Source organism: Mus caroli, unplaced genomic scaffold (genome assembly GCF_978045245.1).
Source record: "Mus caroli unplaced genomic scaffold, Mus_caroli_1 scaffold_13, whole genome shotgun sequence".
NCBI classification, from domain to species: Eukaryota; Metazoa; Chordata; class Mammalia; order Rodentia; family Muridae; genus Mus; species Mus caroli.
In genome coordinates, this window is record NW_028227268.1 from 64,544,064 (window position 1) to 64,598,798 (window position 54,735).

A 54,735-nucleotide genomic window follows, 5' to 3' on the forward strand; every position below is an offset into this window, starting at 1 on the left:
AGAATTCTATCAGACCTTCAAGGAAGACTTACTGACAAAAAATCGTCAAACTCTTTCACAAAAGAGAAACAGAAGGAATACTACCCAATTTGTCCTATGAAGCTACAGTTATGGTTGTACCTAAACGACACAAAGGGTGTGACTTTTGTTCAGCTGATAGTAATATCAAACTTTACATTTTCATTTAAGCCATTTGCATTTATAGATTGTTCTGTAACTTACAGGTCTCTGATTAAAATGAAACAAACATTTACACTGATAGCAGCTCTAAAGAATATGGTTTGTGACTGACAGCAGGACCCAGGAATGATGGGGTGGGGAGAGGACAAGATGGCACAGCAGGGATGAGTGCTCCTGGTTAGCCTGTGTTTATAATATAGTAACTGAAACCCAAGCTTCCAAGTGCATGCCTATGAAGGCAGCTGGAAGTTTAGATGAACACAGAGAGAAGAGGGTAGAGAGAGGGAGAGAGAGACACAGAGAGAGACAGAGACAGAGAGAGAGTTGTGTAGTGAACAAAGTCATGGACATACAATAACTGACTCATGTTGGGGCTAATTATTATTTATGATGCTGATATTCATGGATATTTTTAATGTTGGTTATGATTTTTCCATTATAACAACACTGAAAGGTAAATAAATCTATGGCAGAGGATCCCTAACTCTCTTAGGATCCTCTTAAGATCCCTAACTCTCCTGGTTACATTATTATTTAAAATCCCAGAAGGGAGTTATCAACAAAAATCTTAACCTGATAATGAGCAGAGTTCAGCCAGGTATGATGTAACGTGCCTCCTGTTCCTTGTGCACTTAAGCAGCTTCTGCCTCTTGCCCAGTGTGTCCCAGACTGCAGCTGCATCTGAAGGTGAGTCGACTTTACAGGAGAGTCTGCACAGCACAGGGTGGTCACTAGACAGTCTGTTCCTTCCTTACACAATCTCTTTTATCCTTTATTCTTTGCTGCCTTATTTATTATTGAGAGAAAAGAAATTTGGCCTCCTCCTCTTCATTTTTGGGTTTTTGACACAAGGTTTCTCTTTCTCTGTGTATCCCTAGCTATCTTGGAACTCAGTCTGCAGACCAGGCTGGCTTCAAACACAGAGATCTCCATGCCTTTGCCTCCCAGTGTTGGGGATAAAGCTGTGCGCTAGCACACCCAGGATCTTCGTAAAGTTTCCCCTTAGTGCTTCCTTACTGAGAATCTTTTCCATGTTATGAATAAAGTAATATGTATTCCATACACACACACACACACACACACACAGTCTTGCCTAGATTATATTGGTAATCCTCCTGCCTCACTCTCACAAGTACTAGGATTGTTTTAGTCCATTGCACCACACCCAAACTTCCATCTGCATTTTTAAGTATTCATAGGATAATGTATTTGTTTCAAAATTGTCTTTTGGGTGGTTTATTTAATTTCAAGTGTGGGTAATTTTGAGGGTTACAATAATGCAAAAACAATGGACTTAATTTTATTCATGTTTCGTCATATGAAGCACACAATGAGTGATCAAAAATAAAACTATACCTTTCTGCAGAAGTAATGTTTCTCAAAGAACCCAGGCAGGTGCCCACTCTGTGCTTATTCACAGGGCAAGCACTCATTCTGTCAATGGTTCTGTGAAGTGAGGCAGACGCCTGAGACCCCAAGCTTCTCTTCTCTAAAAGAAGAAAAGATGCTGAGTCCTATGGAAGCACCAGGGTGGCTCAGGGATGCTTCTGGCTTGGGATGCTGCTCTGTCATTTCTCTGCCTTCACTGTTAGTAATACAAAAGGTTAACGATGCACCAAGCTGTCCACAGGACATCAGATGGCACAGCATGGGTAAGGACAACACAGCTCCCAATCCCTTGCCTTCTGCAGACACCACATTCCTGATCTCAGTGCTGCCTGGGGACAGTGATGCCAGTGGTCCCCACTTAACAGAGGCTCTGACCTTCCCAGCACACCTCCTGCCCCTCACCTGCCTCCTGACCTCCACTCAGACAGCAGAAGGTGTTCATGACTGTGGCTTCCTTTGTTCACTGTGTCTAAACTAAATACTAGGTCAGCAGGAAAATAGTAAGTGAACTTTAAAAGATTTAAATTTTTAATAAAACTAAGTTTCTTTCATACTCCTTTGCAAAATAGAAATTTACATTGTTTCTTCCTATCTTCCTGTCTATTTTCAGTCTCTGTCTCTCCCATCTCCTGCCATAGGTCTCAGATCCGTCTGGCATTTATGTGAAGGCAACAAGAACCTTACTGTGTTCTCTGCTCCATCAGCAACTTTGGTAGTATATGACATTTTAAGGACCTCAGTCTCAGGTTTTCTTTCATTTTTTTAATTTTTAGAGTCCTGGTGTTGATGTAAAATCTTCCTAAGAGTTGTGATTTCTGTCCCAACAATCCCTAGTTAAAAATATTGCTAACAACTCAGAAAGCAGAAATTTCTTTTCCTTCCTACTGCTTATACTTACCAAAATGTACTATCTGCTAGTTCAGAAATGATAAGTAAATAAATAAACAAACACATAAATAAATAGAGATCCCTTTAAAAATCTCTCTTCTAAGAGATTTGGGGGCTAAAACTCAAAATGTTTACAGTGCTGCAAATCACACCAATGGGAGCTTTGGAAGTAATTTTGTAACTGCTCACATACAGACCAGTTTTAGAACTGGTAATCCAACTGGGATTTACCAGAACGATTATGATAGCACTCAGCAACATGGAAGTAATATTACAAATATGCACAATGGTATGCACTGACAGGCATCTGCATATCCTGCTACTGCGGCTGCTACACCTATGACTGCTATCCCATGCCAACAGGGTATTCTCGATAAGAGTTTAGAGGTATATGTACATGTCTGTTTTTCACATTTGCTCTTTATATTGTGTGTAATCAGACAGGATAGTTATTGAAGAAACATGGGAAATGCAGAAATGGCTGCAGGCTGCAGTAACTATGGTGCATTCGTTACACTATTTAAGTTGGATATTTCTCCACATTCCTAAAGCAATTTTTAGGGGGTTTTTTGTAGTATAAAATGCAGACAGTGTTTCCACAAAAGTAACTGCACAGTGATTGCAAATACAATAAATGATGCAATGCATGACCTTCCAATAAAGATATTGGAAGACTTAATTAAGGGAAAATTTTACTTAATTTTACATATATAATGTCATGTAAAACTCTGCTGAGATAGTACGTTTCAGTGTTTATCTTTACACAAGGAAAGTTGACTCCTTCCCATTCCTGGATTTAGGAGAGGAACTCAGAAGGCCTTAGGATGATCTGTTTGTATGGGAAGACGTTAGAGACAGTGAGTTTTATAATTCCAGATTCATTGTATAAAAGCTTTGCCAGTAGTTTTCAGCATCAGGGAAGTAGAGGTCATTTAATAGCCATTTTCCTTAAGAGTGAACTACAGGACAGGGACTCTATAAATAACATGGTGACTTCTTTTGCAAAACAGTTTTAAGTGATGACATATTTTGCTTTATCAAAATTTTATTCCATCTTTTGGCTGTATTGTCAACTGCCCAAATGCACAAAGCCAAAAGACTGTTAACCCAAGAGCTGTGCACTGTGTCCTTGGTGCAAGTTGCCTCGTAGGTTCCTAGTTCTCACAGACTTGCTGGGTGCTTATAGCCACACCTGGTTATACGTCAGGAATGTCTCCTCATCATTTCAGGGGTGTTAGGGGTCTTGAAACTGTAGGCTAGTCACAAGGAATAAAACCTCAAAATAAACCGTTGGTCAGGCAACCTAACCAAAGGCACAGTTAAAGGTTTTTCGGGTTAGGTTCAGCATCACTTACAGCTAGAAAGATGGGGAAAGCTTTAGATTTAAGTGGGATTACCAGCAAACAGCTTTATTTCAGAATGGCTAAAAGTAGGTCTAAATATCTTGCCAGAAAATTGTGTGGCTTTGCCCTGGACAAAAGTCTTAAAGGAAGTCATTTAAGTTTTAGTTTTTAAAATGGGTTTTATTGTTACAAATTGGAAAGTGCTGGGGGTGGGAGCTGGGTGTGTTTTCCAGGGCTGATAACATTTTAAACTGGTTCATCCTCTGGTACTCTGAGTGGTTTTCAGTGCCATAGCTAGTCAGATTCATGATTTTTAACTATACATGTAGGTTGGAGCATTTATTACATATTTTACTGTTCAATGTCTTTTTGTTTTTTGTTTTTGAAACAGGGTTTCTCAGTGTAGCCCTGGCTGTCCTGGAACTCACTCTGTAGACCAGGCTGGCCTCGAACTCAGAAATCTGCCTGCCTCTGCCTCCCAAGTGTTGGGATTAAAGGAGTGTGCCACCACCGCCCGGCTCTGTTCAATGTCTTAATATGGACCTTTTATTTTGTAAATAATTATGGAAATGAGTGTAGGACTTGAAAAAAATCACCGTTGAAGTTTTAAGAGACAGTCCACTTTTTTGGCATGTGTGTTATGTCGACCCTGTGGTGGTTGTCTTAACTAGAAATGTGATTTTTCTCCCCACCTGGGAGCCTGGTCATAAAGGATGGAAACATTTTGTGGGACGCTGTTTCTTACTGTGTGGTACCTACTGAAACCATCCAACTTAATTTGCATTCACTTATTTTCCCAGCATAGCTGGACACTCACCTAGTTTAGTGCACACAAGGTTGTTCATATGTCCCTAGATTTGTCTCAGCATCTAACACAGAGGCTGCCTATGAGTGTGGGGTAGAGGGAACAATGCAGTAATATTAGCCATCTCTGAAATGGCTATCCAGGATAGTGAGTCTTTAACTCTCTAACAGTGTGTGTGCCTGTGTAGGCACAGTCTCCTCCATTTTTATCTTGGGATACTGAAAAAAAGTATATTGTTTTGCTTTATTTAACGTTGGAAAAATCAGAAGGCAAAGTTATCACCGTCACCATCGCCGTCATCATCACTACCACCATCAACTTCAGTAGCATTATTTTAGGTAGAGCAGATGGAGGACTGCTAGGTTGAATGACAGTGGCTTGACTGGTAGCAGTATTTGGCTGTTTATTGGGTTCTTTCCCCAAGCCTCTTAGGGTTCTGAGCATCGGTCCTTCTTGTGTAAAGGTGAGGCTTCCTCCAGGCAGCACAGAAACTCTCAGAGTCTCCAGATCCTGGGGACTGAGGAGGATCACCTGGTTGAAATTTCTCCTTTAAATTATTATTTTAAAATGTTTTTATATGAACTATACCTCAGTCTTGAAGATACTGATTGCATCCTCAAACCATAAAGGCCAAGGCTTATTTCATATGTTAAAACCAAATTTTCAAAATAATTTTGATTTTGAATTTTTTTGCCACTGAATCCAGATTTGGATTAGTATGGGACAGCATTTCTCAGGAGGACATTATCTGTCATAAGGAAAGTTCATGACTTTGGACTATGGAAAATTTACCCTGAATCACCAATGCATCTGAAAATGATGTAAATTCTAAGCTTAAAAAAAATCGGTTGAATTATGTGTAATTTGTAGTCCTTAGATTTTCAGGCCAAGAGAACTTAGCACAGACAGGCTGAGGCATAAATCACTGATCACTTATTTCTATGACACTAAAACCAAAACATTCTTGGTTGCATAGGAGACACCCATGGACCTCACCACCTGGATGAACAACTACACTGGACAGTCAGATTTCACCCTGGTGGGACTCTTCAGTCAATCTGAACACCCTGCCCTGCTTGCTGTGGTCATATTTGTGGTTCTCCTGATGGCCTTGACTGGGAACGCCCTCCTGATCCTGCTGATACTCTCTGACACCCACCTCCACACACCCATGTACTTTTTTATCAGTCAGCTGTCCCTCATGGACATGATGTACATTTCTGTCACTGTGCCCAAGATGCTCATGGACCAGGCTCTGGGGAGCCACAAGATCTCAGCTGCTGCCTGTGGGATGCAGATGTTTCTCTATGTGACACTAGCAGGGTCAGAATATTTCCTTCTGGCTGCCATGTCCTATGACCGCTATGTGGCCATCTGCCATCCACTTCGGTATCCTGTCCTCATGAACTACAGGGTTTGTCTCCTGATGATATCTGTCTGTTGGGTCCTGGGATCCTTGGATGGCTTCATGTTCACCCCTGTCACCATGACCTTCCCATTCTGTGGATCTCGGGAGATCCATCACTTCTTCTGTGAGGTCCCTGCTGTGACAAAGCTCTCCTGCTCAGACACCTGGCTCTATGAGACCCTCATGTATGTGTGCTGTGTGCTTATGCTTCTCATTCCTGTGACAGTCATTTCAGGCTCCTATTCATCCATCCTCCTCACTGTTCTCAGGATGAACTCAGCAGAGGGCAGGAAGAAGGCCCTTGCCACCTGCTCCTCCCACATGACTGTGGTCACCCTCTTCTATGGCGCTGCTGTCTATACCTACATGCTCCCTGCCTCCCTCCATACCCCTGAGAAGGACATGGTGGCATCTGTTTTTTACACCATAGTCACCCCTCTGTTGAACCCACTAATCTACAGTTTTAGGAATAAGAATGTCACAGAGGCTATGAAGAAACTGTTAGGTGTAAGCACCGTCTTCCAAGAAACAGTAAAGTAAGCTGTAATGCATATTTCTCTTCCTTGACTCTACACATCTGTTGATCCAAGTCTCAGGCTGATGTTATTGCTGATCCATCATGCCTCATTTCATATTCATTCCTTTTTGCAGAACTATTTCTCTAATCTGAAAATTTCTTCATTGATATACTTCTTGTCCATTCATAAATCTTATTTGCATTCTGCCACTGTTACATTTTATGAAGTTGATAATGACTGTTTAATTTCATGGTACAAAGGTCTTATCATTTGAAATTACATCATATGGAGCAATAAATGGTCATGATCTGTTCAACTGATAAAGCATAGAGAGAGATGTAAGAAAAGTAGTTGACAACATTAACCAGAGGTGACTAGAGATCAAGATGCAGTTTTCTCCCTTCAGCTCCCATCTTATGATATAGTAAAAATAAGGGTTAAAAGATATTTGGATCTGAATAGTACAATTAACCCCAAGGTTTCCAAATTGTCAGTGTAGCTGTATTTGCATATAAATATATCCCTCAAAACCTAACACAGCTTCTATTTAAGGACATGAGGAATCACTTATTCTTGAGCCAAATATGAATGACCATGGCTCAGGAACATGGGTTCAGGTTTCTCCCAATGACATCTTCCAAAGTCTCATGGGTTGTTACAAAGCACAAACAAGTCATAAATCATTGGGGCATTGTTCTCTTAAAATTGCTTCCTGAGGGTGATGTTCTTTTGGGGGGCCCTACGAAAACTAGGATATTGGCCAAGTCCTAGAACTAACTGCATCATTTGCTGTTCAGTCTCTCTGTGCTGGTAAAGTGTAGTGTTGAAGTCCTGAGTGGAACAGTTTCTGATGCTGGAATAGCTAGCTAGCTCTATTAACTAACGTTGATGCAGATTCTGGAGGAAACAGCATTTGAGGCCATTTGTAAGGTCGGATCACCTGAGCTACTTGTCTTGTTTTCTTTGGTGCCTGATCCTTTCACTCTGCAAACATATAAACTTTCAAATATAACATATATCTCTGCATTATGTATGGGACACGTGGTGTGCACAAATCATCTACAGGTGACTCTTTGCTCTGTGTTCAAGCAGGAAAAATAAATCAAACTTTATAAGTCTATTTGGACAATATGTTCAATATGTAATAAAAGTTTCCATCCATGCCATAGGAAAGGCTGGCATGCTAAGTCTTGAGGGTTCTATACTATATTTATTGGCTATACAGAGACACTTTCATGTCTCAGCAATCTCAGAGCTGTTCCCACGTAGATGGATCAGCATATACTTTACCTATTTTGTTGTTCTTGATTTCTTCCCTCATGTCTGCTGCCAAGATTTTCAGAAGGTCTCCCCACTCAAATCTAATCTTTATTAATTTTGATGCAATACATAGTTTCTTTCTCTTGTGGAAACAAGGGCAACCTCTTCCACAACACATTTCCCTCCTTCCATTCTGAAGTTAAGGCAAGCTGATCTAATCATCAGTCCTTTCAAAAATCCAGTGTATTTCAACAACTGTCTCATTGACATTTAAAATTGTTAAAGTCAATAATCTATCTAATCTATCTATTTAATCTATCTCTGGGAGATCACTTTTGTTCTATGAGCATTTCCTGTAAAGTGTAGTTGATCTTTTTACATTTATTGACCTGAAGGATTGTAAAATACATCTGTAAGATGTTCTATGACATAATGTCTAAAAAGTTGTCGAATTCTAATGGATACATATTTTGAAGCATTATCAGCTTCAGTCTTTAAAGGCATCTCCAAGATAGCCATCACCTCCAGAAAAATGTGCAATATCAGAATCATACTTTTCAGAGTTCAAGGCAGAAGCCCCTTGGAACTCTGAACGTGCATCAACTGTATGACATTTTAAAATTTCAAACTCTACAAAATGAAACACATAAGCTATTGTATGGCATTGCACTAAGGTGACTTCATTAAATATAATGTATGTTCTTAATTCAGCATACAGACCCTCATTTAGTAACTGGTCCTTGACAATATCCATATGTCTAGTCTGATTATGTTGGTTTATAGCTGGAGCCTCTTCATTTAGTATTTCTATGGACTGCCATTTTGTAATTTCAGCACAAGGTGGTGCCATAGACTCCGGATTGGATTCCTCTGAAGATCCTTCGTTCTGAGTCACGATTTTCCAATCCCTTTTCTATTGCCTCCATTTCAGTATTTAATTTTTCAGTCTTTTCCTTGTCTAAGTTTGCTTTATTCTGATCTCTCCTAAAAAAAAGGATATATAAAATTGCAATCATTATTTTACATATAATTTTTTATGCTGATAATTGTAGCAAACTTATATGGGACCCATTTGCATGGGGTAATCGAGTTTTCCATTTTTTTAAATACAGAAAGTATTTTTCTTTTTCATTTCTGACTTTGTCCTTACGGAGTCCCCAAGTGTCATATCAAATCTTCTGATTTCTCAGCTTTTCCCACCATTTCTACATTTCTGTAGCAGGCTTCTGCCAAGTCTCTCCATTACTCAAGCAGGCTGCCGAGCCAGAATCCGTCCCTCTCTGGTCAGAACCCCTCTCTCCCTAACTCCAGAGGGCTGCAGGTTTTCACCAGCCAGTAGTTCCGGGCCCACATACCCTGCCACATTGGGCTGGGCCTATCTCCAACCTCTGCCCATTCTGGGAAGGTTGTTTCAGGCCACACTATGCCACTGCCTGTTGTGGCTCCCGGTCATTGCAGGCTTTTTCCTCAGTCTCAATGCCCTGCCTGGGAAACGTGCTAAAACTCCTTGCCAGAGAAACTGAGGCATGGCTCCAACACCATGCCAGCTGAGTTAACTAATGGTCCTCCTCTTAAAAGACTCTTGCCTCTGACATGCACTGTGGCTTTTGGTTTGCTCTCTCTTGAAGGGATTTAGCCTTCCCACTCCAACGCCCCATGCCCACAACCACCCCACTCCACCCCACCTTAGAAAACTACTTTTGGCTCTGGGAAATGCCTGTTCCCTGCCTTTCCACCCAGGGCTTTTTCTCAGGTTCTAAGTTTGGATTTTAAAAAAACGCTTACATTTTTATACCATTTGTAGCTGAGGGCTTTTCCATCCATGCCCCAATTCCCGAATAAATCAGAGGCTCATATTTTATCAATAAATGCCTAGACTTTAAGCTAGGCTTGTTCTCCATATCACTCCTAACTTAATTAACCTGTTTAAACTACTCTGTCTGCCACATGGCTGGTTATCTCTCCTTAGTTTCATCTGTCAGACTTGCTCAGCATTTGGGTACCGGAGCGGGAGTAGGGTGGGGTGGGTTCGGGGAGTCCCCGGCATTTCTCTCTTGGTTCTCTCTTGAAAGTAAGCATATGTGGGAGAGCATCGACAGGAGTAAGACTTGGTCTTAAGGGATATTTAGAGCTGCTGTATAATAAAACATTCACCTCTCTTGAGGCTAAAGCGCTTTGCTTCTGTAGCTGACATGCCTGTCTGAGTTGCTCCTGAGGCCAGAAGCTGCAGTCTCCGGCTTAACACCTCATAGTAAAACAGAGGGGGGTTAAGAAATGAGCCTCCACTACAGCACCGGGGTGCCTTGCCAGCGGAGTCTCCGGACACCCACAAGGACCAACACAGGAATCCCCACGGGATCCTAAGACTTCTGGTGAGTGGAACACAACTTCTGCCAGGAGGCAGGTTTGAACACCAGATATCTGGGCACCTTCCCTGCAAGAAGAGAGCTTGCCTGCAGAGAATACTCTGACCACTAAAACTAAGGAGAGAACTAGCCTCCCAGGTCTGCTGATAGAGGCTAACAGAGTCACCTGAGGAACAAGCTCAAACTACAGACAACTATAACAGCTAGCTTCAGAGATTACCAGATGGCAAAAGGCAAACGTAAGAATCCTACTAACAGAAATCAAGACCACTCACCATCATCAGAACGCAGCACTCCCACCCCACCTAGTCCTGGGCACCACAACACAACGGAAAATCTAGACCCGGATTTAAAAGCATATCTCATGATGATGGTAGAGGACATCAAGAAGGACTTTAATAACTCACTTAAAGAAATACAGGAGAACACTGCTAAAGAGTTACAAGTCCTTAAAGAAAAACAGGAAAACACAACCAAACGGGTAGAAGTCCTTAAAGAAAAATAGGAAAACACATCCAAACAGGTGATGGAAATGAACAAAACCATACTAGACCTAAAAAGGGAAGTAGACACAATAAAGAAAACCCAAAGTGAGGCAACGCTGGAGATAGAAACCTTAGGAAAGAAATCTGGAACCATAGATGCGAGCATCAGCAACAGAATACAAGAGATGGAAGAGAGAATCTCAGGTGAAGAAGATTCCAGAGAGAACATCGCCACAACAATCAAAGAAAATACAAAATGCAAAAGGATCCTAACTCAAAACATCCAGGAAATACAGGACACAATGAGAAGACCAAACCTACGGATAATAGGAGTTGATGAGAATGAAGATTTTCAACTTAAAGGGGCAGAAAATATCTTCAACAAATTAATAGAAGAAAATGTCCCAAACCTAAAGAAAGACATGCCCATGATCATACAAGAAGCCTACAGAACTGCAAATAGACTGGACCAGAAAAGAAATTCCTCATGACACATAATAATCAGAACAACAAATGCACTAAATAAAGAGAGAATATTAAAAGCAGTAAGGGAGAAAGGTCAAGTAACATATAAAGGCAGGCCTATCAGAATTACACCAGACTTTTCACCAGAGACTATGAAAGCAAGAAGAGACTGGACAGATGTTATAAAGACACTAAGAGAAGACAAATGCCAGCCCAGGCTACTATACCCGGCCAAACTCTCAATTACCATAGATGGAGAAACCAAAGTATTCCACGACAAAACCAAATTCACACATTATCTTTCCACGAATCCAGCCCTTCAAAGGATCATAACAGAAAAAAAACAATACAATGACGGAAATCATGCCCTAGAAAAAGCAAGAAAGTAATCCCTCAACAAACCAAAAAGAAGACTGCCACAAGAACAGAATGACAACTCTAACAACAAAAATAAAAGGAAGCAACAATTACTTTTCCTTAATATCTCTTAATATCAATGGACTCAATTCCCCAATAAAAAGACATAGACTAACAGACTGGCTACACAAACAGGACCCAACATTCTGCTGCTTACAGGAAACCCATCTCAGGGAAAAAGACAGACACTACCTCAGAGTGAATGGCTGGAAAAAATTTTCCAAGCAAATGGTCTGAAGAAACAAGCTGGAGTAGCCATTCTAATATCGAATAAAATCGACTTCCAACCCAAAGTTATCGAAAAAGACAAGGAGGGACACTTCATATTCATCAAAGGTAAAATCCTCCAAGAGGAACTCTCAATTCTGAATATCTATGCTCCAAATGCAAGGGCAGCCACATTCACTAAAGACACTTTAGTAAAGCTCAAAGCACACATTGCACCTCACACAATAATACTGGCAGACTTCAACACACCACTTTCTTCAATGGACAGATCGTGGAAACAGAAACTAAACAGGGACACAGTGAAACTAACAGAAGTTATGAAATAAATGGACTTAACAGATATCTACAGAACATTTTATCCTAAAACAAAAGGATATACCTTCTTCTCAGCACCTCATGGGACCTTCTCCAAAATTGACCATATAATTGGTCACAAAAAGGGCCTCAACAGATACAAAAATATGGAAATTGTCCCATGCATCCTATCAGACCACCATGGACTAAGGTTGATCTTCAATAACGACATAAATAATGAAAAGCCAACGTTCACGTGGAAACTGAATAACACACTTCTCAATGATACCTTGGTCAAGGAAGGAATAAAGAAAGAAATTAAAGACTTTTTAGAGTTTAATGAAAATGAAGCCACAACATACCCAAACCTATGGGACACAATGAAAGCATTTCTAAGAGGGAAACTCATAGCTCTGAATGCCTCCAAAAAGAAACTGGAGAGAGCACACACTAGCAGCTTGTCAAAACATCTAAAAGCTCTAGAAAAAAACGAAGAAAATTCACCCAAGAGGAGTAGATGGCAGGAAATAATCAAACTCAGGGGTGAAATCAACCAAGTGGAAACAAGAAGAACTATTCAAAGAATTAACAAACGAGGAGTTGGTTCTTTGAGAAAATCAACAAGATGGATAAACCCTTAGCTAGACTCACTATAGGGCACAGGGACAACATCCTAATTAACAAAATCAGAAATGAAAAGGGAGACAAAACAACAGATCCTGAAGAAATCCAAAATGCCATCAGATCCTTCTACCAAAGGCTATACTCAACAAAACTGGAGAACCTGGATGAAATGGAGAAGTTCCTAGACAGATACCAGGTACCAAAGTTGAATCAAGATCAGGTTAATGATCTAAACAGCCCTATATCCCCCAAAGAAATAGAAGCAGTCATTAATAGTCTCCCAACTAAAAAAAGCCCAGGACCAGATGGGTTTAGTGCAGAGTTCTATCAGACCTTCAAAGAAGATCTAATCCCAGTTCTTCACAAACTATTCCACAAAATAGAAACAGAAGGTACTCTACCCAACTCATTCTATGAAGCCACAATTACTCTGATACCTAAACCACAAAAAGACCCAACAAAGATAGAAAACTTCAGACCAATATCCCTTATGAATATTGATGCAAAAATCCTCAATAAAGTTCTTGCTAACCGAATCCAAGAACACATCAAAACAATCATCCATCCTGACCAAGTAGGTTTCATCCCAGGGATGCAGGGATGGTTCAATATACAGAAATCCATCAACGTAATCCAGTATATAAACAAACTCAAAGACAAAAACCACATGGTCATCTCGTTAGATGCAGAAAAAGCATTTGACAAGATCCAACACCCATTCATGATAAAAGTCTTGGAAAGATCAGGAATTCAAGGCCCATACCTAAACATGATAAAAGCAATCTACAGCAAACCAGTAGCCAACATCAAAGTAAATGGTGAGAAGCTTGAAGCAATCCCTCTAAAATCAGGGACTAGACAAGGCTGTCCACTTTCTCCATACCTATTCAACATTGTACTTGAAGTCCTAGCCAGAGCAATTCGACAACAAAAGGAGATCAAAGGGATACAAATTGGAAAAGATGAAGTCAAAATATCACTTTTTGCAGATGATATGATAGTATATATAAGTGACCCTAAAAATTCCACCAGAGAACTCCTAAGCCTGATAAACAGCTTCGGTGAAGTAGCTGGATATAAAATTAACTCAAACAAATCAATGGCCTTTCTCTACACAAAGAATAAACAGGCTGAGAAAGAAATTAGGGAAACAACACCCTTCTCAATAGTCACAAATAATATAAAATATCTTGGCGTGACTCTAACTAAGGAAGTGAAATATCTGTATAATAAAAACTTCAAGTCTCTGAAGAAAGATTATAGAAGATCTCAGAAGATGGAAAGATCTCCCATGCTCATGGATTGGCAGGATCAACATTGTAAAAATGGCTATCTTGCCAAAAGCAATCTACAGATTCAATGCAATCCCCATCAAAATTCCAAATCAATTCTTCAACGAATTAGAAAGTGCAATCTGCAAATTCATCTGGAATAACAAAAAACCTAGGATAGCAAAAACTCTTCTCAAGGATAAAAGAACCTCTGGTGGAATCACCATGCCGGACCTAAAGCTCTACTACAGAGCAATTGTGATAAAAACTGCATGGTACTGGTATAGTGACAGACAAATAGACCAATGGAATAGAATTGAAGACCCAGAAATGAACCCACACACCTATGGTCACTTGATCTTCGACAAGGGAGCTAAAAACATCCAGTGGAAGAAAGACAGCATTTTCAACAAATGGTGCTGGCACAACTGGTTGTTAACATGTAGAAGAATGCGAATCGATCCATTCCTATCTCCTTGTACTAAGGTCAAGTCTAAGTGGATCAAGGAACTTCACATAAAACCAGAGACACTGAAACTTATAGAGGAGAAAGTGGGGAAAAGCCTTGAAGACATGGGCACAGGGGAAAAATTCCTGAATAGAACAGTAATGGCTTGTGCTGTAAGATCGAGAATTGACAAGTGGGACCTCATGAAACTACAAAGCTTCTGCAAGGCTAAAGACACCATCAATAAGACAAAAAAACCACCAACAGATTGGGAAAGGATCTTCACCTATCCTAAATCAGATAAGGGACTAATATCCAATATATATAAAGAACTCAAGAAGGTGGACTCCAGAAAGTCAAATAACCCCATTAAAAAATGGGGCTCAGAACTGAACAAAGAATTCTCACCTGAGGAATACCGAATGGCAGAGAAGCACCTGAAAAAATGTTCAACATCCTTAATCATCAGGGAAATGCAAATCAAAACAACCCTGAGATTCCACCTCACACCAGTCAGAATGGCTAAGATCAAAAATTCAGGTGACAGCAGATGCTGGCGAGGATGTGGACAAAGAGGAATACTCCTCCATTGTTGGTGGGATTGCAAGCTTGTACAACCACTCTGGAAATCAGTCTGGCGGTTCCTCAGAAAATTGGACATAGTACTACCGGAGGATCCAGCAATACCTCTCCTGGGCATATATCCAGAAGATGTCCCAACCGGTAAAAAGGACACATGCTCCACTATGTTCATAGCAGCCCTATTTATAATAGCCAGAAGCTGGAAAGAACCCAGATGTCCCTCAACAGAGGAATGGATACAGAAAATGTGGTACATTTACACAATGGAGTACTACTCAGCTATTAAAAAGAATGAATTTATAAAATTCCTAGCCAAATGGATGGACCTGGAGGGCATCATCTTGAGTGAAGTAACACAATCACAAAAGAACTCACACAATATGTATTCATTGATAAGTGGATATTAGCCCAAAACTTAGGATACCCAAGATATAAGATACAATTTGCTAAACGCATGAAACTCAAGAAGAATGAAGACCAAAGTGTGGACACTGTGCCCCTTCTTAGAATTGGGAACAAAACACCCAGGGAAGGAGTTACAGAGACAAAGTTCGTAGCTGTGATGAAAGGATGGACCATTTAGAGACTGCTGTATCCGGGGATCCATCCCATAATCAGCTTCTAAACGCTGACACCATTGCATACACTAGCAAGATTTTGCTGAAAGGACCCAAATATAGCTGTCTCTTGTGAGACGATGCCGGGGCCTAGCAAACACAGGAGTGGATGTTCACAGTCAGCTATTGGATGTATCACAGGGCTCCCAATGGAGAAGCTAGAGAAAGTACCCAAGGAGCTAAAGGGATCTGCAACCCTATTGTTGGAACAACATGATGTACTAACCAGAACCCTGGAGCTCTTGTCTCTAGCTGCATATGTATCGAAAGATGGCCTAGTCGGCCATCAATGGAAAGAGAGGCCCATTGGACTTGCAAACTTTATATGCCCCAATATAGGGGAATGCCAGGGCCAAAAGAATGGGAATGGGTGGGTAGGGAAGTGGGGGGCGCTATGGGGGACTTTTGGGATAGTATTGGAAATGTAATTGAGGAAAATATGTAATAAAAATATTAAAAAAAAAAACATGTAGAAGAATGCGAATCGATCCATTCCTATCTCCTTGTACTAAGATCAAGTCTAAGTGGATCAAGGAACTTCACATAAAACCAGAGACACTGAAACTTATAGAGGAGAAAGTGGGGAAAAGCCTTGAAGATATGGGCACAGGGGAAAAATTCCTGAATAGAACAGTAATGGCTTGTGCTGTAAGATCGAGAATTGACAAGTGGGACCTCATGAAACTACAAAGCTTCTGCAAGGCTAAAGACACCATCAATAAGACAAAAAAACCACCAACAGATTGGGAAAGGATCTTCACCTATCCTAAATCAGATAAGGGACTAATATCCAATATATATAAAGAACTCAAGAAGGTGGACTCCAGAAAGTCAAATAACCCCATTAAAAAATGGGGCTCAGAACTGAACAAAGAATTCTCACCTGAGGAATACCGAATGGCAGAGAAACACCTGAAAAAATGTTCAACATCCTTAATCATCAGGGAAATGCAAATCAAAACAACCCTGAGATTCCACCTCACACCAGTCAGAATGGCTAAGATCAAAAATTCAGGTGACAGCAGATGCTGGCGAGGATGTGGACAAAGAGGAACACTCCTCCATTGTTGGTGGGATTGCAACCTTGTACAACCACTCTGGAAATCAGTCTGGTGGTTCCTCAGAAAATTGGACATAGTACTACTGGAGGATCCAGCAATACCTCTCCTGGGCATATATCCAGAAGATGTCCCAACCAGTAAAAAGGACACATGCTCCACTATGTTCATAGCAGCCCTATTTATAATAGCCAGAAGCTGGAAAGAACCCAGATGTCCCTCAACAGAGGAATGGATACAGAAATTATGGTACATTTACACAATGGAGTACTACTCAGCTATTAAAAAGAATGAATTTATAAAATTCCTAGCCAAATGGATGGACCTGGAGGGCATCATCTTGAGTGAAGTAACACAATCACAAAAGAACTCACACAATATGTATTCATTGATAAGTGGATATTAGCCCAAAACTTAGGATACCCAAGATATAAGATACAATTTGCTAAACGCATGAAACTCAAGAAGAATGAAGACCAAAGTGTGGACACTGTGCCCCTTCTTAGAATTGGGAACAAAACACCCAGGGAAGGAGTTACAGAGACAAAGTTCGTAGCTGTGATGAAAGGATGGACCATTTAGAGACTGCTGTATCCGGGGATCCGTCCCATAATCAGCTTCTAAACGCTGACACCATTGCATACACTAGCAAGATTTTGCTGAAAGGACCCAAATATAGCTGTCTCTTGTGAGACGATGCCGGGGCCTAGCAAACACAGGAGTGGATGTTCACAGTCAGCTATTGGATGTATCACAGGGCTCCCAATGGAGAAGCTAGAGAAAGTACCCAAGGAGCTAAAGGGATCTGCAACCCTATTGTTGGAACAACATGATGTACTAACCAGAACCCTGGAGCTCTTGTCTCTAGCTGCATATGTATCGAAAGATGGCCTAGTCGGCCATCAATGGAAAGAGAGGCCCATTGGACTTGCAAACTTTATATGCCCCAATATAGGGGAATGCCAGGGCCAAAAGAATGGGAATGGGTGGGTAGGGAAGTGGGGGGCGCTATGGGGGACTTTTGGGATAGTATTGGAAATGTAATTGAGGAAAATATGTAATAAAAATATTAAAAAAAAACATGTAGAAGAATGCGAATCGATCCATTCCTATCTCCTTGTACTAAGATCAAGTCTAAGTGGATCAAGGAACTTCACATAAAACCAGAGACACTGAAACTTATAGAGGAGAAAGTGGGGAAAAGCCTTGAAGATATGGGCACAGGGGAAAAATTCCTGAATAGAACAGTAATGGCTTGTGCTGTAAGATCGAGAATTGACAAGTGGGACCTCATGAAACTACAAAGCTTCTGCAAGGCTAAAGACACCATCAATAAGACAAAAAAACCACCAACAGATTGGGAAAGGATCTTCACCTATCCTAAATCAGATAAGGGACTAATATCCAATATATATAAAGAACTCAAGAAGGTGGACTCCAGAAAGTCAAATAACCCCATTAAAAAATGGGGCTCAGAACTGAACAAAGAATTCTCACCTGAGGAATACCGAATGGCAGAGAAACACCTGAAAAAATGTTCAACATCCTTAATCATCAGGGAAATGCAAATCAAAACAACCCTGAGATTCCACCTCACACCAGTCAATGGCTAAGATCAAAAATTCAGGTGACAGCAGATGCTGGCGAGGATGTGGACAAAGAGGAACACTCCTCCATTGTTGGTGGGATTGCAACCTTGTACAACCACTCTGGAAATCAGTCTGGTGGTTCCTCAGAAAATTGGACATAGTACTACCGGAGGATCCAGCAATACCTCTCCTGGGCATATATCCAGAAGATGTCCCAACCAGTAAAAAGGACACATGCTCCACTATGTTCATAGCAGCCCTATTTATAATAGCCAGAAGCTGGAAAGAACCCAGATGTCCCTCAACAGAGGAATGGATACAGAAATTATGGTACATTTACACAATGGAGTACTACTCAGCTATTAAAAAGAATGAATTTATAAAATTCCTAGCCAAATGGATGGACCTGGAGGGCATCATCTTGAGTGAAGTAACACAATCACAAAAGAACTCACACAATATGTATTCATTGATAAGTGGATATTAGCCCAAAACTTAGGATACCCAAGATATAAGATACAATTTGCTAAACGCATGAAACTCAAGAAGAATGAAGACCAAAGTGTGGACACTGTGCCCCTTCTTAGAATTGGGAACAAAACACCCAGGGAAGGAGTTACAGAGACAAAGTTCGTAGCTGTGATGAAAGGATGGACCATTTAGAGACTGCCGTATCCAGGGATCCATCCCATAATCAGCCTCTAAACGCTGACACCATTGCATACACTAGCAAGATTTTGCTGAAAGGACCCAAATATAGCTGTCTCTTGTGAGACGATGCCGGGGCCTAGCAAACACAGGAGTGGATGTTCACAGTCAGCTATTGGATGTATCACAGGGCTCCCAATGGAGAAGCTAGAGAAAGTACCCAAGGAGCTAAAGGGATCTGCAACCCTATTGTTGGAACAACATGATGTACTAACCAGAACCCCGGAGCTCTTGTCTCTAGCGGCATATGTATGGAAAGATGGCCTAGTCGGCCATCAATGGAAAGAGAGGCCCATTGGACTTGCAAACTTTATATGCCCCAATATAGGGGAATGCCAGGGCCAAAAGAATGGGAATGGGTGGGTAGGGAAGTGGGGGGCGCTATGGGGGACTTTTGGGATAGTATTGGAAATGTAATTGAGGAAAATATGTAATAAAAATATTAAAAATAAAAAAAAAAGAAAAATTTCTAGATAGATACCAGGTACCAAAGTTAAATCAGGATCAAGTTAAGGATCTAAACAGTCCCATATCCCATAAAGATATAGAAGCAGTCATTAATAGTCTCCCAACCAAAAAAAGCGCAGGACCAGATAGGTTTAGTGTAGAGTTCTACCAGACCTTCAAAGAAGATCTAATTCCAGTTCTGCACAAACTATTCCACAAAATAGAAGTAGAAGGAACTCTACCCAACTCATTCTATGAAGCCACAATTACTCTGATACCTAAAGCACAGAAAGATCCAACAAAGATAGAGAACTTCAGAACAATTTCCCTTATGAATATCGATGCAAAAATACTCAATAAAATTCTCACTAACCGAATCCAAGAACACATTAAAGCAATCATCCATCCTGACCAAGTAGGTTTTATTCCAGGGATGCAGGGATGGTTTAATATACAGAAATCCATCAACGTAATCCAGTATATAAACAAACTCAAAGACAAAAACCACATGGTCATCTCGTTAGATGCAGAAAAAGCATTTGACAAGATCCAACACCCATTCATGATAAAAGTCTTGGAAAGATCAGGAATTCAAGGCCCATACCTAAACATGATAAAAGCAATCTACAGCAAACCAGTAGCCAACATCAAAGTAAATGGAGAGAAGCTTGAAGCAATCCCACTAAAATCAGGGACTAGACAAGGCTGCCCACTTTCTCCCTACCTATTCAACATAGTACTTGAAGTCCTCGCCAGAGCAATTCGACAACAAAAGGAGATCAAGGGGATACAAATTGGAAAAGATGAAGTCAAAATTTCACTTTTTGCAGATGATATGATAGTATATATAAGTGACCCTAAAAATTCCACCAGAGAACACCTAAACCTGATAAACAGCTTCGGTGAAGTAGCTGGATATAAAATTAATTCAAACAAGTCAATGGTCTTTCTCTACCCAAAAATAAACCTGCTGAGAATGAAATTAGGGAAACAACACCCTTCTCAATAGTCACAAATAATACAAAATATCTTTGGCATGACTCTAAGGAAGTGAAAGATCTGTATGATAAAAAACTTCAAATCTCTGAAGAAAGAAATTATAGAAGATCTCAGAAGATGGAAAGATCTCCCATGCTCATGGATTGGCAGGATCAACATTGTAAAAATGGCTATCTTGCCAAAAGCAATCTACAGATTCAATGCAATCCCCATCAAAATTCCAAATCAATTCTTCAACGAATTAGAAAGAGCAATCTGCAAATTCATCTGGAATAACAAAAAACCTAGGATAGCAAAAACTCTTCTCAAGGATAAAAGAACCTCTGGTGGAATCACCATGCCGGACCTAAAGCTCTACTACAGAGCAATTGTGATAAAAACTGCATGGTACTGGTATAGTGACAGACAAATAGACCAATGGAATAGAATTGAAGACCCAGAAATGAACCCACACACCTATGGTCACTTGATCTTCGACAAGGGAGCTAAAACCATCCAGTGGAAGAAAGACAGCATTGTCAACAAATGGTGCTGGCACAACTGGTGGTTATCATGTAGAAGAATGCGAATTGATCCATTCCTATCTCCTTGTACTAAGGTCAAATCTAAGTGGATCAGGAACTTCACATAAAACCAGAGACACTGAAACTCATAGAGGAGAAAGTGGGGAAAAGCCTCAAAGATATGGGCACAGAGGAAAAATTCCTGAATAGAACAGCAATGGCTTGTGCTGTAAGATCGAGAATCAACAAATGGGACCTCATGAAACTGCAAAGCTTCTGCAAGGCAAAGGACACCGTCAATAAGACAAAAAGGCCACCAACAGATTGGGAAAGGATCTTTACCTATCCTAAATCAGATAGGGGACTAATATCCAATATATATAAAGAACTCAAGAAGGTGGACTCCAGAAAATCAAATAACCCCATTAAAAATGGGGCTCAGAGCTAAACAAAGAATTCTCACCTGAGGAATACCAAATGGCTGAGAAGCACCTGAAAAAATGCTCAGCATCCTTAATCATCAGAGAAATGCAAATCAAAACAACCCTGAGATTCCATCTCACATCAGTCAGAATGGCTAAGATCAAAAATTCAGGTGACAGCAGATGCTGGTGAGGATGTGGAGAAAGAGGAACACTCCTCCATTGTTGGTGGGATTGCAAGCTTGTACAAGCACTCTGGAAATCAGTCTGGCGGTTCCTTAGTAAATTGGACATAGTACTACTGGAAGATCCAGCAATACCTCTCCTGGGCATATATCCAGAAGATGTCCCAACCGGTAATAAGGACACATGCTCCTTTTAATCCATGGCAGAACCATCTCAGGAAGATCACCTTCTAGTTTTTTAGCTTCTCCTTGGCGGCTCCTGGCACTCAGTGGTCATTTCTTCATGCCTGACTCTTTTCCAGAATTCCTCCCACCCCCCTCTTTCATGTCTATTATTGGCCATTAGCTGTTATTGATAGGTGATGCTTCCACACAGTATACATGAAGAAATTATTCTTATATCATATGGAGTTTAGTATTATCCTTTCAAGGTCTGAAAAAAATGTGTTAGAATTTTCATGGGTATTGCTTTGGATCTGCAGATTGCTTTTAGTAGAATGGCCATTTTCACTATGTTGATCCTACTCATCCATGAGCATGTGAGCATGTGAGATCTTTCCAACTCCTGGTACCATCTTCAATTTCTTTCTTCCCACAGCTTGAAGATTTTATCATACAAGTCTTTCACTTGCTTGGTTAGAGTTACCACAAGATGTTTTGTATTATTTGTGCCTATTGTGAAGGATGTTGTTTCCCTGATTTTTTTTCCTGAGCCTGTTTGTTGTTTATATAGAAGAGCTACTGATTTTTGTTGTTGTTGTTGTTGTTGTTGTTAATCTTGTATCCAGCCACTTTACGTGAGATGTTTATCAGCTGTAGGAGTACCTTGGTAGAATTTTTAGGATCACTTATGTATACTATCATATCAACTGCAAATAGTGATATTTTGACTTTTTGCTTTCCAATTTATATCCCCTTGATCTCCTTTAGCAGTCTTATTTATTTATTTGTTTATTTGTTTGTTTGTTTTTACACTCCATATTTTATCCCTGTTCACCCTACATCCCATACCTCCTCCTCACCTCCCTGTCTTCATGTGGATGCCCCCACCCTCCCACCCCACCTGAACTCTAAAGTCTCTGAGGCTTCCAGTCTCTTGAGGGTTAGGCGCATCATCTCTGAATGAACACAGTCCCAGTAGTCCTCTCCTGTATGTGTGTTGGGGGCCTCAAAACAGCTGGTGTATGCTATCTGTTTGGTGATCCTGTGTTTGAGAGATCTCGGGGGTCCAGATTAATTGAGACTGCTGGTCCTCCTACAGGGTCACCCTTCTCCTTAACTTCTTTCAGTCTTTCCTTAATTTCAACAACAGGGGTCAGGTGCTTCTGTCCATTGGTTGGGTGCAAATATCTGTATCTGACTCTTTCAGCTGCTTGTTGGGTCTTCTGGAGTGTGGTCATGATAGGTCCTTTTTGTGAGTGCTCCATAGCCTCAGCAATAGTGTCAGGCTCTGGGACCTACCTCCTCCTTTAGCTGTCTTACTGCTCTAACTAGACCATCAATTAATATATTGAATATATATGGAGAAAAGGGACAGCCTTGTTTTGTTCCAGATTTTAGTGGAGTTGGTATGAATCTCCATTTAATATGTTAGCTATAGGCTTGCTGCAAATTGCCTTTATTTTGTTGAGGTATGTCTCCTTTTATCCCTAGTTTCTCCAATATTATTACCATAAAAGGGGTGTTAGATTTTGTCAAAAACTTTTCTGGGATCTAATGAGATGCTCATGGGGGGTTATTTTTCTTTATTTGATGGATTACATTGACTGATTTTTCTAATATTGAACCAACCTAGTGTCTCTGGGATGAAGCCTACTTGATCATGATGGATGATCTTTGTGATATATTCTAGGATTCAGTTTGTGAGAATTTTATTGAGTATTTTTGCATATATGTTCATAAGGGATATGAACAGTAATTCTCTTTCTTTGTTGAGTCTTTGTGTGGTTTGGGAAATGGGGTAATTGAGGTCTCATAAATTTGTTCCTCTTATTTCTGTCTGGTGGAATAAATTGAAGAGGAGTATTGGTGTTAGCTCATCTTTAAAAGTCTTATAGAATTCAGTGCTAAAATCATCTGCCCATGCATGGACTTTGTTGTTGTTTTTGTTTTTGTTGTTGTTGTTGTTGTTGTTAAAATTCCAATGACTGCTTCTATTTCCTTAGGGGTTATAGATCTATTTATATTGATGATCTAACTTTGGTCAGTGGCATCTATCCACTATTATTCATTTCTTTTAGATTTTCAATATTTTGGACTATAGATTTTAAACTATGACCTACTGATTTTTAGAGTTTTCTGGTGTCTGTTGTTATACCCCAATTTTTATTTCTGATTTTGTTAATTTAGATATTCTCTCTGTATCTTTTAGTTAAGTTGAATAAGGGTTTGACTTTCTTGTGAGATATTTTGTCTTCTCCATCTATAGTGATTAAAAGTTTTGCTGAGCATAGTAGTCTGGGCTGGCAACTGTGGTCTTTTGGAATCTTCAGAACATCTGTCCAGGCCCTTCTTGTTTTCAGAATCTCCATTGAAAACTTGGATGTAATTCTACTAGGTCTCCATATGTCACTTGTTCTTTTTTCCCTTGAAGATTGTAACATTCTTTCTTTCTTTGTTCTGTGTGTTTAGTGTTTTGATTACTATGTGACAGGGGGACTTTCTTTTCTGCTCCAATCTATTTGGTATTCTGTAAGCTTCTTGTATCCTTATAGGTGTCTCTTTGTTTGTTTGGTTGGTTGTTTGGTTGGTTGGTTGTTTGGTTGGTTGGTTGGTTAGTTTTTTGAGGCAGGGTTTCTCTGTATAGCCCTGGCTGTCCTGGAACTCACTCTGTATACCAAGCTGGCCTTGAACTCAGAAATTCACCTGCCTCTGCCTCCCAAGTGCTGGGATTAAAGGCGTGCACCACCACTGCCCGGCTTATATGTGTCTCTTTCTTTAGGTTTCCATGATTTTGTTGGAAATCTTTTCTGGGTCTTTGAGGTAGAATTCTTCTCCTTCTTCTATTCCTATTATTCTTAGGTTTAGTCTTTCCTGAATTTTTTGTGTCAGGAATTTTTAGTTAACATTTTTTGTCACCAATATATCAATTTCTTCTATCATATCTTCAATACCTGGGATTCTCCCTTCTCTTGTATTCTGTTGGTGACGATTGCATCTGTAGTTCCTGTTCACTTACCTAGATTTTTCATTTCTACAAATCCCTGTTTGTATTTTCCTTTTTAAAAAAAAAGATTCATTTATTTATTGTGTATGCAACATTCTGACTACATGTATGTGTGCAGACCTGAAGAGGGCACCCGATCACATTATAGATGGTTATGAGCCACCACATGGTGACTGGGAATTGAACTCAAGACCTCTGGAAGAGCATGCAGTGCTCTTAACCTCTGAGCCATCTCTCCAGCATTGTTTGTGTTTTCTTTATTGCTTCTATTTCTATTTTTAGGTCTTGAACAGTTTTATTCATATCCTTTGGTTGTTGGACTTCTCTCCTTGGCTTTCTTGGCTTTCTTTAGGGGATTTATTCATTCCCTTTCTAAGGACCTGTACAGTCTTCATAAAGTTGGTTTTGAGGTCTTTTTCTTGAGTTTAAGCTATGTAGAATATTCAAGGCTTGTCTACAGTAGTAGAATATCTGTCCTCTACTGGTGATAACATACTGCTTTGGCTGTTGGTTGTATTCTTAAGCTAGCATCTAGGCATCTGGGTTTGAAGTGATTCTAGGTTTAGGTTCAGATTTCTGAGTTTGTCTTGGTTGGATGGGTGTTTTGTTCCTTGGTTTCTGGTTCCTTTCTGGTTTTCTGGCCAATGTGGCCTGTGGTTGAACAGGGTGTCTCCACCCAAATGAGAGCTGGAACCTCTGGGTTAGAATCTGATACAGCAGGGTCAAAATGTGTGTGGATGCTTTGATCTCTAGAGTGCAGACTATCCTGTGGACACCCACATTATCAGAACTGTGTTTTAGGTTCTTTTCCATTATCATAGTTTGGTTATTTCTTCTCCGTTCTTCCTGGATCCCAGCCCATCCTCGGTCAGACAGGATCACTGCCACATGAGACCCTGAAGGATCTTTGATTGCTCAGAGTCTGTTTCCTTCTGCCCCCGCCAAACTGCTTCCCTCCCATCTCCATGGAGACAGTAAAAACCCAACTGCTGTCTTACCAAACAAACAGCACAGAATACTGGACAGCAAGGCTTGCATCAGAGGTTTCTAGGTGTGTGGTTAATTGAAGTCTGGGGACAGACTCCCATGAGAGTCCCTGATGGTTCCCCAGTTCCACAGCACACAGAAGAATTGGCAGCTCTTGATCTGGCCAGAATCACAGCAGTGAGCTAACACACTGCTCTCAGACCTGAGCCAGGGGTGGATCAAAATGTAGTGAAGAATCTGTTTCCATGGGCTATGAGGTCAAAGGCCAGGGTTCTCAAGGCAAGAACTGATTGAGTTAATGAAAGCATTATGGAACACATCGAGAAGGGTGATATGGGCTACCCAAGACTCACACTGCAGCACAGAACAGGAAAGTAAAGTGGGGAGGAAGATCGCTGCTGAGAAAGCTTTTGCTCTCCCTAAAAGAAGTTAACTCTGGTTGGTGACTTGTGCTTGAGCCATAGTGCTAGGGTAGAAACTCTGCAAAACCAAGAAGAGGTCAGTCTGGACCTGAGAAAAGACTGGATGTTCTTCACGTTGAAGTCATGATCATGTGAACTGCATTTCCTCTACAAGTTAAAAAAGGTATGAAGTTTAAGGGGGAGGGCAATGCTGTAATCAGTGAGTGATTGACTAGAGGTCAAACAAAGCCTGTCCTGACCCAGGGGTGAGCCTGGGTCCTCCTGTCACATCAGCCAATAGCTAAAGAATGGCGGGGCTTTCAGAGAAGCTGGAGAGACTCTCTGGAGTGAAGATTGATAGAAAAAAAAAGCACTCAAGAAAGCAATAGGGGGGCTGGGAGAGGTGGCTCCGCAGTTTAGAACACTAACTGCTCTTGCAGAGGACTGGGTTCAATTCTCAGAACTCACATGGCCGTTAACATCTTTAGCTCTGGTTCCAGGGGCTCTAACACCCTTTTCTGGCCTCCATGGACACTGCACACAAATGGGATACAGACCTGCCTGCAGGCAAAACTCATAAAATGAAAGAATTTTAAGGAGAAAGGAATATGTAAGATTCAAGAATTTCAGGAGATTGCTACTCACATGAAATATCAAAGATGAGAGGAAAGTAATGATTGGGTTATAGGTTATAATCAAAGGGACTAATTATTAAACTGTTCCAGTACAAATAACTGCAGGCTATGATCTTGCTAAGTCCTGGGTAAAGTATACTTCAATTGGGTGAACTGTAAGATGCCTTTGTTGGTGGACAAAAGAAGAAATACCTTGGTCAGTGGAGTGGTTTCTTTGAGGTACAACCCCAGCCAAAACCAAGATGGGGAACAGAAGAAAAGTTAAGCGAGCATTTGAAGGGGGAACAGAGAGAACAACACCCTCTGAAAGGGACAAGGTAGGCAGACCGGGAAAAGAATGAAGAACTGATGTCCTGTGTTGTGGGGGATACTAGAGCTTTTATGATTTTGACATGGAAACTGGTTGGCACAGGGTAGCAGGCATCATTGGAGTGACATGCTCCTGCAGCTCAGGCCAAACACAGAAGTTGTCAGCCATATTCTGGTGTAGTTAGTAAAAAGCTGTTGTTGTGTGTGGCCTGAAAATCAGCGTGTGGGTTTAAGGTAGGAAATAGCTGGCTGTATCTATTGCCTGGCATTTAGCTTCAGGTCAGCTAACAGCTATCTGCTATTAATACTTCTTGAACCTTTCAGATAATTACAAGCTGTTCTGTTAGTGGTTTGTAACTTGCCGTAGTGACCTGCAGCTTGGGATTTCCCGTTATAACTCCTGCTGCCCATCTCCTTCCCAGTTCCCTATTCCTGTGCCTTTCCTCAACTCCTCACCCGTGGAAACCTGCCTCTGAGAGTTCCAGCCCAGTTCCTGACCAAGAGACTCAAATTATTTTAGCCAAATGCTTTCTCTGTGATAGTTTCCATTTTATCATTGTAGATTTTTTCAGATATAAAAATTTTATTGAATGAAGATATGGACCCAAAGAATAAAACTACATCCAGTTTCATCCTGCTGGGGCTCTTTCCCAGCTGCAGGTACCCAAACCTCCTTATCTCCATCATCCTCCTCATCTACATCCTGGCCTCGGCTGGAAACTCCCTCTTGATATTTCTCATCTGGCTGGACCCCCGACTCCACACACCCATGTACTTCCTGCTCAGTCAGCTGTCTGTTATTGACCTGGCTTATATCTCCTGCACAGTGCCCAAGGCAGCCATCAACTACTTCACCGGGAGGCGGAACATCTCCTTCTTTGCCTGTGCCACTCAGATGTTTTCCTTCCTCACCCTTGGCCTTGCTGAGTGCATCTTACTGACACTAATGGCCTATGACCGTTATGTGGCTGTCTGTAACCCTCTGAGGTATACCATTCTCATGAGCCCCAAGGTCTGTCTGATGATGGCCGCCTCCACCTGGATCGGAGCAGTTGCCGCAGCCCTCGTTCATACCGTATACCCCATGAATTTTCCTATCTGCGGCTCCAGGGAGATCAACCATTACTTCTGTGAGATGCCCGCTATTCTGAGAATGTCTTGTGTGGACACATCCGTCTACGAGATGGTGAAGTTTGTGTCAACTATTATCTTTCTCCTGACCCCATTCACTTTGATCCTGACTTCCTATACCCTCATATTCCTCACTGTCCTCAGGATGAACTCTCCCAAGGGGCGGAATAAAGCCTTGGCCACCTGCTCCTCCCACCTGACTGTCGTGAGCCTCTATTTTGGTCAGGCCATTTTCATCTACATGACGCCCACTTCTTCCCACACACCCGACCAGGACCAGGTAGGTGCTGTGCTGGGCACCATAGTGACCCCCATGCTCAATCCTCTTATCTACAGTCTGAGAAACAAGGAAGTGATAGGGGCCCTGCAGAAGTGCACCGGCAGATGCTGCAGCCGTGATAGAGTCAGCTCCCTCCAGTGCCGCACTCAGAAGTGTCCTATCCTTCATCTTAAAAAGCGAAGTTAAGTCTAAGTAAATCCAGATTAGAAACAGAGCTTTGTGAGGAAGAAACGTGTAAGGCACAGAAATGATACGCAATGTGCTTTCTGGGCTACGGTAGATGGAACTGTCACACAATCGTGTTGCCTTTAAGAGAAACCATCGATAATAAAGTTCCATGTTTCAGAACAGAGACTGGGTATTACAGGCCCCTTCTCACACAATCACCTCTTAAAATTAAATGTGGCAAATTAATAGTTTGACAGCATTTAAACCACAAATAAAAAATAGAAAAAAAAAATTCCTAAAATTTCAGCAATGTGTCAGGCTTGGAAAATGATAGCTAAATTTTAACGAGACCAGTGACCGTCCTTAAGCACCGCTCCTCCTTTCCACTCAGACCATTCCCAGGCTCGTGTCATGGTTGAGGTGGCTTTATGTCACAAAATGTATGTTAGCAAACCTTCATCTTCGGGAGAAAAGATCACATGGTGACATGGGATTTACTGTGTGGGACTTTCATTCAAATTGTGTTTTTGAAATGAAGGACTCCAAAGTTATGAAGAAGTTAACACTATGAACTAGGAAATTTTCACTTTAGAAGCCCAGGGACTCGCACGGTTTTACAATCAAGTCATATCATAGTGGCTTCGCACCTCTGCACTCGATTGTGGGGATTTACAAGGACCTGTAAAGGCAGCAAAATCGTCATCATTTCAGATGCTTTCTGTTAGAATACACCTCTAATTTCCTTTCATAGAAGCCCTCTTGGATGAAACTCTGTTTTCTTCTGCCTTCTATACATTTTTTCATTTCATTGGAGAAATTAAGCCTTGATATCTTTAAGTTCTTCTCAGAGTTTTTCCCAGCTCTCCTAAGGTATGCATGAAAAAGTAATTTCATATATTTAGCATGTCAATCGTAGTGTTGATATAAATGCATTTCGTGTGCTAGTTCCAGTGACAAAGCAGGGAACAATGATCATCTCCCAAGGCGCCTGTAGTGGTTCGAACACTTAAGAATACAGTCTCAAGGAAAGCTTTGTGTGGGACAATTGCCCTCCTGATCTAATATCTCCTGTTAGCTTTCACAGTCTATTTCTCCTTATCTACTAATCACACTTGATGTCCATGTGTAGCAATCTGTGACTAAAGGCAGGGTGTTACATGTAAGAACTGATAATGGATCCAAATGGCTTCAAGTTCCTTCAAAAAAGATTCAACTTGGGTTTTTTTTCCTTCAATTAATATAGTCTTTGAATGACAGACTCTATCACAGGAGTCCAGGGGATAATTTGCCCAGCCAGCAGCTGTTACAGGCACTGTATGCATTCACTGTAAGCCAATAAAGTTCAACCAGTGTGTGAGCAGTTATAGTAAATTTATTTATGAACACTAAAAGCCAAAAACCAACATCATCATGCCTTTCAACCACATTTGAGCAAACTAGTCTGTGTTAATAAAACTTTCATTTTTTATTAATCATTTTATTTGTTTACATTTCAAGTGTTATCTCCCTCCCCAGTTTCCTCTCCCCAAACCCTTTATCCCATCTCCCTCCCTTTTGCCTCCATGAGGGTGTTCCCCCACCCACTCCTGCCTCACTGCTCTAACATCCCCCTATGCTGGGGCATCAACCTTCCACAGGACCAAGGGTTCCCCTCCCATTGATGTCAGATAGGCCATCATCTGCTACATATGTATCTGGAGCCATGGCTCCTTCCATGTATACTCTTTAGTAGGTAATTTAGTCCCTGGAAGTTCTGGGTTGTCCAGTTAGCTGGTGTTCTTCCTATGGGGTTGCAATCCTCTTCAGCTCCTCCAGTTCTTCCCCTAACTTTTCCATTGGGGCCCCTGGGCTGAGCCTGATGGTTGGTTGTGAATATCTGCATCTGTATTGGTCAGATGCTGGTAGAACCTTTAAAAGAAAATTAATGAGCATCAGGAAAACCTCTCATGCATTTTGCTAAGTGCAAAGGGCAAGCCTCAAAAGGCTGCACATTGTGTGATCCCATCAACAGGATTTCTGGGGCAAAGAGCTTCTGTGTACAGAAGATTAGCAATTTCCAAGAGCTTGTGGGGGTGGTGGGAGGAAAGGGTGTTTGCTAGCATAGGGGGGGCAAAGGGTGTTGGTGATGTAAACACAGGCAAGTGTTGGCCACTCTCCAGAAGGTCTGCATATGTTGTGATCTGCCCCCAAATAATTCCCAAAATAATGCAGGTGTGCAGGGGCTGTCAGAGCTCCCACAGCCAGCCATGAATACGCAGAGCTGACTCAAACATCTCTCTCACACACTGGGTTCATGGGAGGGAGGTTTTCCCTTTCCTTCTCAGTATCAGCCACATCTTATGATGATTTCAACAATTTGGAGTGATTTTGTCTGCTTTCTCAACAAAGTACGATTGCAGAACGGTTCTGACTAGGAGAGCTATGTCTGGATTCTCTGGTCTCATTTATAGAAAGGCGAAATGGAAGTTTAATTTAAAATTAAATTAAAAGACAAAGAAAGAAAAGCAAGGCTTTGAAAGTTCAGTCAGGAGATAAACCTGTGGCAACAGTAACCAAAAGGGAGAAAGAGAGGGTAGAGGAATGAGAGAAAAATGGCCACTACCATACACACAAACAAAATTATCTGTACTGAAATTGGCAGTCAGCTAATTTTAATAGATAATACAATTTAAAGAGGTGAAAATACGAGACATGGGCACGGTGGCACCTAACTGTAATCCCAAAACTTAGGAGGTAGAGGCAGGAAGAACATGAATCCCAGGTCATCCTCAGCTACATAGCAAGTTTACAGCTTCCCATGTCTACATAGAACACTGTCTCAATAATATAGTAAGACCACAGTCAAGTCATACAGTCCACAGCATTTAAAACTGTGTTTTATTTAGAAGACTGTTGTTGGAAGAATACTTTATTATATTCCACTATTGCAACGGAAGGGTGCTTATCAGAGCATGGGGACCCATCTGAGGAAGAACCTAAGTCAGTCAAGAGGCAGAAGCCATGGGCAGAGAATGCAAGCAGTAAACATTTGTGGTTTCTGCGGGATGGGGTGGATTTAGGACTGGATAATTCCAGCAACTACTAGGACACGGTGGCTGTCCTTAATTTCCACTGTGTGAACATAGGATGAACAGGGCAGCTGGACTGAACCTAGGGTGTGCAGAGCATCCAGACAGTCATTGACATGAGATACCCCATTAAGGATGGTGAATGGGAGGATGATTTCTGGACAGGTAGATTGCCAATGACACATGAGTTTACAGGAAAAGCTGTTCGTCCACCTTCACCTGTTAGCCCACACTGAGTGTCAACAGAACCCAGATGCCAACATACAGCAATATGGACAAGAGAGTTATGAGCTATGAGTACTAAATTCCAGCAGTCTACAGAGTACACTTCCCCAGATGGTTTGGTAAGGTGTGGGACACTCCAGAAATAATCCTCCCGATTTCTAGGCTCTTTATGTTGAACTCTGGAGTCACACATTCTAGCTCTTCCTCCCTTCCCACACACTTGATTTATAGATAAGTGCCCTCCTCCTCTGTCTGTCTCTTGCCCACCTGTGCTGCTCTGCAAAGGTCTCACTTCATTTGGTACTATCTGTGAAAATTGAGACAAGCTAGGTGACTTCTACCGTGACAATTCTCTTTAAACTTTTGTCAGGTTTCCAGAAGTCTTACAGTGTTGAATCCAATAATATAACTCCACACTATAATCCATTTAGCTCAGTCCCCTCTTTACCTTTGACCTCTGCAAAGAAGCTATGAGAAATGTCCTTAATTCTTTGAACTCTATTAGCAAAGAATATATGCAAAGAAAGCCCTGGTGTCTTTAGAGGGCCCCTGTCTTAATTCTGTATCTAAGCACATATTTCTTCCTTATTTGCAAGATCTAAAGGAATGTGGGCCACTCAGACCTCGAACTAGTGAGAACTATTCGAAGACTCACTACTAATATCCAGAGATGCAACAAGAAAAATGCACAGTAAGAATGAATCTAAGGTTAAACTCTGGACCACAGATGACACACCAGGACACATTTTTTAGAGAAGAAAGTTCCTACATGAAAGTGTAAAAACCGTTCTCCCAACACTGGAAAAAATATTAACAGAGAATCAAAGAAAAAAACTTTTCTTCCAAAAGTTAACAATTCCACAGTAACCAATTCAAGCATTTTTTAAATAGGTGAAATAGTAAAGAACTCCAAAGAATGCCAAGATCCTAGACCCAGAAGACACTAAACACTCCATGAAAGAACACTTAGAAATAAACAACGGGTAAATAAATAAATAATCAAAGAAACAGAATATAAAATCAGCTGGTGAAATAACAAAGGTAAAATAGCAAAGAACTCTAAAGAATGCTAAGATCCTAGGCCTAGAAGACATTAAATACTCCATGAAAGAACACCTAGAAATAAATAATGAGTGAGTGAATGAATGAATGAATCGCCAAAGAAGCAGAATATAAAATCAACATGGACTCCTTGAGAAAGCGAATAGGAAGACAATAATGTTCATAGAAACTTTCCTGAGGCATGAGCTCAGCCAGCAAAGTTGAGAGCAATGAGAGAGCCTCAGTACCGGAAGCTATATGTCACTGAAGAAAGAAATAGTAGGAAGGATGAAAAGACCACCTGCGGTGTTGGACTGGGAGGATAGACATTGTGAAAATGGGTCACTCTTCAAAAAGCATCTCTTAAGTTCAATGCAATCCCCATCAAAATCCAAAGATTTTTGATTTGCAGGAAAAATGCTGAAATTAATATGGAAACAGAAAAGGTCTCAAATAGCCAACAAAATCCTAAACAGAAAGAGCAATGCTGTAAGTATTACAACATTCTATATAAAGTTCCATCATCACAGAGCCATGTTAACAAGAACAGCATAGCAGTAACACAAATGCAGAAGCTTAAACCAATGAAATAAAATAAACTTATCCAACTACAACCATCAGGTCCTTTACAAAGTTGCCAGAAACAGACATCAGAACAAACACAACCTTCAACAAAAGGTTATTCACACCCAGAGAAATGAAACTAGAGCCTTCTCTCTCACCGTGTGTAAAACTCAGATCTAAGGGTAAGACCTTAGTGTGAGACTTGGAACTACAAGAAAACAGGGGACACCACTGGATATGATATTATCAATGACCTTCTCCAATGGACAAGGAAGCGATAGCAAGAAGTGAAGAATTAGATTGCAGCAAAATAAAGAGCTGCTGAAGAGACAGAGAAACAGCAGAGTGCAAAGACAGCCCAGCCTGTAAGATGGAAGAAAATACCTACCAGGCATTTCTCTGATGGGCAGTTCATACCCAGAATATATAAAGAACTCATAATTAAGTGTAAAAGAACAAATAATAATAAAATACAAACAATAATCTTCAATGGAGCATGGTAGATACTTTGTTAAGTGAAAAAGGCATTATTTTAGCTCATCGTTCAAGGGTACAGGCTCTCATGGTGGAGAAGGGAAGGCAGCAGGCATCTGAAGCAAGTGCTCACATCTCGTGCACAATCAGGAAGCAGAGAGAGGTGAATCCATTAGACATTCTTCAGCAGAGAAAGGACAAATGGCCGGTACATACATGAAAATTGGTGCTCACCATCTTTGACCATCAGAGGGTGAGGACTCCAGATGCAGCCTGCACCTGCTCTGGAGTGGAGACAGGACTGGTGCTGTATGTATATAAATGCACAGTTTTAGGCAGATATACCAGCAAAAAATGAGAAGACAGTGCTACTTCCTTGAGGAATTTATGCAAAGAACATTAAAGAAGATGAGCGTATAAGAAGCCATGATAGTACCAAGGTGGTGATAATCGTGAATGCTGCTACCCTCCCCAAAGACCCCAAGCTCACAGGTGGGAGAGTCTGTGAGTGATCCTCACAATCCCTGACTCATCACAGTAGAAATGGTGGGTTTCATTGGGTTGCCAATTGGCAGATTGTAGTATAGGATGTAGGAATTATAGAAGTTACAGTGTTTCCCAACCCAGGACTCTATGGTCATTGGTAAATGTTAAGAGCCAGGTCAATCCAAGGCTTTTCAGAGACATTAATGAAAGGACAGGGGAGACCTAGTTCTGTATCCTTGCCCAGGGGCAGAATTGGCAAGGTCCAGTGTGGGGCTGCTGCCAGGCCCTTGAAGGAATTAAGGATTCAGTTCCTAGAAACTTGGTTTTTCCTCCTGAAGAAACTGTACTTAACCATTCCAGGCCACTGAGTGCTCAGTCTGTGACACACTTTAGATATCCTGTATTTCCTTTGTGTAATGTTGCTTAAATAGCTTCCTGCTGACTTCATCTCATTGTATGACAGTTTCACACTGAGTCTGTCCGTTTTTCCCTCAAAAACTATATGTGAGATGCTACACTTCTTAGTAAACTTGCTTGGCTTAAGATGTAGCTTATGTAAGATCTCTTCACCTCAGCTTACATAGCCTCTTTATTTTCTCATCTCCTGATTCTCTCCCTTAGGATGCTGCCACTGAAGAATGAATGACCTGCTGGTTCAAGTTAGGTAAGCAAACCCTAGCATTTGAGAACAGGATATCTTAGGGAGTTACACACAACTACATAATAGTCATGGGGGTCAACAAGATGATTTGAGCATCCTCAGGAGTAAAAGTTAAAAATAAATAAATAAATAACTGGACCCTAAAGGCAAAACGTGTCCTTCTTCCAGAGAGAAAAGTTGACTGCCAGCATTAGAACACTGTTGCTGAAAAAGGAAAAATGGCTGAGGAAAAGGTACACACAGCGATGATACATAAAGTCCAACATAGCAAGAGGTTGAAGAGGAGGCTCTCAGAAAACGCAACAAGGCTCAACAGGAGGATAACATTGATACAGATACTGGCATAGTTCATGTTGGGCAAGAGACTTAGTGGGGCCCTCCATGGCTATGATTGACCTAAGTTCAATGTGACACCCTAAGGTCATGTCACCTGTCTTTATCAATTAAGTGTTGCTTCATTTATGTGATGTAGCAAACAGACCCTCGAATCTCAGTGACCTATAGGGGAAAAAAACCTTCCATTCCCAGATCTATGACCAATGGCAATATGTTGCTTTAGGGTACAACTCAAATATGAGTCCTCGAATCTCTCAATCTAGACAGTGGCTACCTGGATGAACTCTTCAAGTTCCTCCTGTGGAGAATGACAGAGTAACAAAAGAGAGGCAGGCTTGGTGGTACACGGCCACAATACCAGAGGTTAGGAGGTTTTCAATCTCTCTTTCCATCTCCTATCTCATGGTTAGCAGTGTTCATGTTCACATCACATTGGTGATAGGTTTCTGGGTGTAACTTGTTTGAGACAATTGAGTACGGATCAAATGGATAGGGTCTTTCTGCACTCAGGCCTACCAGCTGAGCCTGTCAACAGTCCACTGGGGTGGGGCTCCACCCTTTTCTGAGGAGCCATGGACAGTTGATGGCTGCTGGGGGAAGAAGGGGGTCAGATTCCTCAATGGTGAAGCCACTCCTATACTGCTCAAGTAAATAATACTGTAATCATATTTATGCAGGAGACCTCAAATAAATGTTGTAGACCACAAACAAATGAAAACAAAAACATGTAAAAATAGCAGGAAGGCTAGTTGGGAGAAAGGAGGGGTTTGGTGGAAGGGAGAGATGACAAGAGAGGCTGATAGGGGAGAATACAAAGACTATGAAAGAAAAACTTTCAAAGAGACATAAAATCTAATGTGGGAGGTCCAAAAGTAACCACGAAGTCAGTTCTATAGTTGAGTGTGCCTATATTAAGCTGGGAGAATATCCTTCCAGTGGAAGCTTCCAAGGTGTATCTCTGACCTGTGTCACCTCAGATGCCACAGTAAGATGTAAACATCACACTCTAGAGTCCCTAGCACTTGATCAGACAGTTATATTGGAATCCCAAAGAAAGGCAAGCATCTATTAAGGAATACAACTAATTGATGTCTGGGATGGGGGGATTCCCAGAGGGGAAAGGTGACAGGGGAGGGCATCCCAGAAGTGGTTATGTAATGGAGAGATTGGTTTCATCAGACAGCTCCTGTCTGAGATGCGGTCTTCCATTAATTCCTCATTTCTGGGGTGTCAGAGTCTCTGTTGTGGTGGGGTGTGCATCGAACAAGCTCTCTTCTCTTCTGTGTGTCTCAGATCAATCTATCATCCGAATGGATTTTCCATAGGAGCCAGACTCCACTCAGGGAGCCCACATTATCTGAGGTCATTACTCACTGGGTGTGAACGGCTTCATAATCCGATCCTTGATGAGGTAAAGTGGGGCTCAGTCCCGGGTAATTCCTCTCAAGATGTAGTCATTTGTGCCCTGCACTAATCAATGAGAGTTTCCTCCCCAAAGCCTGAGATCTAGAGATTCGAGTAGGGACAGTGGCTTTTCCGGGAGTGGGAAATGGGGATGTGGAGGGGAGAGAAAGGCCACCCAGCAATGTGCTTCCCCTCAGGCCCCAGTTCCTGTTCCTCAACAATGTCCCAAATGCTCCGTTCCTGACTTGGTTCTCTGTCAAGGTCAAGGCTGTGGAAGCAGCAGTGTTGGGGTGACTAGTTTAAATGTACTGGGGGCTGAGAGCATGATCCAACCGCCTGGATCAAGTCCAAGGACTGTACCTGTACTGATCTTGGGCAACCATGGTGTCTTATGTTTGAGCTACAACCAAGCAACCTCAGAATGTTATTAGAGTGACTGCTGAAGGACTTACCAGAGAATTCCCTCCTGCTAGGTGTGGCACACTGCTTCAACCAAGAACTTCTTTCTATGGGTTGACATTTCTTCCCTTCCAGAAATGTAGTTGAATGTCATAACTCTCTCTATTACCTACCTTTTTATAACCATGATTTTTATCTAACTGTTGTTCGAGTCTAACCTGGCTCAAGAAGAAAACTAGACAGAGCTCAGTGTACAGCATCCAAGCCAGCCTGTTATGCCAACTGCCAAGGAGAAGATCGCACTCCTGGCTGTGTGTCAGCTTTGGCTTAGGACCTGAACACACCAGGGTTGAGACCACATGAGAAGACAGAATACCAGTCACAGCCACCGTTAACCAGTAGTATCACAAAGGCCATTCACACAGGTGAGTGCTTAAAATAACATCTGTGGGATTCCCAGCCTGGTCTCCACCAGGTTCATGCCTCTCCTCATGTATACTTTCTTTCCTCCTATCCTTGCCTTTCTTGGTATTAGATGGTTTTATGTAACAGTCACCATGTGATGTAAGGTACAGACCTGATAAAGCACGGCTTCTCCCAGGCAGACACATCCACAACCAGAAACACGAGTTACCTGGATAGATTAAGCCAAACAAAGTCCTGTTTAATGAAGAAGCCAATCCTCAGTCACTTGACTGTCAGGTCACCTCAAAGCCTATAGTCACAGGGTCACAAAGCCCAAAATCCCTCTTTAAGATCAAACCTAATTTTTCCTGGCCTTAAAAATACCCTTTGTAGAGTGAACGCTGGTCTTTGGGGGACAACGATATGTGCTTTAGTTGTAAGAAATGTATCTCTCTGGTAAGGGGGACAGGGCTGTGTATGTAAGAGCACTTCAAGGGTATGTGCTCCAAATATTCCAAATCCCCTTTCCCTCATCAGCATTTAATGTGCTTTGGAGACAAGAGAGGTCTCCAGAATTGCCTCATCTGCTCTCTGGAGAGGGAAGATTGTCCCATCCGGGCCCTATGGGGAGGGAAACAGAGCCAGAGTGAGGGTCTACTAGAATAGCATTGCCTCAGGGCTGGGAACACTCTACAACTGATGCTGTCAGGGAGGTAGCTTGCGACACTGAAGTACCAAGAACCTCAAAGACCAGCCTCCTGGATGGCTCATCTCATTTTCTCCAGTTTTAGAGAGAAGTCCAAAGTTGAGTGTTGAATTTCATTTCAGGTTAGTTCTAGGACATCCCATAATTACAATCAGCATGATGGAGAGCAAGCTCACATTCGTCTGATGCTGTACCCAGGTGGGTACCCACATCATGGGCGACTACCCAGAGCCATCAGCTGCACGTGTTAATTATCCATTAAAACATGCCTCCACCACGCACGTTTAAACTAACAAGGGAAGTGATTCAGCCAGGAGCAAATTAGTAATATTGCTAGCAGCAGCAGCTGAGGCAAATGGTGAATTCAGGTTTTCTGTATGTGATGCTAATCATTGAACCCAGAGCCTGGAGCACCCAAGGCAAGCACTGTGATACACTCCAGCTCCCGGACATCATCATTAACAGTCTAATTACATTGTAAAGCTCAAGCTCTTGCAGAGCGAAACAATCCACACCTGCTACTCTAATTGTCCCATCGTGTTTTTCTCCTCTGCATGAGGTGAGTGACCCCTGAGATCACAACCATCCTCTCAGTTAGAACACATTTGCAGAGATGTACACGGACTAGAGGAAATCCCTCGTGCCCTTCAGAACCCTATATGGTCCTTGAGGACAGTGACTTGGAAGAGGTATCCCTAGCTCCAAATCATGGCTCTTCTGGCATCATCTGCTGTGTGGTTCATGGTGCTAGTCCATCCTTTTCTGCATCCCATGATCTCTTGCTTCTGGGTGGAGGCTCCCAATACAAGGCTACATACATGGCAAACTGTTCAAATCTCAAGAACATTGAAAAGTATTTACAAATCATCAAATATAATATGATTGTGTTATTATATAGCAAATACACAAAAAGAATCCAACTAATTGTTAATGCTGTGTGTGTGTGTGTGTGTGGTGTGTGTGTATGTGTGTTTTTGCAGATGCCTCAGGAGGCTAGAAGAAGGCATTATATCCCCTGGATAGGGAGTTCTGGGCAGTTGTGAGCTAATTGCTACATATTGGTGAACTCAGGTCCTCTGGAAGAGCAGCAAGGCCTCTGAACCATCTCTTTGGTGCTGAAGCCGATTTTTTTTTTTTTTGGCACCTCTCTGGTCTGTTCATGCTAGCACCTGCTTACATCAATTAATTACATCATTTTAATGTCACATACAAAATATTTAAATATTTAAATAACCCCATACTCAGTCTCAAGACCAGAACTTTCATACCTAAATGTATTTTCACAAGATTGAGTTTTATTCTAAAAAATAGGTCTGGTCCCAGCTGTTAACTTTGTTTTTCTTGGATTTGATAATGATAATCAAAGGAGATGATTCTGATCGCATTTCTAATGTTTTCTCTGCACCGCCTAGCTCAATGCTGGGAGTCCAGAACATTAGCAGAGGAAATGGGACCTTAGCAGACTTCATTCTCCTGGGACTTTTCCCAGAGCTGCGCCATCTGGGCATCCTTGTCATTTCTATTCTCCTGATCTATCTCATCGCATTCACAGGGAATGCCATCCTGGTCCTCTTGATCTGGGCAGACTCTCGCCACCACACCCCAGTGTACATACTACTCAGTCAGCTCTCTTCTCTCTTATCGACTTGGCCTTAATTTCCACCACTGCCCCGAAGATGGTCATCAACTTTTTCTCCAGAAAGAAAAGCATCTCCAAGGTTGCCTGCAGGACCCAGATTTTCTGCTTCTTTGCCCTTGGTGGTCGTGAGTGTCTCCTTCTGGCCCTCATGGCTTACAACCGCTATGTGGCTGTCTGTAATCCCTTGAGATATTCAATTATCATGAACAATAGAGTCTGTCTGTGGATGGCCCTCGTGTCCTGGGGTGGAGGTGCCCTAAATTCTCTCATCAACACCTTCTACATCATGCACTTCCCATTCTGTGGCTCCAGGGAAATCCACTACTTCTTCTGTGAGATGCCCGCTGTTCTGAGGCTCTCTTGTGAGGACTTCTTTGTATGAGATGGTGGTGTCTGTCAATTGCACCGTGTTTGTTCTTCTCCCCTTGGGACTCATCACGTACTCCTATCTGCTCATCTTCCTCGATGTTCTCCGAATGAATTCTCCAGAGGGCAAGAAGAAAGCCCTGGCCACGTGTTCCTCTTACCTGGCCATTGTGAGTCTCTTCTATGGGCCTGCCATGATCATCTACATGACCCCCCAACACTTTCCACACTCCAGAACAGAATGAAATACTCGCTATGATTAACACCATCTTTACCCCTATGCTCAACCCTCTCATCTACAGCCTGAGGAACAAGGAGGTGCATGCTGCCCTGAGAAAAGTAATGAGTCAACGATTCATTTTAAAGTAGAAGACAGGTATGGTGGTGCACCCTTTAAGCCCAGCACTTTGGAGGCAGAAGCAGGCAGGTCTTTTGTCTTCATAATGAGCAACCAACCAGACCAACATATATAATTCCAAACTGCATTCACACTTATCCTTATACCCACAAATATGTGTAGCTCTCATCCCTCATCAAAGAAGCTCCTTCTCTGTGACAAAACAGGTCAAACTGCAGAGAACCCAGCCCACCATCATCTATAACACAGATTCCCACTAAAGCTCAAGGAATGTTGTTCTGGCATTTTAAGAGTGATCCCACCCCATTCATATTCCCTACAACACTGTCAAAGGCCAATTCATTAATAAATGCTTAATGAGAACTTGCTCTGTAGCCAACATTGCCACATTCTCAGGAAGATCATAGGAGCAGCCTCTTAATTTTCTGTAATAAAAAAAAAGTGAGAGAATGCCTCTAAGTATGAAGAATAGTGCATTTTGGGAATATGAAGGATGCATTATGGGAAAGCAGTGATGCAACAGAAGCTGGGGAAGAGTGTGAAGTACTTTGCTGTCCTTTGAGGAGGACTGGATCCTCCTGAAATGGCCACTCATAGTGGATAGTGAATCACAGAAACCATGACTACAGCTGGTCAGGCTCATTAATTTAAATGAAATAAGTGTGCAAAAGTGTTGATCTCCTAGTTCTATATCTAATGTTGTAGCCCCAAACAAGAAAAAAAAACATCCTATGGACCAGCTTTGTTTTCTTATGATGACCTGGACATTACATCAATTTCTGGTCCTTGGAGTTTAATAAATGCTAATATGACGTACTAGTGCAGGATCACCATAAAAATTCCTTAAGTTCTTCCTCCTTCTCTCTCTTTCTCTCTCTCTCTCTCTCTCTCTCTCTCTCTCTCTCTCTCTCTCACACACACACACACACACACACACACACACACACACACACACACCAGTGTCCCAGTGTTCTCTACAAAGGAATTGTTAGCAAGTATTACTGACCTAACACGTGAAGTCAGAAATAAATGGCTTCATCTCTCAAATTAAGCTCAAATGGGAGCATGTCCCTGGGCTAGCCTCATCTCTAAGTGTGGGATGTTGCTCTAATGAAGGAGAGAGATGCTCTCATTTTCAGTATCGTAGGGCTCATGAGGGAGTTTCACAAGCTCAAGCCCTGGACCTGCTGGAGGCACATCTCGGTCATGAGTAGCTCCTCACTCAATGCAGCAGGAGAACTGAGGTAAAGTGACCATTTGCTGCCCTTCCAGGGCTGGAACTGCACCTGATGACACTGTGAACAAAGTCTCTCAAACAGGACGAAAAGCCCCAGGACAAGAAACTGATTCACAGTGTGCCTTGGCACATGCAGAAAGTTAAAGTCTTCATGAGGACCACACAAAGTCCAGGACAACCCAACCCAATGCCCAAGGGCTTCATGGTGTCTTTAAGGCTTGCTGTTTAAGTACCAGGACCTGAGAAGATGTCCCTAGCACTAGATGCTGTGTTGGTGACTTTTCTATTTCTCTGACCAAGTACCTGGTAAGGCAGAACTTACATAAGGAGAGGTGTGTTTTAGCTCACAGTCCGAGGGACAGTCGTGGTAGAGAAAGCACGGTACCCGTGGGAGGCTGCATGCTCACTTCTGGGTTAATAGGAACGTAGAGAAAGGGGAATTCATTTCGTACACAGTTTCATCTCTCCATCGTTGTTCAGTCCAGGACAAAATTCCATGATGGTGTCCAACGTGGGCAGGTCCTCTCCCACTCTGAAAATACCCAGAGACAGGCACAAAGGTGTCCCTCAGTAATGTCCTTTAGAATTCTTAACCCAATGAAGTTGACAGTGAAGATTAACTTTTCAATGTTTGAAAAGTTGTTGGCCAGTGGGTGAGGGAACTGGTAGCCAAGGTTGGTAGTCTGAGTCCAATCCCTGGGACCCACATGGAAGATCTGATTCCCACAGTGTCCCCTGACCTCCACATATGCTGACACACAGACACATGTACACACACACACACACACACACACACATTAAATAAATAAATAAATGATTCAAAGATCCATTAAAGAATGCAACACCTCAGTAAAGGAAAAATTTTTTCCACTTAGGATGTAGTATAACACAATCTGATGAATACAAGGAATTACTACTGCAAATTTCAATTTACTGAGTAAATTTTAGATATTCTTATCATTGCATGTTGTATTTGATAGGATATGATAATTATCTTGATTAAATCATTTGACATTGTTACACTCCAAAACCATGGCATACTTTTTTGCCACATAAGCATAGAAATTGTAGTTGATTAGTTTTTTGAATAAAAGGTTTTATTAATGTCAAATGCATTCAGTTTTTTAAGTTGTTCGGGAGTGCTAATAGAAATGAGGTGTGAGCATCACATGGCAGCTGTGGGGCAGAACACTCCACTGAGGAGTGGATGGCCAAAAATGAAGTCTTCCAAAGATAAAAGAGGGGACTGTGTTAGGGCTGAGGTGTGAAGTCTGAGATATGAGACTGAGATGAAAGGTTGAAGAGGGATGGATGAGGTAGAAGGGCTGTGGTGTGAGGGCTAAGATGGGAAGTCAGTGTGAAGTCTAAGGTGGGAAATCAGTGTGAAGTCTGAGATATGAGAATTGAGGTGGAAGATTGAAGTGCGAGGGCTGAAGTGGGAGGGCTGAGGTGGGAGTGATGAGGTGTTAAGGCTGAGGTGTGAAGCCAAGGTATGAGGATTGTGGTGGAAAAACTGATGGGTAAGGGCAAAGGTGTAAGAAAGATGTGGTGTGAGGCCAAGATGGCAGGACTAAGGTAGGAGAACTGAGGTAGGAGGGCTAAGAAAAGAAGGCTGAAGTGTGAGGTCTGTGATGGAAAAACTGAGGTGTGAATGCCCAGGTATGAAAGCTGAAGTGTGAGGGCTGAGGCAGAAGGACAAAATGGGAGGGCTGAAGTAGGAAAGCTGAGGTGCTAGAGCTGAGGTGGAAAAACCAAAGTAGAAAGGGTGAGGTATGAGCCTAAGGGGTGAATTTGAGGTGTGAGGGCTGAGGTGGAAGGGCTGAGGTATGAGTGCTGAGGTAGAAGGCTAAGATGTGAAGGATGAAATGGAAAGGATGAGGTATGAGGGCTGAGGTGTAGGACTGAAGTGAGAAGACTAAGGTGTTATGCTGAGATGGGAAAGCTGAGGTATGAGAACTGAGGAGGAAGTGCTGAGGTTCATAGGCTGAGGTGTGAGAGGTGTAGTGGGAAAATGTAGGTGTGCCTAGGTGTGAGGGTTGAGGTAGAAAGGCTGAGGTGGAAGACTGTGATGTGAAGCTGAGGTCGAAAGACTAAGATGGGAGGCTGAAGTGGGAAGGTTGAGGTAAAAGGACTGAGGTGTGAGAGCTGAGCTAGAAAGGCTAAGGTGTGAGGCAGGGCTGGAAAGGCTGAGGCGTGAGGGTTTCAGAGTGAAGCTGAGGTAGGAAGACTAAGGTGTAAGTCTGAGGGCTAAGGTAGGAAGGTTGAAGTGGGAGGCTGAGGTGGAAAAGCTGAGGTGTGACGCTAAGGTGTAAGCCTGAGGTGTGAGGCTAAGGTGTGAGCCTGAGGTATGAGGCTGAGGTGGGAAGGCTTGTTGTCTGTGAAGGATCCCTTAGTTATCCACATGGAAGAGTCAACACATTGGAAGTTTTCTTATTCTGAATAATTCCCATGAGGCCTGGAAATTTTCCCTGGGTGTCTCCCAGGACCCTGATGGTTGTGAGTCCTAAGAGTGTATAGGAACAGGCTCTGTTTATCTGAATGTATACTGAAGACTGTCACTGCTTGTCAGAGCTGCCTACCTGGCACCACTCTGTGCCTACCATAAGCAGGGAGTGTCAGGAGAGTGATGGAGTCCTCTGGAGGATCATCCTGAGCCACCATGGTGGCTCTTTACCCTGCTGGGATTTGGTCCTCCCGGCCCTTAATTCAAATCTAGAAAATGACTTCATACCAATAAACAAAAATAATTGTCTCCACTGTTTCCAGTCAACATAAGGGAGTACCAAAGCTAGCTACAATTTCTGAATTCCTTAAGGATGACATAAAGTATAAACACTTTCTGGTAAAGTGTAACCATGCTGACTCAACAGTCTGATGATTTTAATTTCACTTATAACTGAGTGAAAATAGTCAGTTTGCTATTATCCCATCCAAGTATTTTTATAACTTAGATTTTATGATAATTATATTAAGGAAAAAGGTAAAAATACTAATTATTGACCATCTCAGAGTTCAAATTTCCCCCACTTTCCATATGTGTAAAAAACACAGTTTTTACCATTGCAGTTGCAATAAAGTTTAACATTTATGTTATACCATCCTTGCTTTCACTACATATTATAAGCATGGTCGTTTTTTAAGGATTAATGGCATTCCATGTGGTAGACCTAAGAGCATGTACATACCTATTTCTCAATAGCTTGGCAGCATTTGCTTTTTCTTGTACTATGATAGTCTAAGCTACATGGACGCTATGAGCATGTGACTTTGTCACCTTTATTCATAGCTGCTTTAGCATAAGTTCACAGAAACGAAACTGTAGGATCAAAGTGTTTTCTAAATATTTTTGTTAATCTGTGTTGTTACAAAATCTGAATATGCACACAAAACTTAGTACGTACAATTTGGGATTTCAGGTTCCATGAAAACCAACTACTTGGAGTAACCCTTCCATAAACTCATTTGAATGATCAGGACTCGCATGCTCAGCTCTCTATAATCTACCAAAGGGCTGCTCCTGATGGGTCTGTCCAGATCAGTACTAACCTAGGCAGCTAGAGTCAGGGACACAGCAGCGGCTCCTGAGAACGTCAAAGCCCCCTCAGCAGCATCAATAAAATGCCTTCATGGGTGGAAGATAAAGACTGTATGTTTTCTGTCATTTGTCGTTCCTAGATTCCATACAGATATGTAAAATCATGTACATATATGTGGCACAAAATGGAAGGGAAACTGTCTGGGGACAGACAGGACTCACAGGAAGGGGAGGGAGAGGACAGGTATGTGCTCCACATGTAAGGCACGTTGTATGGAAGTGCCCTTGCACAACACAGCACTGTGTGCAATGTGGAAGTGCCCTTGCACTCATCTCACTGTATGAGATTTTTAAAGGCACTTTCACAGACACTCTAGAGTTTGACATTTTAAAGTCTATCCCTAAAGCAAGCTAGGGGGCCTGCTATTCCTTGGTTTAAATACTGGCTAAACTCCTTGGCCCTAAGACAGTCATGTGATTGTCCCTGCCACTTTGAAGCCCACAGATATGATGATTCATATCTCATGGTACTGATGTGCAGATGAAAATCCCTACATCCACGCCCAACATATCAAGACTATGGCAAGTGGTGGCTATTTATATTGTTATGCTAAATAATAATAATCAATGGCAGATGTTTAAAACAGTAATTTTAAAATATTACATTTCTTTGTGTATGTATGTGCACTGTATATGCATGTATGTGTGCATGTGTATGTGTGTCCTTATATGTGCATGTATACACATGTTTGCACATGCATGTGAAGGCTTCAACTTCAGATAACATCCCTTAGGTTCTACCTTGTTTTTGAGACAGAGTCCCTCATTGGCCTAAAACCCACTGAGGAGACTAGGCTGGCTGGTCAGGGAGCCCTAAAGAGCTCCCTGTCTCTACCACACCAATGCTAGGAGTAACCACACATCAACAAGCTCTGCTTTGTTAGGTAAATTCTAGGAGCCAAGCTCGGTCCTCCTACTAAAAAGACAAACATTTTACCAGCTGAGCCATCTCCCTGGCTCTAAAGTAGCACATTAACAAAAATACTTGTGATTTTAGGAAAAAAAATACTAGAATGACCACACTTCCTGTAACAATATTTAGTTGTTTGCCTGTGTAAGAACATTCCAGTGGGATTAATACAGGATCATAGACACAAATCTAGAACCGGGTGATGTCAAAGAGGAATGAGTCCAGTTTTAAACAATGATACAATGATGCAATGATGCAAATAACTAGGGACCTACAGCTAACATCACCTAAACAACCACACCATGCAGTGGAATGATTGCCAATTAAAACAACAAAAATTGTATATAAGAGCCTAGAAGTGACCGCCACATCTCTATCAGTCAGAAAAGTGTTGAAACCCGGATGACCACAATGTGTATAAACCATAAAGAACTTAGAATGTAATGAGGAGGGGAGTTCAACAAAGAATAAAAGTCTCATGGAGGACGGACTTGCAAAGACACAATTTAAAATTCGTGAGTGTTCAATGGCAGGAGCCAAGAATTGACTGCTTCTCCTTTGTTCTATGAAGCGCCAAGCAGAAGATACAAATTAAGCAAAAGCAAGCCCCACTGGCCTTTTCTTCTACCAGTTCAATGAGCCTGGGGTGCATCCCAGAGCGTTCTGCCATGGTAGCTTTAACTCTACCTGTGCAGAGAACTGGGTCACATGACCTCATGGAAAATCTCATCTGATGCTTATGGACCAGAATGGCATTAGGGTAAGCATCCTGGTGCAGCCCAACCTTGCAGGTACTTCATAAGTATTGTTGGGCAAACAAAGTGTGAGATCACATATGAGGAACAAAAAGGCCCAGGGTATCTCAGTTGTACACTGCTTGCCTATAATGCATGAGACCCTGGTTTCAACCCTCAGTGCCATATAAAACTGGCATTCATGGTGAATGCCTGTAATCCTAGCACTTAGGAGGTAGAAGCAGCAGGACCAGGATGGAGTCAAGGTCACTTTTAGCTATATAGAAAACTTCAAGGTCTGCTTGGACTATGAGATTCAGACAGAAGAGGGAATAGTGAGAGAAAACAGCTTCAATCGCATTGCAGGCATCTGTGTACTGTGATGACCTAAATCCCAAGGATAAACATATGTCTGGTGGGGCACATACAGGCCATGTGGAAGACAAGGAAGGGAATGGTCTCCATGGTGACCATCAACCTGTGTCCACATCCCAGATCTGCTGTTGGTTGCGCAGGTGACCTGGACACTGAACTACTTAACCATCTATGTTTTCATGTTTTAAAACAATGATTGATCTACCCATGTCCTGCTAATGTATAAGTGGGATAAGGTTGTGCATATCTAACACCATACAGCGGATAAAACTAGATGAGCTCACTTCCCATTCTAAAGTCTTTCATTAGACATTAGAGAATGTTGAGAAATAAAAACACATTAGAAGAGTAAGACCTTTGAAAAATTATAACTGGGGCTGGAGAGATGGCTCAGCAGTTAAGAGCACTGACTGCTCTTCCAGAAATCCTGAGTTCAATTCCTAGCAACCACATGGTAGCTCACAACCATCTGTAATGGGATCTGATGCCCTCTTTCTGGTCTGTCTGAAGACAGCTACAGTGTACTCACATAGATAATAAATAAATAAATCCTTTTTTTTTTTTAACTGAAGCAGGGAGTGGTTGGCACACACTTTTTTTTAGGCATTTTTTATTAGATATTTTCGTCATTTACATTTCAAATGCTATCCCCAAAAGGCACACACCTTTAATCCCAGCACACAGGCAGGTGAATCTCTGACTTCAAAGCCAGTCTGATCTACTGAGTTCCAGGACAGCCAGGGTTAAACAGAGAAACCCTGCCTCAAAAAATAAATTATATACATACTTACACACATACATACATGTTATAACTGAAGTCAACTTCAGTTGATTAAGAAAAGGATGAGAGGGAGGAGGGAGAGAGAGGGCCAAGGGAGGAAGGGAGGCCTTGCATGTCTCTAATTGCTCACTGGTGAGGCAGTTTCCCCCAGACACCAAGCTGATGTTCTGTTGATATGTTGACTTGCACCCAAGATTTCCCAAGCATTTCATGAATATATATGTGATTTAGAACAATAGCCTGGGGGCCCTGGTGCCCTGAAGGTCCTTCACTGCAGCTGTGTGTGTGTGTGTGTGTGTGTGTGTGTGTGTGTGTGTGTGTGTGTGTGTGTGCTTTCTTAGAGAAGCCTCCACTTCTCTAGAATTGATGAGTTTTATGGCAGACTTTGACACGAGCTATTTCCAACTTGAGATCTAGCTTGCTTCCCTTTGCAGAACCACTGGGTTTCCTACTCAGAAACCATCAAGGAACACTTGGGATCCAGTAGGATCTGTGGGTTTCAAATTTGAAAGACTCCCCCAGCCTGGAGACAGACATCTAAGCTGTGCACAGGTGAGGAAAATCTTACCCTCAAAACTGACTGAGAGAGGTTAAAGAACCCAGACCTCCCTTCATCAGCTCTTTTAAAGACAAATCCCTCTCTTCTGGGGTGTCCTGCTTCCTGGAAGCCCAGCTGTCTCTGTTCACTGGCTTGAGCTTCTCTCTGCTCCAGTACTGAGTTGGGGCACAAAAGATCTGAGAATTACAAACCTGGTTCGTCATCTTGTATATGTCTCTTCATATACATATTCCATTTCTTTAAATATTTCCACCTAGGTTTAGCTTGATGGGTGTATGTAAGTTATATGTCGTGGGACATAGTGATCATAGTCTGTAAGTTATGCTAAGTCTGCTCATTGTTGTCCCTTAAATGATAGTGATAGACTATCAATCACTAATTTGGGAGATGTGAGGTTTTGGAGAGCAAATGTCAGAACAAGACCTGGCTTTTGGTCATAACCCATCACTCTGTCAACTCACAGTCCCAGCTTTCTACAGCTGTGAAAGACTCTGAGTATGGTCCTGGCTCATAGAAGGCATAAAAGGAAAGACAGTACAGCTGTCTGCATCCAGAGAGCCCGGACCTGAGAAATCCCAGTGTCACGTGGCTGTGCAGCACAGAGGAAGCAACCTCTCCCTCCCTGGAACTGCTCCAGCAAGGGACAAAATGTCTCAGAAATTAGTGACTCTCAGCCTTGACAGCCTGCAGAACAGTGAAGCAAGAACGGTGAACATTCCGTCTGTTGGTCAAGCATCTAACTGACTAGTAGTCAGGAGCCCTGTAGCAGCTCTAGCCTTCTGGCAGAGGCTGACCTCATACTCAGAGGAGCCTAGAAACCCCCTGTGCTCTGCAGGGTAAACGGTTCTGCCTTTTGCTGTGTGTCTCTCGTACCCACATACTCATCTGCTCAGACAGCTGTTTGGGCCAAGCTGTTGCTCACTCTCTTAGAGCCAACTACGTTTGAATCCCCAGAAGCCTGGTCTGAGGATGTTTGGGTGCTACAAATGATGGGAATCGCCATTATTTAGAGGGTTTCTCCTGGGCTCTAGAGATAGCTCAGTCAGTAAAACATTCGTCTTGCAAGCTTGAGACCCTGGGTTTGATCCCCTGGAATCCACACAAAAAGTCAGGCTTATCTGTGTGCTTTTCTCCCAGTACTGAGGAAGAGGAGTTAGGAGGACCCTTGCCTGGAGAATCGCCAGCCTAGCCTACTTAATGAGCCCTAGGACAGTGAGACACCCTGCCCTCAAAAAATCAAGCTAGATAGTGTCTGAGGAGGGACCCCCAAGGTGTCCTCTGATCTCTACACACATGATCACACACATACACATGTGCCTGCACACATGCACCCTACACATGAACACACACAGTCTCCCAGCTCAGTCTTCCCCTTTCCTCCTCAGATGATCTGTAGTGGTCACGCCCATTCACACCACCCCCTCAGCATGCTAATTCAGCTTCCACACAGGAAAGGGGATGGAAGCACCCTCACATATGTTTGAGAGACTTCAAGCTCACCACAGACAAGGGAAGAGCAGGAGTGGACTTACTGGGCCTCAGAACTGTGGATGTGTGGAGCTGGCTAACGCTTGGTGGGGAGGTCCTTGAACCCTGCCTGGCTTCTCCCGCAATGGGATGCCAGCAGCATCCCTCTTCTTCCTGAGCACCAAATTGGGTTTCAGACATGAACAAAGGTCCACCAAGGAGCAAGTAACTCTTGGTTGTAAACATGGGACTAGAGCAATGGTTCTTAGGAGTCTCTTAGTAGCTTACTTGGAAGACTGTTGAAATAGACAGCTTTCTGAGATCCACCTAGTTTCTCACTTGTTGGATCCGAGTTGGAGCCTGAGAGTTTTCACATCCAACACGTGATGCATGATGCTTATCTGGAGGCCACCCCTGGTCTACCTCTGCTGCTGCTACAATGGGGTCACCCATCATTCCTGTCTGGGAAGTTCCTAACTCAGTAGATTTGTTAGTGCTCAGAACTTCTTTTGAAACCTTCCAAAGACCAGGCTATGTTTCCAGACCAGTTAAATGGCTGCCTTTAGGAGCAGAGAACAGGCTCTGGGGGTTGTGGAGATGTGAAGATCATTTCAATATGAAGACCACACAGACTTCTAAGTCCCTTGACTTCATCACTGACTTTCTGACTTCTGATGAGGTAGTTTCCAGTCTCTCGGTAAGCTTGTTGTGCAAGTCTAAGCTGCATGGAGAGTGAGGAGCACTCCCCAGGACTGTGTAATTGAAGTCCTGAAAGTGGGGAAATCGGGGAAGGACAATCATGAAAGCCTCTCAATGGTGACATTGTGGAGGATGTGGGCATGCTAGTGACAGCCACCACTCTGCTGTCCTTGCAGGAAAGCTCCATAGAATATACTGTGTAGAGAAGGAACTCTAAGGAATATAAGGATTCTTTGTCCTGTACGAAGGGGACAAATTTCACCCTCGGCTTTCATGGCTCCCCATGCAGACTTCCCAAGAGAGGCACTTTGGTCTCTGAACCTCAGCCTACAGCAGCTGCAAGTGAACATGGAAGACAGAGAGAAGTCAACGGGAAGCCGGGCGTGGTGGCGCACGCCTTTAATCCCAGCACTCGGGAGGCAGAGGCAGGCGGATTTCTGAGTTCGAGGCCAGCCTGGTCTACAAAGTGAGTGCCAGGACAGCCAGGGCTACACAGAGAAACCCTGTCTCGAAAAACCCAAAAAAAAAAAAAAAAAAAAAAAAAAAAAGAAGTCAACGGGAGAGGCGGGTTCCTAAAAGATAGCACAGACTGGGACAGTATGAAGTGAGTTGTGGAGGGAAAGACAGCTCTCTTCTCTCTCTCAAGGTCTTAGCACTTGTATCTCTGATGGTCAGCAAGCTTTTCTAATGACAAACACCTGACATGGTTGAAATTAAGGCTATATATAGCTCTGAGTGTGTGTGTGATGAAAGGGATGAAATACCAGCCCAACTGTGGGATTGAATCAGATGTAAAGTGGGCCCAGAAAAACCAGGAGTCAAAACAACCAAGCGAACCCTGGGCTAGATGCAGCCTATAACAGCACATGTGAGTTAAATCCACATATCCCTTTGTTCAGTGTAGACAGTCCTCAGTGTCTGAAGTCTACTGATTCTGTTCTCAACATGCTGGAAGAGACAAGGGCAAAAGACCTCCTCTCTTCTGGAACAGTACGAAAGAAAAAGAATTCCTTTGAGTGATTGTTTTCTCTTCTCTCTCTCTCTCTCTCTCTCTCTCTCTCTCTCTCTCTCTCTCTCTCTCACACACAGAGAGAGAGAGAGAGAGAGAGAGAGAGAGAGAGAGAGAGAGATTCATATAGATAAGCGTGCAGTGCACACATAGGCAGGCACCTGTTACAGACATTGAAGAGCACATGTATACATCAACTCTAAAATCCCACCAAGGGAAGGAAACCCTTGTTGGAAGAAGGGGGAAACACTGCTGTAACAAGCAGGAGTGTCTTGTGCTCCCAAATGGGATGTTGACCTCCCATGACCGTGGCATGGGGGTAGAAACAGAGATGGTGGAGCCTCTACGAGCAAACGTGTTTTCCTATGTACACACCTTCCTATGGTCCCCAACATTGATCCAAATTCTATGGAGAAATATAAAAAAATGGTACAGGACTTCGCCTCAGATAAACTTCAGTCTGTCTGGAGGTATGTCCACCATACTCCACCCTGTTTCAAGAGGGAAAAAAAAAACAGGAAATCTACACATGGGAGGGACTGCAAGCCCTTTGCAGAGAAGTATTTAGTTATGATGTGAAATTAAGTTGCTTGTGTGAAAGGAGTCGCTTCCATGCCTGCTCCAGAAAAGGCACACCCTCTCAGTTTTATCCTACACCCACAATACCCCTGGATCGTATGCACAGGCACCCCACCTTACATAGGAGTATGTGCAAGCTACGCAATGGCAATGGCATTGCAGCCAGCAGCAGCTGATGCTCCAGCGGTCAGGTCTCCTACAGACACTCACCACTTAACACTCTCATTCTTTGAGAAGAGGGACCTGGGACTAGCTGAGCATTCTGCATAAGGTACATAGCTAGGAATCAGTGAATCTTGGTCATGGAACTAGCAACTTGTAAACATACTTAAGCACAACCCTTTAAGTGGGATAAAATTTGAACAGGACATTCAGCCATTTCAGAATAAAAATATTGTGCTGTGTGAGTTCCTAGGCTTTTTAATTTGTCTCAGTGGAGAAGAGGGAAGGGGAATGCTTTCCTGTAGAGATTTCCCCGGGGGTGGGGGGTGACTACATCACAGGAGGCATCACATGATGTCTTGAGAGCCTTGAGGCTCTTGTGATTAGGTCAGATTGCCACTAGCATCTAGAGGATACAGTGCGGTATGGCGCTAAGTGTTCTACAACCCACAGGGCATCACTGACTGCAAAAGATTACCCAGCCATGACTGCCAGTGGTACTGAGGTTGAGAAAGGACACTGCAGAATAGCTGTGAAGATTCTAGATGCAGGTGAAAGGCCAAGTTTGTTGATCATGTTTCATATTGCTCGCCAATAGTGAGGTTCTTTCTAGATATAAAATCTGAGATGTTTGAGACATAAAGCAAGTTATGCTTACAAAATGCTAAAACTTCTCATTCTCTTTATGGGAAAGTCTTGAACACACCTGAAGCTTCATTTGTATTTTAGTACAAGGTCAGTAGATCAGGAGACCATTGACAAGATGGTCCCAGTTCCCAGTTCCCAACAGGAGGGAATATGCCATGCTACACAGGGTCATATTGGAAGTACCATGGTTGGTCAGGAGTCAGAGAGAGGGAGCAGAAAGTGTAGACAAACTCTTCTTGGCTTTTTGTTATTTTGGGTTTGAGACAAGTTCTCACACATCCCAGGCTGGCCTCAAATTCACTATGTGGACAAAGACAACCTTGAACTTCTGATCTTCCTGTCTCTACCTCCCAGCTGCCGAGATTACAGGTATATACCACTGTGTCTGGTTTATGTAACACTAAAGATCAAACCCAGGGCTTGTGAATACGAGGCACTTCATCAATTGTGCTACAGCCTCATTGTCTTTTCCTAAGTTCTGCTTGGTTTTGGTTTTGTTTTGTTTTGTTTTGTTTTTTTCTGTAAGCATGAATGAGCAAGATAGGTAAGCATAGGTGGTGTAGGCATGGTTCAAATGGTTTGAGCTGGCTCTGGGTACAAGCATCATTTCTAGCTGCCCAGACTCTCATCCTAGGATCACCTAAGGTAAGAAGATAGGTGTCCCACACTGCAAGCCCTGATACTAGAAAATGATGGGCTGTAGAATCTAGAATGGATGGTTTGCATATCAAGGGTATGCAGACAGGTATATTATTAGGAATTAGCCCCGAGAGCCATCATTCACTTGCCTTAGTGCTTGCTGTCTGCAGTGGTTGGATTTAACAGTGCTCTTCCATGCTCTACTCCTGAGACAGGTTTCAGAGTAGACCCTGGGACCCTGGGACAGTTGACCTCTGAACTTCTTTGAATTGTATCTGAGATCTCGTGTTCCCAGCATGGGCACCCTGGAAATGGGGAGGTTGAAGTCACAGACAGGGCCCCTTGGCAGGACCGATTCTAGCCCCTGCTCCTGACTGTCTAACTGTGGGACCTTCTCATTCTGGCTTCACAGTCAGCAGTGAGATGGTGAGACTCAGACTAGGGTCTAGTTAGTGGATCTCAACCCAGATCACCCATCAAAGCAGTCTGAGACAAGGATGGTGCTGCAGCTCAGTGGGTAGAGTGCTTACCTAGCATGCAACAAGCCTGGGTTCCATCCCTTGCACCTCATAAAGCCAGGCGTCAAGGTGCGTGCCTATAATTTTACCTGGGATGTGAAGGCAGGAGGATTGG

The 54,735-nt window shown here is 42.4% G+C and overlaps 2 protein-coding genes and 1 pseudogene across 2 annotated transcripts; all 3 read left to right on the top strand.

Moving 5' to 3' along the window:
- Positions 1–712: 712 nt before the first annotated feature.
- On the top strand, positions 713–7,875 carry LOC110288536 (olfactory receptor 2T29-like). Its single transcript, XM_021154853.2, has 2 exons — positions 713–867; positions 5,582–7,875. The coding sequence occupies exon 2, from the start codon at positions 5,591–5,593 to the stop codon at positions 6,551–6,553; it is 963 nt and encodes a 320-aa protein (XP_021010512.2). The 5' UTR covers positions 713–867; positions 5,582–5,590; the 3' UTR covers positions 6,554–7,875.
- A 19,708-nt stretch (positions 7,876–27,583) lies between these two features.
- Positions 27,584–28,631, top strand: LOC110305458 (olfactory receptor 2T27-like). The gene is given in 2 exon segments (XM_021177448.2): positions 27,584–28,576; positions 28,578–28,631. Coding segments are annotated over 2 exon segments (1,035 nt in total). The 5' UTR covers positions 27,584–27,595.
- An 11,130-nt stretch (positions 28,632–39,761) lies between these two features.
- Positions 39,762–40,719, top strand: LOC110305442 (olfactory receptor 2T29-like; annotated as a pseudogene).
- The last annotated feature ends 14,016 nt before the right edge of the window (positions 40,720–54,735 follow it).

Coding starts and splice junctions, on each gene's coding strand:
- LOC110288536 (XM_021154853.2), top strand. CDS start 5,591: ATGGACCTCACCACCTGGATGAACAACTACACTGGACAGTCAGATTTC.